The sequence below is a fragment of the Diadema setosum genome, chromosome 4 (genome assembly GCF_964275005.1).
Source record: "Diadema setosum chromosome 4, eeDiaSeto1, whole genome shotgun sequence".
NCBI classification, from domain to species: Eukaryota; Metazoa; Echinodermata; class Echinoidea; order Diadematoida; family Diadematidae; genus Diadema; species Diadema setosum.
The window spans coordinates 3028850-3100938 of NC_092688.1; the positions used below are offsets into that span (position 1 = coordinate 3028850).

Sequence of the window (72089 nt, forward strand, 5' to 3'; positions counted from 1 at the left end):
GGTATTCCTTTATAACAGAATGATTCTATCCAAACAGAAGACATTACTGGATGAGCAAGTCTGTTAAATTCCAGACACAATGTCATCTAACTCTGGGGCTACTAACTTTCAGAAGCTGGACATAGGTGACTGAAATTTCAATGAGAAATTTCTAGCAGTACCTGCATTATGTGCGGCACAGAAATTTTAATGACAGCTTACTTTTTCACAGATTGTGGGAAATCTGATTTTTCTTACAAGAGATAGGAAACTCCAGTGCTTGTGAATTTTCTTGAGTTAATGGGATGCCATGTTCGAGATACATTTTACATTTCGTAAATAGGTATATGCCTGATACTTTCCTTAATACAAATGTGTATATTATTTTCTTCTTTAGATTAATGAAATTGAAGAATGTGAAGAATGCATTTGTTTTTTACTTTGTGCATGTGTGTCTGTGTTTGTTGCAGTATATTTTGTGTAGTTGTCTAGCGATCCACGTCCGACAAGCTATGCTTTTTAGTGGATCACTATTTTCCATAATCGAATTCATTTTCCGCTCTCCCACGAAGTATTTATACAGTGTTTTCCTAAATATTGTACATGTTATATGTTGTTCTATAACTTGTCTCGTATATATATTACATGAATCTTTTGCAAACTTTTGAACAATATTTCATCACATGTATACTTTGTACTATGTTTTTTTTTTTTTTTTGGATTTTCGTTGATTGGAAATAAACTATGATTGAATTGAATTGAATCATATATCAATGAGTAAATGTACAATAGTATATAGAAGAATTGAAAATGAATATGTTTTATTGGTATAACAAATTGGTGCTGTTGTTGTTAATTGTTTTGTTCCAGTGTTCCACGTCTTACAAGCTTGGCTTTCTTAGTGGAACACTGTTTTCCATCATTGTGATTATTTACTATTTTTGTTGCTATGGCAAAGTGCATTGTTTCTTTTTTATGACATCATTCGTACATATACTTTATACCGTATTTGAAAAAAAAAATCTTTTATCAGACGAGTAGAAGAAAAATGAAAAAAATGTATCACTTCGGATTATGTCAACTTTTTCTTTTCTTTTTGATGATGGAAATAAATACACTATTGAATTAAATTGAATAGTTATCTCATTTTATCATGACAACAATAAAGAATTTAAATTTTCAAGAAATATTAGGAGTATTGTTATATTACATCACATAATCAAAGTCACGTAGAGTGAAATCACATTTGGAAAGAAGGTTCTCAGTTTAACGTTGTGATTGAATTTCATGTCAGACACAGAACATTTTTATATCGGGGTGATGTTAGCTCAGTTTCACTGTCACATCCGTTGTCTGAGTGATAAACACTTTGTGTTTCACTCCGGTAATACTTGACATCAGTCAAAGTTTGATGATTTGATTAAAGTCGTGAAATGAAATGTTGCCTCATACAATTAAGATTTCGTCACATAATGTAGTCGTAAGATACTATAAAGGCTATTCATGTTATTTTGATGTGTGAGCATATGATTGTCCGCATCATGTTATACTTATTGTATTTTGCATGCAAGAAAAGTAATATTCCGTACCCACAAACTCGAGTGTTTTCTCAGTTCCATCCAATGAACCATCATGTACATTGTCATGGTACCCGTGGAATACAGTTTACATAAATTAAGTATACGGAGGATTTCAGGAAAATTTTGTAGCGAAACAGAATTGAGGAAACGTGCAAAGCATTGAAGCTAGAAAGAAAGATACATACAATAAGTAGTTTCAACGATCAGTGGAAATAAGAAAAATTTGACACAAGCATCCTTTTTTAATGGTTATCAACATCTCCAGGTTATATAATGCGAACAATTTAATGACCTACTTATGAAATATTGTGTCACCTTAAAGGTCCCATTTACCTTTGGGAGCAGTGATTTCAAAAATGTTCAAGATATCACATCTGATGCATATGTGTAGGTCTGTTGTATCACAAAACATCCTACCATATAACATTTTTGCAATAAAGCCTAAACTATAAGGAGATATTAGTGTTTTTCTCAATAAACCGTAACTGTATACGGTTCAGTCGGGAAACATTCTTATTATAACTATTGTTTACCTTTTGTGTATTTAACAACACTTAACATTGATTATACGGATTCAAATTTTTACAGTGGTTGTTTCTATCCCTTACTCGCATTTTAGGACTATTTTAAAGCATCGATGCTGAGTTTTTGTTTCATGTGCAAATGGTAAATTATGCCTTTAAAGATGAGATGTATACTTCATATCGCAAATACATTTCACTCTACTTCATAATAACATACAGCATACAGTGGAATTATTACTGATTGTTGATCACTGAAACTCATTTATCTTTCTCATTAATTGACAGAAAAGTGGAAAAAAAAACATACTATATGAGTTACAGTAGGATATTGTTGAATTGACATGAATTATTGATGGTACAATTGAAGAGTTTGTTCGCAAAAAACGATAATGCCATTTTTGATGATTTTGAAGTACGGTCACTGTCATAAAGTACAAAATAATACCTTTTAAATGATTTATTGGTCACTACATATAAAGGTACATTTTTGAAGTTATGGTCAAAAGAAGCAAAAAATTTTCTTATCATTCTCTTTATTTTTCTTGACCTTTAATCGCAAATATCTCCATTTGGCAAATATGGACTTATCGGTTTTTGCGAACAAACTCTTCAATTGCATAATCTGCAATAGTGGCACATGTCTCCCAACAAGGAGTGTGATGTCTCTTGGTGTGTCTTTCTGTCTTTCTGTCAAATCTTCTCTTGCACAGCTTATTGATCTTTTAATGTTGTTACAATGATACATGACCAAACAAAAAGAATAGAAAGCAACAACAGCAACAACCCAACAAACAAAAAGGATATTCTCATAGTAACACATGGCATAATTAAATAAAAGCACATAGAAATATTAAAAGAAAAAAATCAACTGTGACACTCGTACTTTATTGGTGTGCTCATACTTTATTAAAATCTTAGAAATGTGCTGGCACCAGCTGCTCACAATAAATACCTGAAATAGATCAACATGCAGTGGACGGATAGTAATCTTACTCATGCTGGCAGCATTTGTTGTTGTAGTATTTAAGATCTTCCTGCCGAATGCATGAACCAGCAACTAAAAAACAATGAATAATTCATCATTCCAAAGTTCATATCTAATTCCATCCCCCCCCCCCCAAAAAAAAGTTACTTCTTCCATATATCTTTCCTCAAAAGCAAGAATAATGTGACTGACAGCAGAGAAGAACTGGATGTGACAATAATGCAACTGTTATTTTCATCTGTCTTTCCCTTAATTCTGAGATATATTATCAACTAAGACATTGTTATCATAGAGCACACATACAAAAACAAAATGCCACAAGCCCAATGACTGAGAAACCGCCATGGCATATGCATGAAAAATAAAAAGCTGGAATTTTACACATTGCAAATTCAACGATTATTTCATTAAGGCACTGTTCACACCACACATGGTCCTCTCTTCGTGGTGAAGTAGTGATGGTTATCGTCAGAGGTTGCCTGACAACACTCTTACTAATCAACTAATCTGTTGCTAAAGAGGCACTTGCATGAATGATTTAAAAAAAAGAATGGAAACTGAGATAGAGTTGTTCATCCAACAAACGATATTGCTCTCAAGACTTCAATATTAGAGTGTAGAAATAAAAAAAACTAGAAATGTCGCTATGGCGACTGGTATGCCTCCGCCATAATGCATGATTTTCCCAATAGGTCTAGATAGTACATGTGGACACTGTGTGATTACATTTTCACAAAATTGGCAAAATATTGGAATGACAAGTTTGTCACAAATGTGTTGAATGTTCACCTTCCTTGACGTAGGTTTAATTGGATGAATAGGAGAGCATGTATCTAGGGATTTAAGGACTTTAAATTGACTTTGACCCATTCATACATTTAGGCATTGAGTAATTTTCAAGGTACAGGTGTGGAGAAAAAGTGCAATTTCTGAATTGAATAGTAAATTGTTACCATTTTCATCTGGCCCTTGACCCTAAAATTCATAAGATAATTACTTTCAGGTAGAACATGCATAATATGTACTAAGTTTCAAGGTAACTTGAGCCACTTCCGAGATATGGAGGAAAAAGTTAGTTCAGCACTTTCACTTGATCTTTGACCTTTTGACCTTTGAGGCAAAAAGAGAAAAAAAAAACTTTCCAAAGAATTTCTATTAGGTTACACACGCATACACCAAGTGTAAAAAAATAACCCTGCTGGCATTGCATAGATATGAGGGTAATAGTAAAATTTTGAAGTCTTGCACTTGACCTTTGACCCCCTGACCTTTGACCCCATGAACCCTACATTCTCTAGATAATCACTTCCAGTCAGTAAATGTATATACTATGTTCCATGAAGATACCTTGAACAATTTTCCAAGGTACGGAGAAAAAAAAGAAGTTTTAATATTTTTACTTGACCTTTTGACCTTTGACCTTTGACCTCATGACCCAAACTTTCACCAGAGAATCTTAATTGGATAATACATGTATACACTAAGTTTCAAGAAAATCTCTTCAGGCATTCAATAGATATGGTGGAAATAGTGAAATTTTATGTATTTTACCCTGACCTTTTGACCTTTGACCTTTGACCTCATGACCCAAACTTTCACCAGAGAATCTTAATTGGGTAATACATGTATACACTAAGTTTCAAGAAAATATCTTCAGGCATTCAATAGATATGGTGGAAATAGTGAAATTTTATGTATTTGACCTTGACCTTTTGACCTTTGACCTTGAGCATGTGCACCCAAAAGTTGATAGGCACAACTTCACCCCCTAATACACATACATGCCAAGTTTCATTAGGATACCTCAACAGGTTTCGATAGTTACCTTGTCCACAAAATTCATTACGGACGGACGGAAGGACGGACGGACAGACGGACGGACGGACGGACGGAAGGACGGACGGACGGACGGACGGACGGAAGGACGGACGGACGGACAACCCGAAAACATAATGCCTCCGGCACCACTTCGTGGCGGAGGCATAAAAAATGAAATCACAACTCATAATTTCCAATGAACAAAGTTTAAAAGCAAAGAAACAAAGTAAAATGCATCAATTTGGAACAACCATCTGTTCATTACATATGAAAATACAGGTACAATTTTATATGTGGATATAATCTTCAGACAAAAGGGAAAAAACACTTAACAACAACATAGCTCAATGTGTTCACTTTTTTCACATATAATCTTGTCTTCATGGTCTGTACATTGTTCTAATGACAAGAGGCATTTCAAGTGTAAGACAAGATTATTCAAAGAGATTGTCTATCAAAAAAATAAAAAGAAGAGTTTAAAGCAAGCTATTGCTCATTCAAGTCTTACTGCACGCAAAGAGATGAGTTCAACAAGTGAAGACAGGCTACAGAAATTGTGGTAGTGATAAAAGGGCATAAGCGCCTTTAGCACAACAACTGATGGGTCCCACAGCACAACTCATGACCCTGATCCATAGCACGGAGAGTTGCAAACAACTGAAAGACATAGATCAACTGCAATTCAGTAGCACACTGTGCACTCAACAAACCAAAACTGTCGACTGCAACATTTTGTAAAATATAAAACCCTTGTTTGACATGATAATCAACTTACCCTCTGAATGTACAAAAGTGTCAGATGCTATCACAAGTGTATATCATATCTCTGTTTTTGTCTTTGTGCTCTAGCATTGATTTCCCAGGCAATAAACTCTCAAATATTTACATACACACACTGAGCTGGCCAGCAGCTACGACACTTCAAATGAATATCCTTCATACCCTATAACACCCCTGGAAAAAAAAAAATGATAATCATCTTACAATCAGTTACATTACATAGCAGCAATGGTCATCTTTGAGTCTGTATCACTGACCAGAATCGGGGCAAGGGATTAAACACTGAAATTCCATATGTCTGGGCACCAGCACCTACAGGGTTCTAATACTCAAATTACTTCCTTCAGCCACACACAGCTGCCCTTATTGGTATCTGGTGCACCATTGTGACTCTTGTCCCCTTTCACAATTGTCTACAGATTGCTTTTATTCACTTCCTTGTGTACACAAAACATCATTTTCATCACACAGAAAACCAGCTCTCAGGAATGAGAGAAAAGCACAAGGCATCTTTACATCAGCGATACACAACTTTCTGACAAGATTTACTAGTGTGCGAAATGCAACAGCAGTACAAAGGAAACAAATTTCCAATATTACTTAGGAGTCGTACATCACATAGTTTTCTTTCTTAAATAACACTTGGCCAAATGGAATTTTCAATTTTTAGCACTATCAGAGAATATGTATGAGGATATGCAGCTAGCATGGATTTAATTTTCAACGTACCGGTAATCAAATGCAATGAAGTCTACAATCTGAAATAGCACTCAAGAATTGATAGTGAGTTCCTATTATGCTTGCTGAAACAGATTTTTGTGAAACATGAAAGGGCTGGTAGTCCACTACACTCAATATTTGTAATCATTTTAGTATTCATATTAACAAGTTTCTTATTTCATTCTTGCCAGCAGGCGATTCTACTGTATTGATGAAAAGTGGAACTTCAAGATTTAACACTAGAACAAGTGATATCACTGTCAGGGACTATATCTCCCACAAGATAAGACTAAAGATGATGATGACGTATTAAAGGTAGGGGTCAGACCTGAACATAAATATTCTGAAACAAAGCCAACAAAGTCCAAACAGATTTAGAAATCAGCAACAAGATAGTTGACCTTACGTCCATGTGAGTGACATGCCCTACCCTATACTTGAACTATACTCCAGTATCAAGTTCTCTAATCATCACTTCATTTAGAGTAATCAAGAAGGAATATATGCATATTGGATGAAGTACAGGGACATACAGCTCTTTTTGCAAATACTATTATCATTCATTCCCTATTCCTGCACTCATGCCTGCTAACTCTCTTTAGAATGCTTCGATATGTACTTGGTTACATGATGATTTTGTTCGTTACAAAAATAATAAATATCCCTGAAGAATACATAGCAGTCAGAGATCCCAGTGCAACAAGCACTGTAAATGTTCTTCTCCATTTCATGAAACGCGTATTTCTATCTGAATACATTGTATCAGTAAGCACACGAAGCCATTGACTTTCTCTTCACTTGCACATAGAGATCTTCCATTACAGTCAACCTAGATGAAGTGATTCTGAACAGCCTATCTCTAGTATTGTCTTGTATCATATGGAATTGCATCAAAAACTTCATGTTTTTGTTTTTTGTATAAAATGCAATGGCCGTAGACTCCCTATTTGCAAGTAAAATAGTCATAGCTTTGTCATCAAAAGATTTACATTACGGCAAAGCTTGCAATTTTGTCTCCAATTTTGCTCTGTTGCACTTCTAGCATATTCACTTCTATAAAGGTTCATATGGCTTTGAAAAACAGAATGCTTTCCCCAAAGTGCTCATGTGTTGCAGTCTCAGAATAATATGGTCCACAGGGGGTTTACACCATGGCATGCAAAAAAGTTAAGACTTTGAATGTGAGTCTTTAGCTATAACTTTACTAGTTTTCATTTTGAGGTTGTAATTGTTTGAAAAACAGTTTAAAGGATGACACCACTGTCCAAAGTTTGCAGAGCACAACTCTATACTAGCTCTAAGCTGACAAACTACAATCATCACCAGCACAAAGTACTAGTACATAGCACACAAGCATACACACGCAAACAGATATACTCATGCACATACAAGCATACATGCATACATGCATACATGCATACATGCATACATACAGACAGACAGACACACACATGCTCAGAGACACACACATGTACGTAAACGCATACACATAGACAGACACACACACACACACATGCAGACCAAGGAGGCAAGAGTTTGGCACTGTGCTCATAGTTTGTAGAGGAGTTCCTTGAGGTCGGGGTTGACGTACTGGCCTTGGAGCTTCCAGTCGAGTCCGGTGAAGTCAGCTTCCTCAAGGATCTCCTTCTCCTTCTCCTCCTTCCTCTCACTGGAATCTTCCTTGCTAGAGAAAGAAGAGATAACAAGGAGAACCTATGAAAACAAGGTTCAATTCCACTCTACAAAAAAAAGGGCAGACAAAAAAAAAAAAAAAAAAAGACAATCCATGCTACTTTCTAATTGTTTTGAGCTACCCTTTTAATTGATACGTTAATATATTTTGATACATGTATTGATATATGCACCTGATGAATCAACATGGACATTGATAGAAATTGCAGAGTAATCACACTCATTCAAAATATACCAGAGTTTCTGGTAAAGATGGACATAACAAAGCGTATACTGACGGCTCTTACGGTTAAGATTAAGCAAACACAAATACTAGAAACAGTGAAGAAGAAATGATTGACTGATTCCAAGACACAGCAATCTGAAAACACCTCAAAGAGAAGATACAAGTCACCATCCAAGGTTTTTTTCCTCTTGATATGATCAGTGGGATCAAAGTCACGTTGCAGCAAGTTGCTCTGGTATCAGAAGAACCAGTATATACTTTGCCCTTTAACCTTTATATCAGGTGATTCCCTTTAAAAGTGTATAAACACTCCATTATGATTATATGTGTTTGTGTATGCTGGTGTATTTGTGTGTGCATGTGTGCACATGTGTATAGGATGTGGTGTGTGTAAAAATGCAAGTTCATTTAACTGGTTGGCGCTCCACCATACTCTGCAATTCCATCTCCATCAATACACAATTACTGAATATAAATGCCAAATATTCTGCTAGGTTTTTATTTTCGCAAAGTTAGCAAATCAGGTGCTATTCGCAAATTTGCAGATGCGTGATAATATTAACCCTGATCCCTATATGAATGTGATGTGCACATACATTTCTCTATTCAGTACTACACTTCACGATCGCAAATTTATCCACTCGCAAAGTGTCGATTCGTGAAAATTTAGACTCGCTAAATATTTGGCGTATACAAAAATTGAGAAAACAAGTTGCATCTTGTCAGGGATACACTGTATGTCATGGCAGCAGAGACATGACGTGGCACCTTTCGGAAAAGATATGAAGGCAATTTGGGAGAGTATTAAACATGAAAATCGGTACCATCACTGTAATTGGAATTGTATGTTTTTGTAAATCTTGTTATTTTTTGAGTGTATAGGGACATTATCACTTTGTGTTATGCACTATATAAGCACTGTCAATCATTATCATTATTATCGTTAAAGAAGCTTGGAATATAATGAGAGTCTTACGCAAACTCCTTGTAGTACAGCCTCTCCAGCAGAGCACAGAATGCGGCAAAGAAGCGGGAGGTGTAGACGGAGTGTTGCTCCGCCCCAAGGAACTTCAGGACCAGGTTCACCTTGTCTGCCTGGATGGTGTCCACTAGGGCATCAAGTACAGCTGTCTCCAACTCCTGCAAAGTACCAATGGCAACGGTGTGTGTTCATGTTGATAATGACTGATATGGCACTCACTATAATAAGAGGACCAAAGCCCTTAAATTCCCAGAAAAGTTTTTCACATTTCTGGCAACTCATGGTCTTTGGTCCAGCAAGTGAGTTTCATCTTTTCCATCACTTTTTTTCTCTTTATTTAACACATAGCACAACCATTCAAGAAGATTTCACATACATTGTAGAACACATGCCCTATAACTCAGAAAGTAGAATCTATTAAGAACAAAAAAAAAAAAGAAAAGAAAAAAAGAAGAAGATGAAGGTCACCATCTTACATGAACTGCTACTGGAGAAACCCGACAAATCTTAAGCTCAAAGAAAATGAAGATATAATGTTGGAATACCTAGTATAGCTCAAAGACAGAGGGGCATCAACTTAAATATTTCATGAGTATTATCTACAGAATTTCTTGAACTCTAAATCCTGATGGCCCTTGTATTATCACATTGTCTACATGTCCAAAAGTCTCTGTTTGAACAAATTTGTCTGATTCAGCGTCAGCATTTCACTTCCAAGCTGCAGCTGCAGTCTGTGATACTTTCCAATAGAAACATGATTGCAACAAAACAAAACAAAAAGACACTCTTGAAAACAAACAGTAGGAGAATCATACAGATTCTATGAGACATGTCTCTACACAGGAATTCATTCCTTCTGCTAACCTTTCGGTTAATCTTCCCGTCATTGTCCTTGTCGGCTCTGCTGAAGGCCTTCTTGTAGAGCGCCCTCCTGCGATGGCTGATGATACAGTACTTAGAGAGGTACTCTACGGGAGTCATCTCCGCCAGCTCCCCTACATCCATGGGGAGCTCGAAGCGGGCGGCTCGCCTCGAGAGGGCGATGCGCCCACGTAGCCACTCACTCTGCTTCAGCATCTGTGGTGGAAATGACACGGGGAAAACATCTTGCTTAACCCTTTATCTGCTCTAAAGTGGCAATTTGCACAGAAAACCCAGTAGCACTGTACACATGGTCTAAAGTCCCTGGCACAGAAAAGTTAAGACCCATCCAGGATAATACTTATTGTCTTTAGGTTGTATAGTTGGTTACATATAAACAATCTAACTTATAAAACAAGTTAATACTGGTAAATAATAGTTAATATTGGCTAATACTGGTTAATACTCTGCTCCAGTTAACCAGAGGATAACACCACATGACTTCAGTAATTAATCATTAGTCTTTTATCTATACAATATACATGTACATGTACCCTTAATCAAAAGTGTGTCACTATAAACAGAGATTCACATGTCCCTTTGTGTGTGAAATGTGTTGGTCATCTAGTATTGATTTTTACCTTATTTCTAATAACTTGATTCTTATCATTATCCTCTCAATTAAACAGTGCATCTCGCAACCTGTGAATGGGGTGCCCAACATGACATTGCTGCAAGTGCAATGAGAATGATTAAATGACTTCACATTGCAAGCAATTCCAGACAAAGATAGGCCTTGGACACTGTATTCTCATTCCTCTGGAAGGCAGCTAAGGACGGATTTGGATGACTTACTCGATTTGTTGGTTCCACCAAACTGGCGAGGGATGCGGGCGGAGGTTCGTCATCTTCATCGTCCGACAGGCTGCCACGGCCACGCCTCTTTAGCTTCATCTGGATGTCAAGCAGTTCCTGGCGTGTCAAAGGTCAAAAGAAGAAAGCTATAAATGAGTTGAGCCGTGTGATAAGAGTGCAATATCACCTACAGGGTGTATGCAAATGAAAATGGCATTGAAGGTGAAGATTCAGAACTACAGACAGAAATGGAAACCCAGAGACATCTCTAGTTACTTTTCATCACGCACATACCATATTCCCATCATCTTTATGATTAAAAATGACTTTCATTGGACAGATGTACAAAAGCTGTGAAATACAATAAAGTGAAGTAAGGGTATACTGACTTCCAGGTAAATCGATCTCATTCAATAGCTTACATGTACAGTGTACCTTTACAACAAACCGAGTAAGTTTGTGACCAGCACAATCTTCTCAGTATCTTTTCAAGCACCATGAGTAGTATTTTGTGATTTGATATACAGATGAAATACTTGACAAATAGAGGGAATTCTATCTTCACCTTCTGGAAGTACGCCCCCATAGGCTAAAATCAAAAAGCTGAATCCCTGATATGTATTAGTAGGAAATATGTGGACATGTCTTACTTGATCTTTGGTGATGGATCATTTACTACAATTGAATCACCCCCCCCCCCCCATATCTCGATAATTATCTCACACACTGTAATACAAGTACAAGTGTATCAGTAAAAGGTTTCACTAATCTTTAATTTGATGCCTCTTTCCCTGTGTGAGTATTCTAACAACAGTAAGTGAAATATGCAATCTATCTGCAGGAGACCCTCCTAACACACAGGGTTCTCAGAGTCCTGTGCATTCAATTATTCTAACAGTGAAGTTGGTGCAATGTATAAGTAATTTTATTCTCTGATCATCTCTCCTTTTTCTTTGTAATATTGCATTATGTGCCATTAAACATAGTTTATCATCATCTATAAAATGAACACTATTTTAATAGTGTCAGAGTTATCCTCCACCATTGATGAGAAATGCATAATATTACAAACACTTGAGAAACATATAAGCATATGAATGAGATATTCACAACCACAGTGCTCCACAATGCCAGTGCACTACATGACAGATGAAACATTGGTGACTGGATTCAGTATTTGCTTCATGTACACAGTATTATCCACAATAATCAAAAGGGGAGGGGACTGCTGGTGTTGAACAAACTGTTAATACAATCAATGACCGTGGAAAATGACAATTGATGATGGGTTGGGGTGGTAATTCTAAAAATTTTAGTGAAGATTCCCGGAAGAAGCTCAATACAAACAGGGTCGGGTTTCGCAAACACCAACATCGTACATTTGCAGACACAACAGGTCACACTTTTTAACTTTACGTCCCACGCAAAATATACCCAGCGACCATATGGAAAGTCTTCAAAACTCCATTTATAGGACCAGTAATGTGCATTCCTAGTAGCATATCACAATCAAACTCAATGTTTATGCTTTGAATGTTACACAAAGATGGAGAGTGATCTTGTTAATAACAGATGGATGATGTTAATATCGTGTCAATGTGAAGAGAGAAGGGAACAGAATACGTACTCTCATAGTCTGCGTAGTCATCAGGGTAAGGAACAAAAATAAGATATGCACATCCAAAGAGCAGAGTAAGGCAGTAGGTAGAGAAGATATGAAGCAAAAGACAAACATTAGCATCTAGGAAAAAGTATTCATGCAGTTAATCATGCAGTTCATGCAGTTAACTATAAAACTGAGACTCTCGCTACAGATGGTTATAAAGAGGAACTGAACTAAAATCAGGTTATCATGATCAGGAGCATGCATGCTATCTTTTCACATGTGGCAGTTGGTTGATATATGTTTAAATCTTTCATGAAAGTACAATAAATTGTAATTTTTTCTTTTCAAATAAAGATCAAGTATCAATAGTTTAATCATTTCGCCGACATGTTTTTAACACAAAATAAGATATCTGTGTCAAATAAATCTTGTCATTCATAGCATTGATATCCACATCCACATCTACAATCTGTATGATTGTGACATTGGTTACATAATAAAATGTCGCAAAGTCACAAAAATGACGCACAAAAAGAAGCATTTCATAATTTTCTTTGAAAATTGTGAATTAAACAATTCATCTCTAAACTATATTTCAATGTTGTTGAGCAAAATAACTTGAATGCTGGGAATATAGCTTTGAACTGAAACTTTGTACATGCATACTGTATATACGGCAGTGTCGCTATTTTGAACAAGGAAAGAGACTTTTCACACCTCAAAGACTAAAACCAGTTTAGGATGCTACATGACAATGCATACGGTGTCACGCACTGGCAGAACAGTGCTTCAATACGTATAAAATCATGTAACAAATCAAAGTTTTGCATTAGGCATGCATGTTATTGGAAGGCAACTTGTCAACAGAAAGGCACTATAGACACTACTTGAGAATGGCAAATTCTTGCAGATCTAATATCACTTGCAGAGGGAAATTTCTTCATAGAAAGAATCAAAGTTGACATCGAATTGCAGAGTAAAGAAACAACATCATCATGTAGGATGCATGAATCAACATTTACATATTCAAAAAACTTGTGATTCATTTACATATCATAATACCCACACATACACATGCATACACACAATACAAAACAAAAATCAGAGTGATAAAAGTGAAATATATCATTCATGCCAAGCAAAAGCTCAAAGGTATACCAGATTCCTGATATCATGCTGTATCCTGTATCATGCATTGCAAAACTTCGTGTTGAGAAGAGAAAGAAGTCACATTTTGCACTAAAAATCCAACCAACAATATGCACCCAAAAAAAATCATACCTCTTCGTTTTCATCCTATAAATTGAGGAAAAAGATATGTCAGAGAACAGCCCTGCATTTTATGCAACATTTCTGAGACAGCCAATAGATTTTCTTGACAAAATGTTTTAATATGTGCTATAAAATGCAGATTCCCGTCATTTTGAGGGGTTGTTTTTACTGTTTCCTACATCATTTCAAATAGACTGAAAGATATTTGCTTCTATAGTTTCATGCAGGTAATGCAAGGATTTTGACAATTTCAGACAGCATCAAAGTCTTCAATACATACAGGGAGTGAGAGTCACATTTGTAGCAACCATATAGTAGCTGAGCACAAAAGGTAAGCAGATGCAGAAGTAAGGGTTGCTCCATGCCGCAGTAATCAGCAGCCAAACAAGCAGTGCTGTTTGCAGTAAATGTGCATATGATCACACTAGCAAAGAACAATTTGTGTCGTGATGCAGTGACTAGTTCAAAAGATTTCAAGAAAACACAATGTGGACTCTTGGTGGGCTGTGATGCGCAACAAAATGTAAAGTTAAATGCCTTTCAAATCAAACATTTTGAAAACTGTAGTAAAACTATTTCTAATACTAAACTCAGAAGCAGCATAGAGCACTAGTCACTTTCTGAATACTTACATGTCAAGAGTTTGAAACAACGCTACTAGACTTTTGCCTGCATGCATGTCTGCATATATGTGATGCACATAATTGGTTGAAACATCAAAAGAACTGAAATCTTTCTCTGAAGACTAAACTTTTTATCTTGCTGAGGAATTAGGATACTAAAAGCGAAACATCGCAGAGAAAAAGAAATTTCCCCTACCTGTGGATCCATGCTAAAGACGTCAACTTTGACCTTCGGCGGGGGGCCAAGTTTTTTCTTCTCCTCCACTGGGGGCTCCTCCTTCTCCTCTTCCTTTGGAGGTCTATTAAAGTGAGGGGTAAAAAGCAATATATTATCAATCATATTAGAAATCAGAGTTCACTATATTGTTCCCACATGCACTGTATGGACATGCGCATCATGCCACTTCATGGAAATTTGGTGCGTGTTTTTTTTTTTTTTTTTAAATATACAAGAAATGCATGCATGGCCCTTTATCAGGCTGACATGGATAATGACAATTTGTCTTTGTAACTGTCAACTAGTAACTGTCCCTGTATCAGAAGAACAAAATTAAAAGTGATGGTTAGTTTCTCCAATGATGGCTGTAGCAGATGGTGTCAAAACAAGATGGATGAGTCAAAGACAGTTAATGGCTGTACAGACAACTCTAAAAAGAGTGTAATTTGTTACAAAGTTATCACGTCACTGAGTAATACCATGATCTATTATGAGCAGATTGAAGCAATTATTAAATATAAGCATCAGAAAGCGTCATAGGAGACGATGCTACAGAGAAGGCGGCTTAAGAGGTAGTCACACATTTTTAATTCCAAAGCTACTATCACAATAAATGTGTCAGAGAAAAGACTACAAGAACCCTATGATTCAACTGATACATCTACATCTCTGACATGTGTTTGTCATGGATCACTTGCTTAACCCACTGACGATGGGCTGATTTTGCTACAACATGCATTTCCCATAGACACTTGCCCGAGTATACTTGGGACTCGTCCTCAACGGGTTAACATGTAACACTTACACACATCAGCAAAATTTGGGATGCAATCTACAAAACTAAACAAAACACAACCAAAACATTTGCAATACTTACAAAAACAACTCATTGTTGGTTTATTCTTTTTGCCTGTTTTGCTGGTTTTGTTTTGTTTTGTTTTGTTTTGTTTTATTTATTCTTCTTTTTTTTGCTTTGCTTTGCTTTGCTTAGCTTTGTTTTGTTTTTTGGTTTGCTCTCTTACTGTGGTTCAGGTTCATCCTTTGGCTCTTCTTGTGGCTGAGGTTCTGGTTCTGGGACAGGTTCTGGCTTTAGGGGTGGGGCTACCACTACCTCTGGCTGAGAGGGCGTCTTCTTTAAAGCAGGCTTTGGTGGGGTTGGTTTCAGTGGTTCCTCTGGGGGCTTTTGAGCGACATTGTTAGAAGGGAAAGAACAAAATAACATGTTAGTTCAGAAACTCAGTACAATCACTTATCACTCATTACTACCCCAGTACTTCTTACTGTTATGTTTTTGTTTTGTTTTATTCTTAAATGCAGAGCATGGCATGCATCTAAATCTGAATCAGAATTTTAATCATCATCAATGTACCATTTGTAAATCTAATGAGATTTGATACTTCTAGGCTTTAATTCACTTGTGATTGATTTATTGGAGAGTGTGGTGGAGAGTGTGTTTGATAATCTTGTCTAATCTAAATATTGAGATTACATGGATCTTGACAAACACATTACCTAAGTTGTGGATTTCATTAAATGCCACTCACAGGCTACATCTTATATTCAAACAATGGACATGAAATTTCACCACTGACACATACAATTAAGACCTAAAATGTAACTTTGTACAAATTGGTGCTGCCATATCAAAGCAGCAGAAAATCTGCAAATAAAAAGAGCACCTCAGCAAGTCGTGAGAACATTTCAGAGGTGTACACCACTGCACAATAGTAAATTCATACAATGACTTTCTCAAGGTGAAATGTCCCTGGTTAAATACCTCCTCATAATAATCACCCTTCATCCAAGACGATCAATCAGGGGGGGTCAACATCTCCCATGTTTCACGGAACACACATATGTTTCGCAGTGACATACAAGAGTGGACATATGTCTATCTAAAGGGCTACATGGACCAATAAGTTCTCTGCCCCCAATGGGGCACAGTGACGTAAGAGACATTACCCTTCAGCAAGGTCAATTCAATCAATACAATTAAGTAGGAATATGGCAAACAAGTCTGCTTTAGGCAGGAGAGGCTCAAGAAGAGAGAAAAATCAATGAAATCAATTAGAGAACTTCCATTAACTTCAAGGAAAAACATATGGGATTACATGCTGCTAATAAAATGGCATACTAAAAGTAACACATTTGCAACAAAGTCTGCTTGAAATGTCATATCATGAAAATCCATGCTATATCACCAAAGAGCATTTATTCATCATTGAATCACCTCCATATACAGTATATTTGTAAAAAAAAAATAAATAAATAAAATAAAAAAAAAATGCATCTACACTTTCCAATGGAAAAGGCACTGTGCTCATTGTACAACATTTCATTAAAAAGAACTTTACAATAACAAACATATCTGAATCTTTGTGATGAATGGTCATCGTTCACATATTATAAATCACTCCTCAATGACTGAAAATGATGAATTTCAGGGTCTAAACAATTGTTATTCCTGGTTTGTGCAATCTCAAGTAATACATGACATAAATGTCACATATGAAGTAAAGGTCTTCTGGTTGTCAGTAAGGGAACTTCCAGCACTCACCTTTTTCTCAGTTTCAATTGGTTTCTTCTCCTTCTTTTCTGGAACCTTTGGTTCCTCCTTCGGCGGTTCCTGGATCCGGACCTCCTTCTTGACCTTCGGCAGGGGTGGGATGGGTACTTTGGGTTTGTGTGCACACTCCTTTGGATGGCTGGGAGGCTGGGGAGGGGGAGGGGTCTCGGGCTTGGGTGGTGGTAAGGGGGACTTCCGGGGAGGCGGGGATGCGGGCGGGCTGGGACGGGGGCTGGGGGACTTGGGAGGGACAGGGGACTTTGGTGGGAGGGGAGATGGTGGTTTCTGTGGAATCACTGGTGGAACTGGCTCTTCTACAGAGTTGCGTCTGGATTCTATGGGAGTTGGGGTCTGCAAAAGCACACAAAACATATCATTGCTGAGCTAATTGGCCAGAAAAAGAAATGCAATTAAATGGGAAAATTATATCATTTCTACATTTAGGAAAGTCATCTTTTATTGCAAGCCTTTCAATCCAAGTTTCATCCGAGGACAGTAACTGGCATCATAATGCGTGTTGATTCCTAACTAAAAATGTATCCTGGTTGTGCAAGTGGAAGGAAAACATTCAATATATTTGGTTACATATCCATCAATGCTTATTTGCAACTCTATGGAGGCTTCAAAAAGAGTCTTTCATTCATAAGGTCAGGTATAAGTTTGCATAGTGCTTGTGATGTAAATTATACAGTAAGCAAGAAGTCTGTCAGATATTAAAAGTCGGTAAATCAGTTTTGACATATTTGCACATTCTGATGACTTAATTCCTTTGAAACTTCCTAAATAAGAGCTACATCAGATAGCTCGTGCACTTTAAAGTGGTGCCACAAATGCTAGGGTTAATGATAACCATGACAATGATAACTCTCTCTCCTTGACATGAAATTGAAATTGAGCACTAGTTCAGAAAATTAAACACAAATGTCGAGTCATTCTGTAGAAAAGCCAAGTTTAAATTTGATAAGTTCACTTAAAAAATAAATTTCAACCTGTAACGTATGTATGATTCTGTCATCATCCTCTACCAAAACCACTTTTTTTGAGACTCACAGGAGCGATTGATGTCGGACTCCAGGCCTCTCTCGTTTCTGCCGGTGGCTCCGGGGTGGGTGTCATCTTCACCACTGGAGACGGGGTGGGGATCGGTGTTGGCTCCACAGGCTCAGCTTCATCTGAGATGGGGACAAGGAGGGAATAACAGAAACTCTGTGCTTACATTGTATACATGTAGTATGTATATGGAGGCAACACAAAACTAATTGTCTCTAAAGGGATCTAACACCCAGAAAATAACATATGCTCAAGTGCTTGGGCACTATCAGTCAAATATAACTTTACCACCCGTGAGAGGATTTGCTCATTATAAAAAAAAATATCAATCTCAGTATCACAATGAAAAATCACACACATTTTCATTCAACGTCAATAGCAAAAACAGTTTACCATCACTTGAATATCCACCGTTTTTCAGAAGATTTTTAGAATCATGATCTGTCTTCAAATACAATGTGTACACTACATCAATCTGCTTCAAATCAGTCATAAACTAGCATGCATTGTAAATGCGGCTATTGGAATATCACTGAGCATGAAATTTTAAGTTCAGTTAAAAGGTCCCAATCTGAATTCTTCTGCCCTGACAATTTGTTTTAGTAAAAGAAGTTCTAAATGCCAGTTTCCAATCGGTTCACATTTCAATCGCATTGTACATGTAGCTCAATGTTTTATTTGAAATATGTCTGTGTGTGCATTAGAAAGCAAAGCCTTAATCTACTGACATTTTTAAATCTATGGGCATTAGTAAAGAGTTTGTAAATATGCCTGCTACCTTTGGCTTTATTTCTACTGCTGGAATTCATTTTGTCTTTATCACTTGTTGCTGTGTCAGACAAGTCTTGTGGTTACTAAGAAAAACCATTGTGAAGGATCCTTGAATAAAGTGCAAATACCAGAAGATGCATCTTTCCATCAATTGGGTTTTTTTGTTCTGTTTTGAGCTTTTTTTAATGAATGAAACCCACTGCACAACGGTTCGTTAATGGTTGCCATAGTAAATGCAATGACAGAGGCTGGATAAAAGTGGCTCAGGTCTTTTGAAGTGCTCAAGATCACAACGACAATTACCTCAAATACTATCCAAATACGATGCTTGAGATACACTATCCCTCTGGGAACAATGCAAACAAATCCATTGTGAGAACACATGTAACGTTTAAGCTTTATTCTTTTTCCCTCTCACAAAGATTGGCGTGCTATATCTTCAAATTTCTCCTAATCAAATATAATGCTTGACAAGTCATGATGACATGGAAATCAATATTTGACAGGGCAAAGATCAACATCTCCCCAACCACTATCTGTTTGCTTGGAATGCACTCAGAGTTGATAAACATGACTCGTTGCGCAAGAAATACAATTCTAACCAATGGTTACAGCATGGCCCATTCTCAATGTAAAAGATCAAAACACTAAAAATCATGAAGCTATATCTTTGACAAGGTACAAGAAAATTTATGAAAATTCATAGGTTGCAAAAAGCAATCATTACTATGAAGAAAAATATAAAATAGAGTGTGACATGATTTCATAAAGGCTCTTGATTTCTGTTGTGATTGTAGCGTCATAGACAGGCAGCAGGATGTTGGTGATCCATGCTGGACCTCTGGAAAGCTAGCGTATCTTACCATCTTCACCAAAGTCCAGTTCATCCTCCACTGGGTTGTCATCCACCTCCACTTCCTCCTCCTCCTCCTCTTCCCCTGCACCAGCATCTTCAAACTTGACCACAGGGGGAGGGGCGGGGTCCTCCTGAAAGGCCCGTCTCCGGCGGGGGATGGGCGGAGATGAGGTGCACTCTCTGGCATGAAGCGGCAGCTGGGACACAAAGTTGGTGTAGTAGGCGATGTGGCCTCTCCGTATCTGCAGTAGATATTGGCACAAGAAGTGGATTCAGTGGCGTACATTCTCAAAATATGCCATTGCAGATATTCAGTATTTCTCAATCTACCTTGATATGACCTACATGTAGACATCTGCAGCATAAAAAGTGTTAATTTGAGCTCAAGATATACAGTATAGAGTGTTGTCATACTGTAGTATTCCATATGAAGCGATACAAGAGATTTCAAGGCTTGTCAGGTTCCTAAAATTTTGATCAGAAGCAGTACTCTGCATAGTGCATGAACGTGTCAGATGAGTAGTCAAGAGTTAAATACATAATGTACATACATTGCATTCATATGTCATATGAAGACTGGCTGACTCTTTCTCTATAAAAGAAATAACTTCTTTCATGTATTCAATGTCTGTTAAACAATACACAAAACTTACATTGCTGTGCCTTGGCAGTTGGGACAATTCTCGTCTCTGAAACGGAGCAAGAAGGGAGTAAATCAAGTTAGCACAAATGATAGATTCATGCACTTCCTGACATACAGTAAAATATCAGGTACACTCTGATGTTCAAAAAACCACTGTTGATTACTTTTGCATTAACAAATGTTGATAGATCAATTTCATCTTGAAAATTAGTCTAAAAGTTGATTAAGCTGGTTACTCTGATTAACTGAAAGTTTGTCAACAGTTATGCAGAGTTTTGTTTCATCATCATCACCATCATCAAAAACTCAATGCATCCCATATGAATTATGGTTATACACAAGGGAAAGCAGATGAAGCAGATTATTACACTCAACACAGGTTGAGTTTGGGTAGGAAACAATAATTAGATGAATTAGACCGCAATATAAGACTTGCTCATCATTGTTACACCAATAAAGAAGTCTCAATAGGGGAATAATCTATCACACTCACAATACATCAGCTAAACATTTCATCCTTTACTTGTGTCATTCCACACATTTGGAGTCCACAGAGCCTGGATTTTAAAAACCTTCATTAGTCCTCTAACAATCACAATTCAAAGCAGCACTGAAAACTTTTACAATGTGACAGTAAAGATGAAGCTGATTACAAACAGTTGCAAATTGCTTAAAAAGGAATTCCAGCCCCCCCCCCCCCCTAAACACACACACACACACGCGGAGAAAAAAAAAACACACACACAATGATTGAGCACTTACTTTGAGACCCTTTCGAAACATCTTCCAAATGTGTTGAAAATAAAGGTCAAATAGCGAGATGCTTTATGGCAAATCAATCACTAACAATGTGGACTTCCAAAATGTCTTCAAGGTCCAACACTGTGCACTCCATACGCTTTCTGAATTACATATCCTACTAGGCCTTCTTTCACCTGTCCGATAACGCAAGCTTCTATCGAGTAACTGACCACCTAGGTCTAGTCCTCTTTTCTGCTATGCCTGGTGATCCATTAAAGTTAGGGCACTCCCTTCGCATCATTCACAAGATCAAACACAAAATCTCTTCCTTGCAACTTGATACATGTGTACAGAAGGTTTTGACATCAACTGAAGCATATGGGCATGAAGACTGCATTGTAATTCATGCCTGGTGCATATCAAGTGTGGGAAACCACTACCACTCTTTTGTTTCCCATGACATCTTAACTACCACAGGTTAAACAACCTTTTTTTTTTTTTTCTTAGCCACTATTGGGTGCAGCGTCTACAGTGTAGATTCACTATTAAATGAAACACAAAATGACAGGTGGTTAATGGAGCCACAAGTGAACACGCCCTTTATGTGTGATGTGCCTGTTTTTGTCTAATCGCCAAATACTCTCAGATACAGGTATGTGGGAAATTGTGAGCTGGCACTGTTTGGGAAATTAAGACCTTAGTTCTTGTCACACCTGTGTGGATTGGTAGCAACGACAGAGCACAATGTATGCTTTGTACGTCCTTGGCACTGAACAAAGAGAGCTAGTTGAATTGACACAAAAGACAAGTATTCTCTTTTTCCTTTCCTTCTTCTCCTTATATGCTCATGCTCATTAGACAGATTAAAAAACGAAAACAAAAGAGAGAAGGAATTGAATGAGTACACACTATAGGTAGTGTTTCTTTCAGGTGAAGCATTTGTAACATTGAATCTCTCTAAAAAGAAAAAAAAAAATATCAGTTCTTTTCATCTTGTGCCTTCATTTGAACAATTTTCGTATTTTGAAAAACTTGTTTTTGAGCAAAAAAGCAGGGAAAATGGGGGGATGGGGGCAAAGGAGCAGCCACGATAAGAGTGAAATGAGGAAAAGAATGCCAGGACATGCATCATTCTAATATCATGCAATCATCTAATTTCCTAATGGCATAAACATGTAGCCAGATGGATGTAACAGGGTAATGTGATCATGACATCACTGCATAAAACTTTAAGGTGTGTGACAATAGTTATGTGGTAAAGGTTATTCCTCTATATGATGGTAATGTATGCTGTTCCAATAGCACTATAAAAATGAGTGTGTAAACTTCCTGTTCTTTTATATTGTAAATGTCGACTACTCCTGTCTTTGAGAAAATATAAAATTATGAAGCTCTGCATTATATTCTGACACGCAGAAATAGCATTTATCATGTTATCTTCATTAAAACCGACAGAAACAAATAATGAGTTGCAATGTACAAGGAATGTCCCGCTACTTGGCATACATACTTAGGAAAGTTGACGGGTGAAATTATACACTGTAAATGAAATGGTGACAATGCAAACTATCTGGGCCCCATTCAGTGCATGCATCAACTGCTGCAATGTATAAGCACTACAAACTCTGATTGTAATCAATTAAATGGCAGCAGCTGGGCACAACTGATCTGCTAAAACTATCATGACTCTTTCATTGGACATTGAAATGACTGCAATGTCTCTGTGAAATGGGACCTGATGTTTGCATAAGAACTGAATGTGCCATACCGTGGTTGGGGCCGTCTTGGGTCTAGTCCAGTTGCTCTTGCGATCGTGGTGCGATGGGAGATGAGCCGCCAGCAGCCCCGTTGAGGATGTTGGTCGGTGTGAGCTGCTGGATGCTGGTCGACATTCCACTGGACAGAAGGGGCAGGAGTGCTGGACCTCCTCTCCAGTATCTTCCGTGTAACGTCTGATGACCTGCTCCTGATGGTGCAGCCTCTCCACCTGCGTCACGCTCTTGTTCTGGGCCGACGATGGCCGGTGTTTCAGCAGCACCGCCGTGGCACTCTTGGGGCGTCGGTTCATTAAGGCCGAGAGGCGCGCAGTGTCCTCCGGGGAGTAGTTGTAGCACCCGACTCTCTCATTGCGATGACTGCTCGTGGCACGAGCGCTGCGCGGCCTGGAGAACCTATGCTTGACCGCACTGCTGTGCACTCGCAAGTGGGTAGCACTCTTCACTCTACGTCCCTGTCGGCTTGCTGGCGTGGAGGGGCGCAGCTCGAGGTCACGGCTACCTGTCTCCACGTACCTGTGCTGGGCGGAATCCATGGCCGAGTGTGGCCGGAAGAAATCCTCCCGCTTGAGATTGCGGTATCCGGAAGCAAGCCATGGTAAACTAGGATCCAACATGGTGCTTGCACAGGCAGAAAATCAGCAAATATTTTTGCTCGAGTTCACAGCTGTATCACTTTAGTTATCCATGGATTGGTCAGCTCTGTGTGTTATTTGGTTTCTTTCTGCACATGAACAAAGAAAGCATGTTATCAGTTTGAATATCAATCTCATCTCGTTGACTGATTGCTAAAGGTCAAATATTTGATACACTTCTCTCTTTTCATTTTTAACGTTCAAAATGTGCTCTCTTTGATAAGGAATTTGGGAAATATACCCTCCCCCACAATTAACTCAAAAAGTGTGTGGTAGAACTTTTCATGTAGTGAATTGAATAGTGCCCATGAATTCTATCATATCACAAAAACACATGTATGTGAATCTGCCAAACACTGAGCATTTCATACATTTCGGTCTCTCTTTCCTTTTTTCCCCTTACTTTTCTTCCTTTAAACTTGCATGACCACACAAAAGAAGGACAGCTGCCTGGCAAGTACTTACCAGTGGTGGTAGAAGTCTGTTGTAATTACAATAGGCTGCTTTCTCAAATTGCTACATGTAAACTTCTTAAATTTTTCTTTTAATTATTTACATTGATGTACAGCAATTTGTCAATCCCAATTTGTCAATCAGTTGCAATTCTGACATATTTTCAGAGCATCAAGAAGATTTCCCCTCAAGTCATCCCTGCCATGTACACTGTACAAGACAATACTATCATACAAGTGATTATCCCTGTTTGCCATAGGGTGCCTATTGGCAGCAGAGGCAGTCTCATTCATTGATGAAAATGCTCAATCAGATGTGAGAGTACCCCTTCCCATAACAGATGCGAGTAACTCCCACTTTTGTTCTTTAACCACATTACTGGGACAAAGCACACGCGATGCACTTTACAAATCATGTGGCTGCTTCATCGATGAATAAAACTGCCTGCTTTCACAAATAGGCACCCTTGAACAGAGAAAGTTTCTCTATCTCTAGTACCGATATTTGTTTCTGCGACTCATAGAGGTTCTACTAGACCCTGCCCTGATAGTATAGTAAGTCTACTATTCATCGACCACCTATTTTTAGATCGACCACCCTCGCGCAATGGCTTTCTCGCATATAAAATCAAAAATACGCGTGGGATGGGACGCAATATGCCAGAACATTCGGCCGGAACATTCGAACATGAATACATATCAAGAAAAATTAGGGGGATGTACAACAGGTAAATAACCTGAGGAAACAGGAGGAAAAAGAATTGAAGAAAAGCTTCAATAGTGATACAAGTAATTATTGTTAACACATACACTGTATTTGCCCATTCACTGGATTTACGTGCTTTTCAATGGGAAAACGGGCGGTCGATTAAAATGATGAGCTTGAGCCGGTGTACAGTGAAAATGTCACTTGTGTTTGTTGCCAAGAACTCCACGCGTAAGGTACGAGTCAACAATCTGAGCCCAGGATATGAATCTGCGGTATTTTCTGCCTCGAGTGGAATGAAATTAAGGTTAACGTGAGGGATATTTTCTTAGATACAAGGTATACATTCATTCAAAAAATGGTCGATGAGTGGTAGACTCTAAGGCCCGAATTCACGAAGGTGGTACAGATGAAACCATGGTTTAAACCATGGACAAAAACCATGGAGCGCCAAGTGTCGCATGGAATATTTCGTTACGAAATTGGTCATTTTGTCGACAAAATGACCATTCCGTTAACAAAATTATCATTTCGTGGACGAACTGTTCATTTAGTTATAAAATGTTGTCATTTCGTTACAAAATAATCATTTCATCGATGAAATGTTTTCAATCATTCTAATCTTCTGGTCACTCTGGTTAGATTCTAAGACAGTCTGCCTCCTTCAACATTTACTTAATTTAATAATTGGCTATTCACACAAAGAGTACACTGATGAACGCCCCAAACGGCTAACATACCGTAGGGCGTAGGCGTTAGGATCCAAGGATGTTTTACATTAGGGCCGCAGCCGATAGCGGCTTTACTTAAACATTGACCGCTGCTGCATCGGCTTATTCACTCAATGGTCAACCTTGGGCACGGGGCTCGATCGACCGCACCTCCTCGACTGGCGTGAATCACATCGCCGCTGTGAAAAGAGGGAACCGGCTCGAGATAAATTAGACTAAAACCATTGAATAGATTTAAATATATATTGCTCTCGGGACTCACCACATTTAGTTGTATGATGGCATATCATTTTCAGTTGAGAACATGTCCACTGTTGTTTGTATTTCCAGAATTTGAGTGCTTAATTTGTGTTATCTGGATCACGTTTCACTAGTAGGCACAGCTGAGCAGACCGTGTTGTGTGTGCGCTCCTAATTTCCCATTCGATTGTGTACCGCTGATGTTCGCTCAACCAAGGACACAGTTTAGAAGGTGAATCTGTGGACCCACACCGTTGACACAAAGAGGTTGTTTACTCCGTGATGGGTATTGTTAATGCGTTGCTACGAGGCGGCGACGATAGACAGCATGTGGAAGTTACGATTTTGTTCCGACGACCTCTGCGTCTGGAGCGGGCTGCGATCTGCTAGTATACTACCAAAATTCGCGGAGTCGGTCCAGATTTTAGACCAATAGATAAGTAGAGTGGATAAACGGAACAGAGAAAGAGAGAAAAAAAAAAAGATTGGGAAGGGTAAAGAGGTGATAAAAAAGGAAGAGAGGAGTTCATAAGCCCCGGAAAAAAAAGAGAAAAGGAAGAATAAAATGATGAAAGGAAAAGACCATCAAGAAGGACAATTAAAGAGAACTTGAGGAAAGAACAAATTGAAAGAAGAAGAAGAAGAAGAAGAAGAAGAAGAAGAAGAAGAAGGAGAAGGAGAAGAAGAAGAAGAAGAAGAAGAAGAAGAAGAAGAAGAAGAAGAAGAAGAAGAGGAAAAAAAAGATTACCGGTACGCGATGTCGATGATTTCAACCTCAAACCTCAAACATCATTCTGTAATGATACATAATGCATGCCATACGCGCAGTTCAACCAAAGAGATGGTTTACCCCTGGTGGGGCCTTGCCTTGGTTCAACCTCAGTCGATCCTAATGATATAATGTATATGGTACCGGTATACACACCATACTCAATTTATAATAGGAAAGTCTAATCGAAGATTCTGGAAAAAAAAAATAAACTCATTCAAGCAATTTTATTAGTGAAAGTGTAATCTAACCTTATTCTGTTAGATGTCCTTGTGCCTTGTCTTTAAAATTTTCAGTAGTGCATAAAATCATAATTAAAAGATTCTACCAGCTTGTCCGAAGTAATTCGTTTCTTTCATTTCATTAAATGACAGCTAGCCTTTTTGCTTCAGCAAAAACTGTTGTGTTAATTCTGGAATCTTCGATCAGGTTAAAATTAGCAATATTTACGACGATCCTATAAGTCAACATAAAAGAAAATACACAATAAATGTTCTGTAAATCATGCTAGTTTCATTTCAAAAACATCGCCAAGGGGTAAGTGTGTAATTTCGCTCCCACGATATTCAAGTACTGATCTCCTTAGAAATCAGTAGGCTGCCCTCTGTTGATATTATTTTTACAGCGCATTCTCAGACTCGTCAAACCACTGAGTTCTCAGGAGTGATCAGTGCATTACACTGATAATCTCTTTGATTATAGAGATCAGTGACTTGTCAGCGCCAATATGGTTGAGAAATTACGCAGCACCACTCCAGTAAGAAGACTTCCATATGTATACTTTTAAAAAGCAAGCAGACAAGCAAGCAAGCTGAAATGTGAAAAGTACATCAGATAAAAAAACAAAAACAATATTAGATACCCTATACAGAAGAGAGATAGATAAAGATATAGATAGATAGATAAATTGATAGAGATGGATAGATGGATAGATAGATGGATAGATAGGTAGATATAGATAGATAGATAGGTATAGGTATATAGATAAACATATAATAAATAAATAATGACAACAAGGACCAAAATAATACGGTAAGTTCAAGTTCAATTTTATTTTTCTTCATCTCAACATACATAATCAATACGCACAATGTAGACGAAAGTAAAAAAAAATGTCACCGTATTAATTAATGAAAAGGGGTACATTATAGTTTGGAAGGGGATCACAGTTGTGGGTAAAAGTCCCAGTTATACAATATACAATGTACACAAGCAAAAGGCGTGGCCACCAAACACAGTTCATGTTGTTTGAAGAATTAGCTAAATTAAAGGTCCAGTTTACCTTTGGGAGCAGTGATTTCAAAAATGTTCAAGATATCACATTTGATGCATATGTGTAGGTCTGTTGTATCATAAAACATCCTACCATATTTAATATTTGCAATAAAACCTAAAATATAAGGAGATATCAGGGTTTTTCTCAGTAAACCGTAACTGTATACGGTTTAGTCTGGAAACATTTTTATTATAACTATTGTTCACATTTTGTGTATTTAACAACACCTAACATCGATTATACGGATTCAAATTTTGACAGTGGTTGTTTCTATCCCTAACTCACATTTTAGAACTATTTTAAAGCACTAATGCTTTCATCTGCAAATGGTAAACTATGCCTTTAAGCATGAATATAAGCCTTATATCTTATAGGGATGATACATCTAATTCAGACAAGTTAAAACAACATAACGTACAAACACAAACATGATGTGCTTATCACGAGTGTGTGTGACACATACAAGCTACGTCAAAGGGATTGTACATAGTTTTGGTTGAGATCATCACGGGGATTCAGGCGTTTGCTTTTACGTGATAATTAGAAACCACTTACATAAAATATTAAAGAAGATACCATTTTCTAAGAGGAACTAAAAGTTTAATTTATGATGAAATCGCCTATGAAATTGCCGAGATATCTAAAACCGAGTAGAACAAAGTGGTCCTGATATTCAAATTCAAATTCAAATCTATTTCACATGCTAAAAAGAAAACATCACGTTCGTCCCGTTCACAATACAAAAAGAAGAGAAAATATACTAGTATACAAATAATAATAGCACGTGAGGGATCAGTAAAGGCCGTATGAAGCCTATCGAGGCCGATTCCCTTACGTACACAATAGGATGCAATTTCCATCAAATATACATTAAGGAACAAAGACAACAAAGAAACATCACAACAGTAAAAAAAAAAAAAAAAAGGGGGGGGGAGTGGCAAAATTATTACTATATGATTATTCAATTGCACTTTGGATTAAAAACATTGTTGGACTCTCTTTAATAAAAGTTGGTAACTCATTCCAGCATTCCAGCATAAAAGGCCGCGACTGATCAGTCGCCGCGATTCGTGGGATTCTACAGACAAAGAAATGGCTTGAGCTCTCACCAAGAAAGCGTCAACTTGCTGAGCCGGAAGTCGCAGGGAAGTCTCCGAGAGACCAGCTGAAAGTCTCCGAAAAAGTCGAACATGTTCGATTCTCTCACGACTCCTCGCGCGGAGACCAGGCTATATTCTCAGAAGACGTCGTGAAGACGTCTCTGCTACCACTCCGTGACTACCGAGACTCCAGTCGCCACTATAGGTCACCGGCTAGTCTCCATGCCAAAATACGAGTTGGGTATCTCATTGTGCTTGTGACCAGTTGGCGACCTGGCGGCGACTGGAGTCTCCGTTGTTTATAGTTACGGAGACATTCTCCGCGACGTCTCCTGGACTCTCTAGCCGAGTATCCGGTGAGTCTCGAGGAATCGAACATATTCAATTTTTTTTTGTTTTTTTTTTTGAGACTTTTTTTCCAGTCACCAGGTGGTCTCGAAGAAGTTTCCTTAGTTGCGGCCATTTCGCAGAGATTAAGTTTGTCTGCGAGGTCTTTGAGACGTCTCTGCAACCATGCAGTATCCATTTGCAACCTATATGCGGGAGACGTCGCTGGAGACGTCTCCGCGACTGCAAAGAAGAAGTCTCGGAAGCGCCGCGGCGACGTCTCTGCGACTTGCGGGCGAATATGTTATCACCTTGTTTGGAAGTCGCCCCGGAGTTGCCTTCTCATTAAGAGCACAAGCCATTTTGGGGTCTTTCGAGCTGCACGATTCACGGCAAGTCACTGGAAGAGACTCTGAAAAATCCAAATGCGTTCCATTCTCTCGCGACTCCATTAAACTCGGCTACTCATTTCTCTCTGGAGGCGTCGCGGAGACCTCGTGGAGGATATGTCTCTGCGACTATAATATAGGGAGGCTGCTCGAGTCGCCACAAGGTCGCCTATAGCTATAGTCTACAGCCCAACCCAATGATACACCCACTGTTAAAACTAGTCAAAACTGATGAATTTAAGTGAATTTCTGCCGAAGAAGCTCCATTGGAGGGAGCAGGTGCATGGTTTGTTACCAGCGGGCTGAATGGACGTGAACATCCCTGAATATTACAGAAACGCTGTCACTTCGGTACGGGGTGGGGGGGGGGGGGGGGAAATGCGGTTGCTTGCATGCAAAAAGGTGTTTAGACATGCAAACATTTAATCATAATCAACTTCTTTCTATGCAGCTAATTTATGGTATTTATGTATTTCATTCAGCTCCATCCCAACGGAAATTCGTGATGCATTGGGATATTGATCCCATTTTTTCCCAATGCACGGAGGTTGAAGAGGTTTTTCTCCCATTTCTGTGTTTCAAGCATGTCTCATACTGGATCACAGTGTATAGTTAAAGTCCTACGATGGATTAATCACATTTTCTGCCACTGCAGTCCCACGTTCAGGCAAAAGTTATGATTACATAGAACTAACCAGCAACCCGTAAAACTGAATCAATTTTCCCCACTAGTCTTTCATGACGGATTGAATTGAGTAAGGCTGAACACGTTTTATAGGCAGTTTCACTTTGCCTAGATGATAGGCAGTTGTTGTATTACTACTGATGGAATTATTTTTTTTTCCGCCATAAGAAATACAGTTGAAGTGCACGGAGACTGCAAAACTATCACGCAAACGCGGGTGACTGACGCTCTGTATAGCTGCCTATTATTTCTTGATTTATACCACCATTATGCATGCGAATAAAGATGTGATGTATGTACAGCATAATAATGAGGACCATTCAAATTTTTAAGTTTACTATGTATTGTAGATCGCAAATTATTGCTCTTGTTATAGATCGATGAATAGAATAACGCAGTTAAATAAGATACACTTTGAATGATAGGCATATAATGGCAATGTGAATTTCCAAGCCAAGGAGAAAGGGTTGTTGCGTTTACGATACGTTGTGTATTGTGTATATTTTCTGATGGATATGCAAAATGAAATAAATGAAATGAACTGAAATGAAGTATTCATGAAACGACGAACAAAGAATTATTCACAAACGATGTGTCAAAAGTGATGTTGAATCAATCCACTTTGTTGGTACCTTAAAGTGCATAGACATCTATATAGGGAAAAAAGGAAGGCCTTAAAGAAAGTTTGGCAATTAAAGCTGAAAAGCCGTAACAAAAGGGGTGTTGTTTGAACAGCTGTTCTTGAATCTGATCTTGAGAGCGCGGATTCACCGTGTCGGAGCCATAGAATATCAGATTACTGATATCTTAATAATCATGCAGATGCTGATTTTGAAAACAACGAAATGACATCTGCATTTGGTGTAATTAATTCTTCATCATCGTCTGTCTGTCTGTCTGTCTGTCTGTCTGTCTGTCTGTCTTTCTGTCTGTACATCCTATATCTGTCCATAGAGCTGTGGTCGTCTGCCTCGATATCGTTGTCTGCCGTTATATTATTAGGGCAATGTCTTCGCTTCTCTGAATAACAGATCAATGCACTTCAGGGGCGAGCCAGACGGTAAATCTTCCGAAATTGCGGCTCGAAATCAAATTGGATTTACAACATTTCGAGATCATGTTACATCGCTCCCCCTCCCTTCCTCAAGCACGGCCCAACGTGCTGAAGCTATTGCAATCCTGGGATTTGATGTTTAAAGGGAGTGTGTACATGGATTATACGTAAATAAATAAATGAAAAGCGAACATACTGTCCATATCTATGCATATCCATATCTAAATCATACAAACACACATACACGCACACACACATGTAAATACACTCATCTTAATATGTAGGCCTACTTACGCATCTGTAATCATGATTATAATGTGTACATGATCCACGTATTACACTTTATTCTTATCTATCAGTATTTATCGATCCCTGTGTTTATTATCATGACAACTATCTTTCAATTCACATACATGTAACTGCATGAGGCGTCACCAGTGTAATACTGCTGATACTCTATATAGTCCGATAAAATAACCTTGTGTATGCTTATAATGTTTATCCTTTTTGACAGAAAGAATGTGAGAGAAAGAAAAGAAACAAAAGAAAGAAACATGGGAGAGAGAAACAAACAGACAGAGAGACAGACGGAGAGAGGGAGAGAGGGAGAGAGAGAGTCAGAGTCAAAGTTAGGGAAGGCAGGGAAGCGGTAGAAGTATAAAATGATTTACGAAGAAAAATGAGTTACGAAGATTTGATGTTAAAGCCTATAAACAGTGGCTCAGTCTCTCATATCCTTTTAGACACCTCTGAAACTGTGGTTTTTTTTTTATCCTTTTCAATTCAAATTCATCTTAGCTCTCCTATCATTTCTATTTACGTCATCTCCCTTTATCGTTTCTTCGTTAATTTTCGTTTCATTTTGTTTCGTTTATTTCTTTTCCTACAATTATAATGATAACATTTGAATACACATAATCGCACAAGTTAATATCAATGAACGTGATCAGAACGAACTGTGAATTGAGATATCAATATTGTAAATTTCACGACAAATACAGCAAGAAAGTTGCTGGAAATGGAGGGGACTGCAAATGAAATAAAAAAAAAACACACACACAGGGCTTGTCGTTTGTATTCCCCACGTAAAAATGTCTAATTACAAAACTGACAAAACTAGGCAAATTGCTTTAAAAAAAAAGAACAGAAAGACGGAAAAGACTTACATACAGACAGACACGAGGCAGCTCTCTTGTAAATGAAGAAAGAGGAAAAAATAAGTAAGCGTGGAAGCGTTCAATTTTTTTTGTTCCATTTTTTTTTTCCTCCTCCAAGATCTGTGTGATATAATTTTTGCTGGTCCTTCATATTTCTGCACCTCACACGCAAAGTATGTATTTGTAAAACCATGTACTTGAGCAATTTGAAATAAAATACGGATCATGAAATGCAATACAGAATAATTTTATAGAGAAATATATATGGGATAGGATTTGCATGTACTACATGATGTGTTGATAACTTGGCATGCGATAAAATGAAACGAGATATACAGAAGAGGAAAAAGAATGGCCTATTAAGATAGCGAAGCAAAACAAAACAAAAAATAAACAACAAAAACGAGCAAAACGTCTGCACGCTCACTTTTCAAATTTGAGATTAATTGCAGCGTAACTGTATACAAAATCATGTTGATGACATCATACTCCAGAAATAAATGGGTCCATAAATGCAATTAAATGGCGCAGGCTTTGCTCAATCAAGCTCCAATGATTATGTACACCAGTTGGAAGCTGAGACAGCAATGGCAACGCAAATTGTGAGTTCAGTGATGACTGCACTTTAGAATAGCACGATGTGACATTACAACCAAGCAGGACGAACTTTCCTCCTATATGGGGACAGCTTTATGCGTTGACTGCATTGCTGGTGTTATCAATAGATTTTATATTCATTATCTCTTCTTCCTCCTTGTAAAATATTGTCCGGGTGCTGCATTACGCGTTGAGACTTGATTGGTAATGAAACTACTAGTATGTCATTGCACCAAAATATTATAGACTGACAGACCGACAGACAGACGGGCAAAGTTGTGACAGACAGAAAACCTACATATAAGACGGCATCGGTAGATCGGAGAACTGCACTGCAGTTTATCAACATTAGAAAGAGAAACACTAAAACAACCAAACACACACACACACACACACACACGCAACAGAAATATGAGAAAAGCTCCTGACGTTGTCCGCTACCGTTGTCCAGTTTTACGAACAGATTACTATCAATGTCTGCATTCCTTTCTATGTGATATACACGAATGTTATGAATAATCCACCTCTGTCCTGTTGAGATCAAATGAATTCATAATCAGTGGCGGATCCAGAGGGGGGCGCAACCGGCGCACGCCCCCCCCCCCATTATTTTTCGTTAAAAACAGAAGAAATAAAAAGAAAAAAATGAAATGAAACCCGGAAGTGGCACCAGAAATATTAGTCACGCCCCCCCCCCCCCTTTACAGAATTCCTGGATGCGCCCCTGATAATGACAATCATTTCGAGAAGGTTTTTAAGTCCCTCATCCTCGGGAGTTACAACCTTACCTCGATAGCTCCATGTCAAACCCTTGGGGTAAAACAAAATGTGCGTTCCCTTCCCGCAAGATGACCTCCCCATGCAAAACAAATTCAACTTGAAGTTTGACATGAACTAATGAGAAATTAATGTAAATGGACCGACATTTAACTCTCAGATTCAATCAGTTGTCATTTAAATGTTATTTTTGATATCTTCTCCCTGCACATCTCAATACGTCCGTGGAACAGACATTGTAGATCTACCAACACAGTAGATTGTAGATCTACCACACACACACACACACACATCCTCACGCACACACATGAAGCATACACACAGACTCTGTAATCACACATACTCACTAAAACTAATAGTATTACACGCTCATCCGCACACAGGCTCTCGATCCTTCTCATATTCAATTGGCGGGTCACATTTTTTTATCATTCTATGATCGATTTTCCTTGAGTTTTAAAATGTCATGTGTACATTTCCTCAGACTGTACACTACCTTGCATTTCTTGTGGAATCATATTCATATGTCGAATTTCAAAATTAAATCTCACTGCGACGTCTGCTTGACACGCAGGACTGAATCGTAACATACACAGCCTGAGATCACGTTTATTGATCGCAATTCATAATAACTCTTCTTGACCCCCCCCCCCCCGTCCCTAACAAATTCCTACGATATTTCATATATTATAATATATTATATTATATTATATTATATTATATTATATTATATCATATTATATTATATTATATTATATTATATTATATCATATTATATTATATCATATTATATTATATTATGTTATATTATATTATATTATATTACATCGTATCATATCATATTATATTATATTATATTATATTATATTATATTATATTATATTATATTATATTTTATTTTATTATATATAATATAATCTATATATATATATATACATATACACGCATACATATTGTTTTGTGTTGGATATAATATGTTTAGTACTATAGTGTTGGAAAATTGTTTGTTACGTTGTAGATACTTTGTGAAAAATGCAGAAATCAAATCAAATCAAATCATTCAAATCAAACCTCACGACGAAAAAAAAAAAACAAGTCTGCAATGTTACTTCATAGCTTTATAACTTGAGGTCACAATATCACATTGAAATGCTTGCAAAGCACGTGATCTTTTATAAAACTAATCAAGCTGACAGGTAACCATGCAGGTATAGCCAGACGATGTTACAATCCAATGCATGACCTTTTCGATTAATTGTCGCTGTGGAATCGTGAGGAATTAGCTTGTAGATTTTGAAGCATACTCCTTCCTGTCTAATATCTCATAATAGAGAACAACAAAGAACACACAGAGAGTAGCTGAATGCTTGCAGTGATTTATCATTAGCTCTCTATTCTCAAAGTCTCGAAGGAAATTAATCGAAATTGTTGCCAAACATTGTCATATAAAATAGATAGGCCTAATAGCTTCCTTGGAAATGCAAAAAAAAAAAAAAAAAAAACCACACACAACAACAACAAACAAACAAAAACAAAACAAAACAAAACAAAACAAAGCAAAAAAAAAAGTTTAGGATCCATTTTGTAAATATTAATCCAAGCGTTTTGATTTTGTGTTACTATTATGATCATATCGCGTCCAGTGTTTGCATGTTGTTCAGTATTCTTATCAAGCTATTCACTGAAAAGTAGTTTCTCGGTTGATTGTAGGTTATTTGTGTTTGGTTAAGCAATACACAAACTAGATACTCAGTAAGCATAGAATGAATTCAAATGACAAGACGTATGCACTGCTTGTGTGCGAAAAAAAAAAAAGTTTTGTGATGATAAATGCTGCTATTACAGGATAAATATGTTTAATTTCGCGCGAAACTAGATCACACCTGTTCGATGATCACAAGACTACCCTGCTTGCTTCCAGGTCTCTTCCGCTGTACCTTGTATTGCCTTGTACGTGCCCTTCGGCTTGGCTGTTAATCTCTTTGAAGACCCAATACACGCTTTTATAAAAGGACTCGGGGTGACCTTATATTATCCCAGTTTTTTAGCCCCGGAAAACACACCGACAATCGCTGTTATACGTCAAGGCTAAGTATAATAAATGCGACCGTGCGAGGCACGCGGACCATACGGTTTTCCTATTACAGGTGCATCAGTTTGTATATATGCATTAATAGCAGCACATTCTTTTTTTTTCCCCTTCGCTGTCGATAAATATAATTTAACGCTTCGAACGACGCAAAGGGGGAAGTCGGACAGGAAAGAACGACGAGAAGAGAAATCAAATGCAGTTGAACTATAAGCAACAAACTAAGGACGATTTGGGCAGAAATAGTCTACAAATAACAACAGCAGTGACACCAAACCTTGTACACTCTACCAGTTTTCTTCATTATAAACTCTGCTGTACACATAACGATTTCATGTACAAGCTTGCATGGTACCCTACTCTTAAACATTGTGAGTGATACATATAATATGGAGTATAACATGTATATATTATAGCATTCATTAACGACCGACGTAGCCATTTCACAGTATGAAGCACATTACTTTATTAAGAGCAACATATCGGGGTAATAACTTTCCAAATTGTGACTGATCTTCCATTTTAATCAAACAGAGTTATTCCGTTTAAATTCCTCACACACACAAAAAAGACACCAAATGAACATAAAGCTTTTTCATCAGCAGAGTAAAGTGACTCACAACACGATCCATCATGGGATCATGCTGCATGCATTATGCACATTAATACGCCGCTTCCGGTGTCTTCATTCATTCTAATAGGATTCCTTTTATCTCGGGCGGTGGACAAGGGTGCCCGGATAGTAGCCGAATAACCAAAGTGGCAAGCATATTAGCACATCTCTTCCTCTGAACCACCATCCCCCCTTTTAACTTGTTTTGTAGGTTCCTTATTTTCTTCTCCTTCTTCATTTCAGTAATTTTCTTCTTTTTTTTTTCGTATCTTCTCACTCTTCTTTCCTTCTGGGTCTGCCGTATTTTTCTTAATTCTCTTATTTTCTTTTCCTCCTGCATATTCAAGCTCTGTGTCCCCCTCCTTCCCATTTTTCAGCATCCGGTCTTGGCTCTTCCCTCGCTTCTACCACTCTTATACTTGTCCAGCTATCGTCCTGGTTTACTCTTTTTATTTTCGGTTTCCTTCATCATAAACCCTTTCTCCTTCTTTCCTGTGGATTCCCATCGTGCAATTCCTTCCCTATCAATTTCTCTCTTCTCCCGTCTTCTTCTCGTCCGTGTCATGTGTCTTCCTCCTCTTCTTCTTTTTTTTCCCTTTCAGTGTTCTTCTTCCTCTTTCTGCTTCCTTCCTGCCTTGTTATACATTTAGTCTGTCATCAGCAGTTTTCATAACTGGATTATCTATGTTGATTCTATCAGAAAGTTATACGTAGGGAAAGTCCTAAAGTTCAGAACCTTCGCGTCTCCGAGGAATAGCAATATCAATGTCAAAATAATTAACGGTGACATGGACGGTTTTAATTTTCCCGACATTTGCTAATTGAACATCAAGGATGAACGAAATCATATCATTGCAATCTACAACCCCAGCACATGGGAGATTTAGGGTCTTATTTATTTTTTAACAAGTCCTTGAGGAGAGCTAGAGGATCTTCTACACCATTATTTTTATACATTGAAGACATACATACGAAAGAAAGAACTACATACCCACTAAAAGTCTTTCAAGCTGTTTTAATGTTTAAGTTTCAGAGGTTTGTAAAAACTCATTGTACATCTTATTTAGGCTTCAATTGCTGTCATTATTTTCTGCATGACAGATAATTTTTGTAAAAAAGGAGAATTTCACAAATTTCATTTTGCAATGACAAGTACACATTCTTGTTTTTGACATTCATTGTGTCGTTTAGAGGTGCTCTTTGATGTCGAAATTGAGAAAAGAAATAGAAAAAAACAAACGTTTCATTAATCTCCCTGCATTCATTGAATCTATTAAGGGGAAAACCCTCCCCTTTTACATCCTACCTCGCGGAGCACTCATCCACCAACCCCTCCCCCCCCCCCCCCTCATAACACTTGACTCTTCAATTACCATTGGAGACTATGCTGGGGCGCAATGTCAATTTGCATTGTACTATGCTGGTGGGTGATGAAAGGGTTAATTCATTTCATGCAGCAAGCAAGGTATAGTCATTAGTAACACAGGTGGTTGATAGTGCAAACATGGAAAATGTGGAAGTCTATATGAAATTGCCTCTCCATCAATAGGATACAGGTTGTGTGTGTGTGTGTGTGTGTGTGTGTGTGTGTGCGTTGTGTGTGTGAGTGTGTGAGTGTATGTGTGTGTGGTGTGTGTGTGTGTATGTGTGTGTGGTGTGTGTATGTGTGTGTGTGTGTTTGTGTGTGTAGAGAGAGAGAGAGAGAGAGAGGGAGAGAGAGAGTGGAGTGATGGGGGTAGGGGAGCGAATCACCAAAGGGCTGATTCATACTGTTGAAGGTTTAAACACAAAATTGCTGGCATGCGTTTCACATCGAATGCATTAATTACTACAAAAGTTTTGATCATTTCAATAGTGTGGATACAATGAGATTGTAGAATATGCATCTTTTAAACGTTAAAACATGTTCATAAATTTGCAGATGAAAGAGAACAGAAGAAATGAGTCGAATTAGTTTTTTTTTTCAATTGTTTATGATGAAGCTGATGTATGAAAATGACATGTCTTTGTCGACAAGTATGCATTTGTGTGTCAAACATGGAATGCCTTAAAGTGTGTTTGAGTGCGTTTGCTTGTGTGTGTGTATGCAGGGGTGGATCCAGGAATTCCGTAAAAAGGGGGCGCCTTTACAAAAAAGGAGGGCGCACGCACCCCTCCCCAATTTTGTTCAATTTCTTTTGTTTTAACAAAAGTAAAGGGGGGGGGGGGGGGTGGGGACACACCTGGTGTGCTCCCCTGATCCACCACTGGTATGTGTGTGTGAGTTTGTGTGTCTGTGTATGCATATAATATTTGAGTGTGTAAGTGTCCTTGATGTGTTGAGTAACATAGAGAGTGAGAGGAATGTAAGAGTAAGAGCATGTAAGAGCACGAGTTTTCCACTGATCAATAATAACACACACACACACACACACACACCTGCATATATTTTTTCTTTCCCTCTTTATCTCCGTTGTCTTTTTTTTTTTATCTACCTGTCTCCTTCTCTCGTTCTCTGCCTCCCTCTCTCTACCTGTTTCTGATTCTATATTTCTGATTACAACGAGTGCTTGATCTACAATGAACTATTAATGATTACTGCGTGTGTATATGCCGACAGTTTAGCAGTTGCATTTGTATGTGTATCCGACCCAAACAGACAAATATAATTAGGAAAAGAGAGAGAGATTGCACACTGAGATGTGAAGAGATAAGTGCAAGAGAGAGACAGAGACAGAGAGAGACAGAGAGACAGACAGACAGACAGACAAGTAAATTAACAGTGAGAGGAAAGAAGAGAGGAATGGGGAGAAAATTGGCACTCTAATTAATGATTGCTCCCAGGTAGACTCACCATGTTGTTTCTCCGCAGATGAGGCAATTGATTGGTGTGATATTTAAGTATTCATTTGCATGGCACCACAATAAAATACATGTCTGTATGCAGGTGGAGAAAATGATGAATGGTGGAAACAGGTCATATAACACACTTTAAAGGCATGATTTACCATTTGCAGATGAAACAAAAAGCCAGCATTAGTGCTTTAAAATATTTCCAAAATGTGAGTGAGGGGTAGAAGCAGCCACTGTAAAAATTTACATTTTGGTATATGGTAGGATGTTTTGTGACACAACAGACCTACACATATGCATCAAAAGTGATATCTTAAACATTTTTTAAAATCACTGCTCCCAAAGGTAAACAGGATCTTTAAGAAGACCCAGTGGCCTTGATGATTTTTTTTTGAAAAATAAGCTTTGATAAACATGTATTTATTGTATTGGTAAATGCTTTGAGACATCAACATAATTGAATAACATGTCGCATGTAATTTCACTGTGGCATTAAAATTTCAGTGCATATGATATCCTGCATAAACTATATCATGCAGAATAACTCCACTTTTGAAAAACCATGGAATGGCTATGTCATTTTTGTTTTATCACAGGAAGCAAATTACAATTCTTACAAATATCTGCACTGCATTTCTTGTTCTTTAACCACAGGTGTGTGTGAATGTGTATGTGTGTGTGGGTGTGTGTGCGCGCGCGTGTGTGTGTGTGTGTGTGCATGTATCACATGGAGATTGCATACATGCATTTTTTTTTTTGACTAGAAACTAAGGGGACGGGAGGAAAGACAGGTGCCTGGGATTATAAATAAGGAGGGAGGTGGAAATATGGAGGTTTTTTTTCCCCCCATGTTTCTGGGTAATTCACAGTAGTATATGGTTAGGGAGAATAAATGCTTTGGAGGTGTGTTTTCTATTAGATATGATATACTTCCATTTCTTCCCTTGTTTTTGATTGCTGTACTTTTGGTATTTCACTTGTTATCAAGTGAAAAAATGATAATGTATATCTCAGTTGTTACCTGGATTAAAGGAATTATTCTGTTGTGTTGCGTAGTAATATCAAAGTGAATTGATGTTTGTGGTATCATTTGAATGGAAGTGAATAAACATTTTTTTGAAAAAAAAAAATAGAACACATACACAGTAATGGTCACCATCTCCAAATCGGCTCTTGTGTCAGCCCTTTTCTGATGATATCGTGAAGGGATACCTCAATTCAGCGTGGCGGTTGAACTCTTACCTTGAACAGATTACATGTATCTTACTTATATACTACATGGCATCCTGCCTCTAGGGTGGACAATAGGTAAAGAATGACCGTGGTACTGTCCTTTACTTTTGGTCTGATTTGACTAACACCTGTCAACAGGAAAACCAAGGGCCCTGGCTAAAACGAACTGACAATGATAAAATAACTCAACAACAACCAAATTGTTATATATTGAAGGAAATGATGTTTTTATCACTTATTTTGTTTTGCGGGGTGCTGTTACAGAGATTTTGTATTTTTTAGCATATGATCTTCTTCATGGAGAGTAACAGCAAAAAAAAAAACCAAAAACATATAGATAGAGGAAACCTCTTTAAACAAATTTCAGTTATTAGCATGCTGGTACACTTTGTCATCAAGGCATACATGCCCTTCATATATCACAGTTCTCTCTTTGAGGTGCACGATGGGTCCCACCACAGAACCTTTGCAATAATCTCCCAGTAGCATATGTGTGTGTGTGTGGGTACATGATATATTTCAATCATATATCTATAGATATATAGCTCAATACTATTTTTGTTCGTGGAGAGACAATGAAATAATGTATCTATCTATCTATCTATCTATCTATCTATCTATCTATCTATCCATCTATCTATCTGTCTACCTATCTATCTATATATGCCTGTGTGTGTGTGTGTGTGTTTAATTTACTATCTTTTTCATTTCTATTTCTACTGTGCAAAAAAAAAAAAATACACAGGAAAGGAAATATTATTTGCATTTATTGTGACCAAAGTATGGAAGTTTCTTCCTTTGTAAAGTCATACCTATTTGTTACTGTATACTGTGATAGGTACCAACAGGTACTATTTGAATGAAGATGAATAACTATCACAGAAATCACAGAAAAGTATGTGTGTGTGTGCATGCGCGCAACGCGCGCGTGTGTGTGTATGCACGCGCACGCGCGCGTGTGTGTGTATGCACGCGCACGCGCGCGCGTGTGTGTGTGTGTGTGTGTGTGTGAGCATGTGCCTGTGTGTGCCTGTGTGTGCCTGTGTGAGTACATGGGTTGGATGTCATTGGTAATATTGGTTGTCAGTTTAATTGTACTGGTGTTTAGTTTTGCTTTACTTGAGTGTCTATGGGATAGTATTCCTACATAGTGTTGATCGCTAAATCATCTCTGTCAATCAAATACAACCTGCCAAGGCTTTACTTGATTGTCTAATAAGTTCTCCATCATCATCATTAATATTATTATCATAGAGTTTTGAGTAATGATTTGAAGACATCATTGTCACTGCCCAGTAAGATGGTGGTTAAGACATGTTGCCCTGCTGAATATTTGGGAGTTAATATTCCATGGTCATACTGACAGCAGACTCAAAATTTTAGGTGTCTACTACACTGCACACTTACTATCAGGCAACAAACAAGAGAGACATTTTATCATATCATATCACATACGAATGCCATTTTTATTGTCATATGGCAAATTGCACAATCATCAACGAAAAGACTGATGAGTGAAGACACATGAAAAAAAAAAAATTAAGCACACACTGAAATTCATTGAAAAAACATAGCATAACTTAACAAAGCAACTTCATTAACACTACCTTTTATACAAGTACTGTACAAAATTATGACGATTGGGAAATAAATTCATCTTTTGTCTGCCGAAGAAAATCATAGTAATAACTACGATTTTCTTCGCAAGACAAAAGATTACTTTGTTTCCCCAATCGTTATACTATCTACCGGATGGTCAGCATCTTCACAAAAAGTACAAAATTATTCATAGATACTTGTCTTTGCTTTGTATCATCACAACACATAGTTGAAAAGTACTTTTGTACAAAAGAAAAGAAAAGAACAAAGCCGATGACAATTTCATTATCGGGCAACATCAGTCTGATGCATACACTTCAGAGCTTACTAACCTTTAAGTAAATCCTCACTGATATTTTACTGGCAACAGTCTAGTTCCCCTTTACACTGATCACAACATAAAAATCTAAGATTCTGTATGGTGACTTTCATCAGTATATATCCTTGTGATTGCATGATATTTTGCCTTTTGTGACCATATCCTGCAGCTTTACCTTCTCATTTTTAATCAATTTTTTTATTTATTTCATCTCAACTTCTTTGTACATGTAATGACTCATCAACTTCCATAATTTTAGTCTCTGCCTACCAATGATTGTAATAGATATATGAATAAGCCAGTTCGGAGATGACCTTCTTTTTTTCTCAGTTGGTTAGGCACTTCACTCGATTTAAAGCGACATAATACATTAGCTTGCCAAACACAGCAATTCAGTGAATTTGTATTCAAAGAAAGAATGAACCTGCATCGACCAGGTGACCAGAATGGTTCGTCAGTCAACACTTGGGGAAGCATCCATTTCACTGTTTTGTATTACCGTGGGAAATGCGTTAACAAATGTTTTCTTAAAACATTGCCAAATACCAGGCTTCCTGTCAGGTGGATGTACTGGCATGCACCATCTATAAGGATTATATAAATAATTATAACATCACAGATGCTAATCTCAGTGAATATAAAAACCGACCTGTCTCTCAGTACAAATGACCTTTTTCTGCTCATGTGCAGAACTTGCACTCCGAACTGGCTTATTGCAATATACTTCTTGGGCTGATTCTTGAATAAACTATTATCTGAACATAAATTCAGACATTATTCTCACAGCCTTTTTTTTTTCTTTCTTTAAAAGGATACCTTGTAAGTTGCTCTCATAGGAATGATGTCTAACTTTAAAAGATACCATTTTTGTTTTGTGAAGTGGTGCCAGTCAAAAGTCATTACTTCTCCCTCATTGAAAGCAGAGAAAATGAAAAGAATAAATATCTTGTAAAGATAGAAAGTCTTCCATGATGACATTTTTTTTTAAATTTGCTCAAATAAACTATTTAAAAAGAATATATATATAACAAGTAAACATTGGGGGAGATATTACATTTTGTAAACTAACATTCTCAAAAAAAAAAAAAAAACATTCTCAGTGTCCACAAAATCATGGTCAAGTTCACTGATTTTGGCCCACTGCAAAAATTATATATTGTGGGAGGGTTTCCACCTTTTACAATACATCAACAGGTTTGCTTCTGTCCCCTTCAGGGTAACAAAAAACAAACAAACCAAAACAACGACAATGATGATGTATACTTTGCAACGTGAACAAATGCTTATAAATCATTGTCATATATGTTTAAGATTATAATCGCATATTGTCTGAATCACAATCATATTCATTTAAGATCAGTATCATGTCATGTCTTATATATCATCAGCTGCTCAAGAATCATATCACAGCATACTTGACCGGATTGGAAAGTATTACACATTTGGATTATCAAAGAAACATTACATATTTATAAAAAAAACCCAAACCAACAACAAAAAAACAAAACAAAAACAAAACAAAAACAAAAACAAAAACAGAACACCAGTCAGTGGATTAGGCATTAGGCTTAATATTTTGACAGCATTTTGGATAGCCAATTTTGATTTCATACAATATGTTTACTAGGTTGGGAAAATTCATTCTGAACATAAAAAATACATATATATAGTAAATGAGAAAGCATGCTCTATTCCTAACAAAGGACGATCAAACCCATAGACAAACACACACCCTACTTACTAATCTTTTGGCACAAAAGTAATTCAGACTTATCTCATCAAAAGATTATGAAACATCTTCCTTTGTCCTGTTTCTTCAGTTTTAGTAATTAGGTTTGTAGAAGTTCTAATCTGAAATACAATACACTTTGGTAATCTATAGGTATGACATCTATTCTTTTTAGGGCCATACATCTCACAACTATTCTAATCTGGAGATGCCACTTATGTGCATTTTCAGATATTTTACCTCTTTTTCTTTCCCCCATTTTTGAATTGAATGCTGTATAGTTGTGGCAATGATAAATGAAGTAAATTGTGCATTTTCTTATAACTTTCCTTATATGACATAGGATGCCACGAGATGCCATGAGCTTTGACATTTACACAACTGAATAATGTTTTGGTAATGGAATTTTATTTCGAGAAATAATGAATAAATCTTTACTTAATGGTTGAGAAGAAAAAAAATGTCTCCTAAAATACCCAACAAAACATACACACAATTGCTGCAGGCTACAAGCTTTGAGAAAAAAAAAAACTCTCATGAATATGATCATGTGGGACTATCAGAGTGATGCTTAGGTTTGTTTCAATTTATGCTAACATAGATCTTTCCCCTGGCACAGTCTCCCCCTCCAAAAGAAGAAAAAAGCAGACCACACTGACCGCCTATGACCACATATCTGTTGGCAGGTGACCATTCTGTACAGACCACTGGAAAGGCCAGAGAGGTCAGACAACAACAACAACAACAACAACAACATGAAACATAACTACTCATAGATTGCAGTGCAAAGTAGAGAAAAGTAGATGATGGAAAAATAAAAGACAGAATGTGAGTTAGGTAGATAGAGTAAAGATATTAATATATCTGCTTGCTCTGGTGGTCCACTAGGGCCACTGAAATCTTTGAATTTGAAACTTTGGTGGCCCATAAAAAAATGTAGTTGCCCGAAATAAAATGAAATGTTAAAATTCATTTAATAATTTCGGCTGCCCAATCAGGCCACCAAAAGAAAGCCTTTTAGGAAGTTTAGTGGTCTAACATGAATTTTTAATGGCCCTGGGCCCCAGCTAATTTGGAGTCTTATATGGATGGATGGATATATATATATATATATTGATATATATATATATAAGGAGAGAGAAAGAAGAGAAAAGGAGAGATAGACAGATACATATACTGGAAAGAAAGATGGAGAAACATGAGTGAGATATTATATAGAGAGAGAAGAGATGAGAGAAGAGAGAAGACAAAGGGGAAACAGGATGTGGTTAGGCGGATTATCAGACCCAATGTGAAAATGGCTTATCACAATCATAAACAGCTGCCCAACTAAGGACAAGACTTAGCACTTTGTGGGAGAACATCATTTACACTAGTCTATTAAATTACACAGGAATATATAATCATATGACAAGACTCCATCCTAGCTTCCCATGGAAGACATACTGATACCAAAACAGTACCATATGACAAGCAAATATCAGTACTATGCATGAAAGAAAGAAAGAAAGTTTGAAGCCGATGTTTTTATTTTTTGTGGGGAAATCTACTCTTTGAAGATATTACAATGCTTCACGATAGTATGCAGTGATCATCGCAAAGACACCACACAGCTATGCACTGGATAAGCCTACTATAAGAAAAATTATGGTTCATATATTGATCATTTGCTGACATGTACAAATTGTTTCAAGACCCAATCTACAGTGGATATTGTTAAAAAAAACCAACATACAGTAATCTAATACAGCTGTACCAGTAAAATGTGTTCCACATACTTGCATCTACATTAGCAGCTTTGCATCTGACAGCAATGTCTTCAACCAGTTTGACAGAGTCAACTTGATTGTTGGCTAAAGCTAACCTCACACCCCATGCCTCCACTTTTGATACTGACAGAAAGCTTTAAATCGGCTTTCTCTTCAAAACACACTTCATGGCCACATCTCCATGCTAGATGCAAACACAAACTCTCATGTCTACACAATGATTACGTGTGCCTGGCAACTGATATTAATGGGTGAATTTATGGCCTTTGATTGTTTGCTCACATAATAAATCCTCCAGTCATACATGAATACGGCAAATTAGGTCTATAGCTGAACAGTCTTAGCACTAGCGAGGTCCATGACATCGATGTGTTATTTGTAATACGGCACTAAGCATCACTGTCTGTTCATACAGATAATAAAGCCCAGGTCAGCATTTTCCATGAAAAACAACGGGCTTCCTTTTTCTCCCATTTCAATTGTTTTCTCAACATTTTTGTGTTATTTTTGTTAAACTTATTTTCCTGCCTGTTGCTATGATTGAAAACTTAAACCAAATTACAGAGAGTTTTGACCCACTGTGACTTTGCTCAGGATAATGATCACCCACAGTGCTCTGTTTAACTCTCTTACTACCACTGCCAACATTATACAAGGCATTCCCATTACAATGAACTGGGCTATGACAAAATGTCATTAGAATGAAGCAATAATTCAGGTTCAAAAGTTATCATGAAAGTCTATGGTGCCAAATTCCAATTGATTTTAACACAATTTTGTTATAATGAAAGATGAAAGAAATTGCCAGTCTTGAGGAGATTGTTATAATGGAAGTCACCTGTGTGCATACAATTTCAATGGTATTTTGATGTGATCATACAGACCATTGAGTTATTACACACAACACTGCAACTCAACATATCACTGGGCCCTAGCTGGTCATTAATCACTATCACATAAAAAAAAAAAAGCCTGAGCGCCCCCCCCCCCCACACACACACAACCCCCCCCCCAAAAAAAAAAACAAAACAAAAAAACAAAAAAACAAATAAACAAAGACCATGTGATTATTATCTTACATTTCTATAATAGGGACATCATATACTTTTAGTTCACACTGCAGGCATTAAAAGATCACTTTACAACCTTATTGCTTTTTTTTTAATGACATAGTATACTGGGTTATCATTACAATATCAAAGGGAACAGAAACAACAAGATGTCCTCCGGGAATCCCCAGCCCCTTTAGTGTACCAGTAACTATGAATCACCTTAGAAGGAAATGACCCCAAGTTGTAGAACTTGCTGGCCCTGTAAACCATATGTCATGGCAAAGATGCAGAAAGCATTCTGGGTGTCGGACACATGCTGCTGCATATTTCACACCAGCATTAACAAGGCTAATTTTACTTCAAATCATTTTCACAGACATGATTCTCTTTCTTTTGCTTTTCAAAAGGGACAATACAGAAGAGGAAAAAAAAATGAATGGCTAGAGCAATGTCCAAGATATGCTACTTCACAAACAAAATCACAGCCACAGACTGAAATACAGGTCAACTTTTTGGTATAAACACAAAACACCTATTATGGAAGAAAGCAATAAATATTGAATACATACAATGTACCCATTGTAACTATACACTCTAGCTATAATTGTTTATAGTTTGACATGATTAGACATCATTTCCATTAAATATCACAGGATTTATCAAAATATAAAAATAAAATTAAGTTAGATTTAGCGTACATAATAACAGTGCATATACAATATGGAATGTTAGCAGGATTGAAAATAAAGATGAAAAGTATGGGTCTAATGATGATACATAAGACATAAGTCTCATATACGTCAAAAAACAAGCAAACAACAAAAACAGTCACAATATTCAAGAGCCAACCATGTGTCAACTTATCATCTCTGTATCCTGATGTCATTAAGACAGTCTGCAGTGACTGTGTTTGTAGACACTCCTATTGTGACTTGTCATTATTCCCACACACCACCACAATGAAGTAGCAATGCTACCTACTATAAAGAAAATTGGTCACCATGCAAAACTGCTTTCTAAAAGGAAAGATTTAAGCAATAAATCACGGTTGCCATGGTAGTGGCTTGCCCTACATTTGCAGATAGCCAGTGTTGAAGACTGAAACTCGCATACTATTGTGTGCTCAAAGTTCCATCACAATTGTTTCAAAAAACTGTGGAAAGTACTAGTTCACTCTGTACAAAATTTCTACAGCCACAAATCATAGTTGCCATGGAAATATGTCTTGTTCAATGAACACAAATGTCTGGCACAACTACACCATACACCATTTGGCCACTATGTAAACCAAAAGTCTTCTACAAAGTACATTATTGCAGGCTGAAAAACTGTGGGAGAAGCTTACAAGATTTTACAATGGCCTGACCAAACAATATCAAACTGACCATTTACTGCCTCATATTGACATCCCATACAATCTTCGTACAGACGAGTATCATAAAAGTGCAACATTCAAAATTATTTTCACCGAGTGAACATTGGGAGGGAAAAAAATTCATTTGACAAAGTATAAATGAAATGTACACCATGGATTCAAAACTGGAATGTTTTCATTGAAACCCTGCTCCTTGAAAATAAAGAGAAGTACTGGTCAAAAAGAAAAAAAAAATATCAGTATGGACTAATTTCCCTTTGATACAAAGCAGACCCAATTAATAGTTATCACCACCATGCCATTACTTGTCATTGCAACTGATAGCTTCCTCCAAAGAGAAGAAAACTTTTTCAAAAAAACAAAGATTAGATCCACTGACTTCTCTGATTTATCTCATTTCTGCCACAGACTTTATGTGAAACAACTATGAGGGTAAGTTCTCTTTCACTACAAGTGTGAAATTACATGCCCAGTGTTTTCAATCACTGTTTTCTAGTGTATGATATTTCATGTTGTTCACTTTTGATCCCTGCCTATCACTGTTTTAGTTCCAAGGGCACATTATAATGATATACTGGTGAAAGTATAAACTAGATGTATCTGTGCAGCAATAGTTTGTTAGTATTTTAATAGTAATCCAATACACCTATCACCTACAGTGTAGGAATTTTGTGGCTACTTTCACCCTGACGAGTCTACAAAGACTACTAGACCACTTAAATGATTGACATGACAGTCAAGAAAAGAAGTCTAGATATCAATCAGGTGTGTCATAACATGCACTATCAGTGGAATTATTAAAATACTTGAGTATTTTACTATCTGCCAGTTTTAGAAAATGAAACATATTGCTTTTCATAGAGCAGTCTGGAGGACGTCTAAAAAGGAATCTCATACATGTTTTCTGGCATTTTATAAAGGTTTGAAGAGGTAGTCACATTTCAAAACTCATGGTTTGAGCTGTCATTTTAGTGATACTACAGCAAGTCAATATAGACCACTTGATTTGCAGCCAGATTCATGTCACAGAAAGAGAGCATATAAGTGATGCTTTCCTACAATGTTATGACTGAAATCAAGTCTGAAAGAATAGAATCCAGAACAAAGCACATTATACTCATCCATTACGGTTAATAAAACACAACATCAAAAACTGCCGGACACCAGCACATGGCATACACTCATCGATCAAACTAGATCTAGCTTTGAGCACACGGATGACGTTTTATAGCGACAATGGCAAGACCCTAATCTTGCCGCACTTTCATGGACCAGTCTAATAATGCATGTTGAGCACATTAAAGGTGTTTCGGCGAAAACACCTATCAGAGGCTGCGAAAGATATTCCTCATGACATTTTTTTTTTGACACATGGACATCTGACTGCGTCAATTGTCTCCAGGAAAACTGCTGGAGAGATTGCATTCCATCGATCCCTGTTAGGAAGTGAGGTTATCCCGAGACATCCATCTACTAGCATGCATGTGTTCATATCAATGACAAATTCCAGTTTCAAACAGTCAAGGCATTATAATCATCAAGGAAATGTCAATCTACATTAAAGTGACAGGCACATAATAACAGATAAATGTACTTCTTTACAGCTACGTACTGTTTTGGGGAAATTACTGATAAAATGTCTGCAACTTGTCACTCTTGACATACAGTGACCTTCAAGAAAGCATCATTTCACACAATAATAGAAAGCTTCTGGCAAAGAGGTTTACAGATTAATGGTGACATATAGGAATATACCTTTTCATATACCTTTTCTTTTCGAAGAAAGGAGAAATTTACTGGTGACAGATAGTGGCACATACTGTTCTTCGTGTACAGCAGCATTGCCTTTCAGAAGGGATTTGTCTCCTACTCAACTACAAACATTGCATTCGGTTCATCACATCCTTTGAGATATATGGAAATTAACGTACTTAACGTAACGTACAATAACGTCATCATTGAATTTGAACAGATGTTAGGGCATGCTATCTCTCACTATAATTTTATGTGCCATAACTTTTACAGGGCCTTAAAGTTTATGCTAGAACCACTCAATGTGCCACACAGCTTGTTCTGCCGTGGAATGATCGCTGGCATTAAAATCCGAGAAAGGTCAAATGCCATCTCAATGCCGTAAATGTCAGCTGCTCTTTCGGTCGCTATGACTACGTTTCCATACTGAGTCGGCAGATAATATTCTTGGATTAGGGGATTTATGGAGAATGAAAGTGAAGCCTAAAGGGAAGACATCTCCTCCCAAAGTGGTCTGTAATATCATCACAAGAGCAGCGGATACCAATGATGATGTAATAAAGACCAATTTCCAGTCTATCAAACTTTCCTCTTATGATTCCAAACCCATCTCGTTGGTACCTGAGACAGAAAACTTAAATAACCAGCACACTTGAAAATTCCTTGTCTTTGCATATCGTCGCTGGGGTGATAAGACCTTGTATCTGCAATTTTGGTGAAAATGACTTTTTCTGATTATTGGTCAAATAATGGGTTAAGAGATGTCCTGTCCAAATCCCAACTGTCTTACTCCAAAAATGAAGCCACCACGGCATGCCAAAGGAAAGGCTATCCCATTCACCACAGTGCTTTGGCCGCCATGTTTTTTGGCTCTCCTGAACATTGGACATTTTGTAGATACGAGGTCTTATCGCCCCAGCGACAATATGTCATTCAAGATATATGCCCATATATGGCCATCCACTACCAGTGACTTTTTAAATGATTTTGCTACACAAGGAGAAGCACATCTTTGGAAATGGATCACCTCAAAAATACCCAACCTCAAGGTTAAAGTTAGAAAGATATTGCAAAGGTTTGATTTTTCATCCACAACTTCAAAGACTTTTTGGGAGTTATACATACAGGAATTAATGTTCATTTAATACTTAATGAGGATTACATACCACACAGTCATTTTTATCTTTTGTAATGATGAAATGGAATAAAAGCAGTGGTTACCATTGCCTTCCACTTTGTGACATCTTTTTTCACCCCTTGAGGCCGAGTCCCGTGTGTACTCGGGCAAGTGTTTATGGGAAATGCATATCGTAGCAAAATCAGTCCGTCCTCAACGGGTTAAGATGTGACATAGCAGGAAATAAAAATTTGCATATTTTGTCCAACACAGAGGGAGACATTCATATACAAACCTAATACAGATTTCCCAACGAACTTGAACAGTGAGCTGAAAAAGCCAGCAGCTCAACTCAGACACAACTGCGCAGACCTGCTGAAGCAGTGGCGGAGATGTTGTACCAAATGAAAGACTATCTGGATTTCTTAACATTCTCATTGCTGTCCTTTGCCCCAGGGGCAGGTGTGGTCTTGAGATACCCCAGGGAGCATATCGCCTGATACTGGTCTGGAATCTCCATGAGAGCGTGTAAGGCGAACGCAGTTTCAGCGTACTTTGCCTTGCTACACACCTGGTGAAAGTTAACAAACTGAAAATTGTCGAACCGCCTGCGCGGGAGATTGTCATCGTAGTACTCCATGTCATCCCATGGGCCGTCGCCGACACCGATGACGATGATGCTGATGGGATGGTTGGAGGCATCCACGATGGCCTGCGCTGTCCTCTCAGTGTCCTTGATTTGTCCATCTGTGACAATGAGGAGGAGGTGGTAAGACTGCTTGGCACTGGTGATCTCTATCGCTTTGCGTATGATGGGCTCGAAGCTGGTCGGCCCTCCAAGGCGTACCGTCCTTGCGACCTTATGGTACTTCTCGAGTACGTCTATAAATCCTACACACGGGAGACCTGAGTCTTTGAATGGAAAGACGGCCTCGTCTTGTGTCAATTTGTCACCAAAACCATACACGGGGATCATGTGATCAGAGTCAAATTGCTCCAGGGTTGATCCCATGATAGATAGGACTCGCTGGTAGGGGTTAAAGGTCTTGCTATTTGAGACATCGTGCAGGCAGTGGCATCCAAATATCTTCCTCCCTTGCCACTCGTTGCTGGCGCTGAAGTCCACGCCGATGATCATGTCGCTCCGCGAGATCCCAGCCAGCTTGATCGCCCGGGCCACCTCCTCGTAGGACGAGAAGCGGTCCAGGAATGCGCGGAAGGTGTTGCACTGGTCGAGCGAGAGCCCCAGCACGTCGAATAGTCTGGTCCTCTTGTAGCGGGAGTCAGCCCGCTTGATGGATCGAGGCTTGTCTTTCTTCTCATCCTCCTTCTTGGGCTGGTAGACCACGTAGAGTACCATGTAGGCGAATACAGCCACCACAAATAGTACCAGCTCCATGTTACTGTGTTGATTCAACAGAGACTGCTCCTTCAGTATAACACTCTGGAGGTCATCGACCACCATCATATCCTCCTTCGGTCCCCACATGTCCCCTCAGGTCGCTAGAAGTTGTCAGTAGGTACCGGTGCACACAGTCCCACACCTTAGCATTCCTGTATAGGGTGACACAGAATGAAATAGGACCACTAAGTTAGGCTATCCCCATCAATTTCACATAGATGCAAAGAATGAAAGCAAAACATGAATAGGTGTATTCACATTGAATGCTAAATATCACAATATTTTGTGTAGTATTTTGCCATGTGCATACAAATGCACTTGCGAAATACATCACAAAATATTGTGGTCTTTACGGGGGTAATAAAAACTTCGCTCAAAATGTGCATGCAAGATTAGAGTGTGAATAGAGTAACAAATACCACTGTGGTACATTTCTCATGTGACATAGGACATTCTGTGTGTCTTTTTCTTGTTGCAGATACATGCTTGCACAATGCTTACCAGAAATACCATGATAATTCCTGAATGAGAACAGTACCGAGTGAATTACTGCAGCATCTATTACCGTGGTAGTTTGTTGACGAGAACAGTCCCAACAAATGTGAAATCAGTTAATTACAGTAATAAAAACCAAGAAAGAACCACATAGTGGGTGGTCATCTTTCCCATTACATCAAAGTAAATGGCAGAGATGAAATTTCAACCTGAAACCATTACACTCACATTGCATTAATACACAGAAACTGAGAACCAACCACTATTGACTTTGGGTCCAAACATCAGTCGACCAATGAACACAGACTGTAAGAATTTCCTGCAAGACTCTTGTTAGCACAGCTGATGTGACAACCAACACTCTCAGAACTGAAACTGCAACCAGTGAACATAAAGTTCTCTTAAAAGGAACAAAAACTACACGAAAGACCCACACAAACCAAGGAGAAATTTTTTGCCATTCGAAACTCATGCTATCAAAGCCTCATCATGCAACCAATCACAGGCTACTAATGTCACACCTATATAAAAACCTGTCGCTATACGCTCTTGACATGTAACAGGATGAAGCAGTGAGATAAGAAGGGACTAAAAAACAAAACAAACAAACTCGCCATAGTCAAGTGGTATTCCACTTAACACACAGGAAACTCAGGAGCACAGCTGTAGTTACACATGATCCACAGAACACACTTCCTGTAGATAAAGTTACATCCTCCTCTCCCATTAGAATGGCATTGTGCTGACCATTGCCGTGTTCATGTTTGTAAACATTTGTATACTCTCTTGAGGATTACTTTTTTTTTTATTTATATGTTTTATTTCGAAATCACATAAAATCACAATATTTACAAATAATCATCAATCAGCAAACACGAGAAAAAGAAAAAAAAAAAAGAAGAAAAAGTGACAAGAGCAATTCAGAGATAAAATAAAAAGAGAACCACCATGATTCATCAATAAGTAGTAAGGTAAAGCTTCCTCAAAGACCCCCGTCTCATAACACACCCAGGAAGAATGGCTCCCCCAGTGGGGTCCCCAGGTCTGAAAGAGGACCATACCCTCTTATTCAACGACAAAAGTCACACCTTATCCTACACAATCAAAATTTACTCATCTAATCATCCCTCAAAACTACACATTCTCAACTCATCTCGAGACATCTTTAGCATTGTAATTCAAACCACTACATAAAGCCTAAATCAGACCTGGAAATCCCTGACAGGAAAAGATTACATTACAGACTGTTTAAAAAAAAAAAAAAAAAAAAAAAAAAAAAAAAAAAAAAAACTCTCTTGAGGATTACTGTAGTGTGATGCCATGAGAAGAGAAAAATGTCTTGGTATAGATATATATGTACAAGTATGATGCAATAATTTCAAGAGAATATGGACACTGGTCAAAAATCACAGTTTTTTTCAAGTCATGCTTATTTGTTGTGTGGACTTACTCCAAAGTACTGCAAAGTCATATGTCTTTTGCAACATAATGGTGAAGTAGGCTGTAACTTCATTTACTGAAAAAGAAGCGATGGGTTTATATTAACACTACACATTTATGCATACTAGCTAGTTAAAGCTTGTTTCTGTGATTTGGTGTTGTGTATCTTGACACAATGGGTGTGTGTGTGTGTGTGTTTTCATGAACTAGAGTTAATACTTCTCTTTTTCATATTGGGAGTTCCTTGTTGTTAATTTGTAATCATTTGTTCCAGTTGCAGGATTTTAAAAAGCCTCCTCATACAATCTACAATTATACAACTGGTCCCTGAATTGGCAACATACAATGAAATTCTAATTCTTGTTTCTCTCTCAGTAAGCTTTTTTTTTAAAATTTCCTGCTGATTCCTGTGCTAAATAAATAAATGAAACTAATCTTGTGTAATGATCATATCTCTCTATTAAAGCTTTAAACTTTAAAATCTAAAGGATCCAATATAATGACAAAAAGAATGATTTTTGTTTTTCAGCAAATTTGCTGAGAACTTGATGAATCAGTCGAACCGAAGAGAAAAAGGCAAAGAAGAGTTTCTTCATGCATTTGTGTAAGATCACTGTGCCACTGCCATGAACTGGCTTTAGCTCAGATAGTAGCACTGGAGCTATATAGTAACCAGTAGGTGACGGGTTCAAATCCCAGACTAATCCCTTCTTCTCACATGGCTTATTACGATGAAGATCAAACATGTGATCTTACTTGCAGAGAGGGACAACAACAACAACAAAATTATATTATATCATCACAATTGTGCAATAGTGCAATGTCATATTGATTGCACACATATAATGTTGTCCATCTCTTCCACAACTCGGATTAACTCACATTCACCCCGTGTTTTGTGTCATATTGCCCCATGCCCCCCATCTCGCACATCATCCACCCACACACACACATACCCTCATACCACCTCCAGCATCACAAATCTTCCATATCTCAGAAGTAATCCGCATCCCGATCAAATCAGACACCATCCCGGCTGCTGGCTTATCAACTCAGTATGACATCATAAAATGAAGCCAAATCCCATGCTGTGAAATCTAGAAGATGGCAAAGGTCTAGAGGACTGAAAAAAAAAAAGGAAAGAGAGAGAGAAAAAAAGAGAAAAAGCAATATATTCACATCATCTAGTGGCTTAAGCTGGATGCCCTCACATCTCCTCCATTTCCTTCTCTTTCTTTCTTCTCTACTTGCCATCAAATTACACTCAAATATGTAGTGTGTTTCTGACAAAGAGTTCACTTGCACAACATTCTAGCAAGATGCGGCTTTATTTCACCTCGAGCGTATATGCGGAGCATATCAGAAAGACAAACAAGCTAAAGTTACATCACTTTCCTATCACATTATTATTATTATTATTATTATTATTATTATTCTCATTATTATTATTATTCTTATTCTTATTCTTATTATTATTATTATTATTATTATTATTATTATTATTATTATTATTATTATTATTATTATTATTATTATCATTATTATTTCATTATCATCATCATCATCATTATTATTTCTATACTGAATTTTTACTTCTCAGAGAAATGGTTGTGTGTCAATGGGTTTTAAATTTACTTCATCAGACTCCCTTTAGGGATACAGTGTTTTACTGGTCTGTGAAACAACATTGTCTAAACTCCCAAGAAAATTCCTAAGAGTGAAGTCACATCATGTAGTGGGTGAAATGTTAATCTAAAATGCATGCTGAATATGCTATACAATGAATTATGCAACCTATTCAATCAATAGGTAATGTAAATAATGCTTCTATGTGTATATTTAGCTCAAACATTGAAGGAAAAAGCAGTGCAAATGATACTAGATTGGCATAAAATGTCTATTTAATGGAGAGCATCTATATGAAGCTATTGAACCAAAGACAATTATTCATTCATCCTACCCATCACACATCATAAAAGCTCAGTTTAAGGAGAAATTAAAAGTACATGGGCATTATCACAGTTAAAGGGTACATTTCAGGGATGCCACTTTATAATCTGTTTTCAAGGTGCATTACCCTCAATACAATACCATACTTTAGACAAAAATGCAAACAATTTTGTCTGTCCATGTTGCATATACTGAGTCTAGGAATGGAATAAAACACAAAGTTCAATAGAATTTTAGAGATATCTGTTCTGATCAATATTACGCCATTCAGCTGAAAAACAAAGTTTCAAATTTGCATTCATTATTTGACCTTCATAAGACAGTACATAGATGTCCGTCTAGCATTGCATACGTTACTCCAAAATTTTTCACTTTGGCAAAAATCATAATAGATTACTTCTTTGAAGCAATTTTTGGGCAAATCTACTTGTCATTACACTATTCTCAAAGACGGCATTATGGGGGGGGGGGGAGTAATATAGGGAAACAAAAAATAAAGTGACAACCCTGAAATGTATCTTTTTACAGTGAAAATGCCCACATGTAATACAACAGGGCAGCAAGGGCAAATATGTATGAGAAAAAAAAATAGATGACTGATACCCAACCCTTACAGGCTGGTATGGGCAGAAGTCAATGTTTACAAGAAAAGACTTCTCCAGAGGTGTAGGTAACAGTTTATGACTGAAGGAAACAGTTTAACACTCATTTAGTTTGGGATCAATATCTTTTCCTGTAAGACACAACACAATTAAGACACAAAACCAACCCACGCAACAAACATTGCATGTTTGCTCAAACACAAGGTTGATATCAATGCAGAACTGAAGCTAATTTTAGTACCTTGAAGGTTTTGATCAAATGATTAAATTTTTAATATTTTTTCCCTTCTGTTTGACAAAGACTAGTGTTTTAGGAGACAAGTGCTATTTTACTCAAACAGTAGGCAATGAAAGACTATTCAAAAGAAATTTATCCAAAATATTGACCCAAAATTGCCCAAAATTGGCTTACTGGTAAATCAAACCCATGTTTACAATTTTGTCTAAGGACCAAAACAAGCCCAAAGTGGGCACACCTTCCAGTATTGGCTGTTGTTTGGCAAACCTGATGTGTAATGCACATTTATGCAGTCAAAATTTGTATAATCCACGGACCAGATTTATACGCTACCTATTGAATTCTGGCCATCATGTTTACACAACATGAAAATTCAGGACAATTAAATCACAAACAAACATACACAGACACACAAATGCACACACAAATGCACACAAGCAAACAAAAGAAATCATTTGATACACATGCTAATAGAAATTGCTGCCAAGATTCAATTTGATTAACCCCACTTTGATACATTGCTCAAAATACTAAACATCATCAAAATGTCAAAATTATGAAATATCCAAATATTAATCCAAATATTAATGTGGATCACATTAAAACAATAATGTACTATACACAAACACTGTGGCCCGAATTCACGAAGGTGGTACAAATGAAACCATGGTTTAAACCATGGACAAAAACCATGGAATGCCAAGTGTCGCATGCGATATTTCGCTACGAAATCAGTCATTTCGTCGATGAAATGATTATTTTGTAAAGAAATGACAACATTTTGTAACTAAATGAACATTTCGTCCACAAAATGATAATTTTGTTAACGAAACAGTCATTTTGTCGACGAAATGACCAATTTCGTAACGAAATACTCTGTTTTACACTTGGCGCTCCATGGTTTTTGTCCATGGTTTAGACCATGGTTTTGTTTGTACCACCTTCGTGAATTCGGGCCTAAGACATTAACCCATTGAGGACGGTTTGATTTTGCTACAACACACATTTCCCATAGAACCCTGCCCCAGTACACTCGGGACTCGTCCTCAACGGGTTAAAAAAAAATCTTGAGACAATGAACTCCTGAAGCTACCAACTGTGATATTTAGTATGGCTGCACACATTGGCCCGAATTCACGAAGGTGGTACAAATGAAACCATGGTTTAAACCATGGACAAAAACCATGGAATGCCAAGTGTCGCATGCGATATTTCGCTATGAAATCGGTCATTTCGTCGATGAAATGATTATTTTGTAAAGAAATGACAACATTTTGTAACTAAATGAACATTTCGTCCACGAAATGATAATTTCGTTAACGAAACAGTCATTTTGTCGACAAAATGACCAATTTCGTAACGAAATATTCTGTTTGACACTTGGCGCTCCATGGTTTTTGTCCATGGTTTAGACCATGGTTTTGTTTGTACCACCTTCGTGAATTCGGGCCATTGTGTCTAAACCTTGGCTTTTAAACCTTCTCACAGGTTGTGTTATCCACTCTCACGTAATATTGGATACCTCAAGCACAGCACCATCACACCATTTCAAAGGTTTCTGCAAAACTGATGATTTACAAGGAAAATATCAATCCTCTTGTGATTTAGCAACCATAATATTTACTAGAGCCTGCATCTGAAATCTCAAATTTGGTTTACTTTATCCCAGAGATCCTACTCTGCTCCAGCGACATGCAGTGTACAGCTGTAAGTTGCAAGCTGAGCCTTGCAACTTTGCATCTCATGTCGTTGAACTAATTTCACCATCTCCAATCACCTCCGGAGATGATCACCCTCTTCTATCCCATGGCTGTCCTTCTCTTTTCCTGAAGTTATTCGTAATTTCTGTAATTTTTTTTTTTTTAACCAAGATAACACCTCTGTGAAGGAAGAAAAAAAAAAAGACAGAAGGAGAAGAAGAGAGAAGGAGAGAAAGGATGTTCACATACGCCTGACCTTTGAGAGCTGTAACGCATTCAATCAGCGAGCGTCTGAATCCGTATTAGAGTGCAAATTGTATCCATGTGTGTCATCCCAACATCTTACTGGATTTGCCAAAAGATGCATCGTCGCACTGTGCGGAGCGAGGCGGATCGGGTCTAATTTCCCTTGATGGTGAAAGGTGAGTTGCACAATTGTGGCGCCCTCGTGCCTGAAAGCGAAAGCGCATCGCGGGAGAGCATCGTCAGGCCAGTAGAGTAGGCCAAACCACACTGACACAATGAAACAAGAGAGATAGTTTCATTCACTCTTCACAGAATACATGTATATTGTGCATTATGTACATCAGCATACAGACACTTCAGGCCAGCAACAGATATTTAGCTAGCAAATACCGGAAAAAAATTGTCAAAACACGAACCTTTTCACAAAATTTTCTTGTTGTTGCGTGTTTTAAACTTTTACAGTATCTAACATCTACTAAATGTTTAACACACAGATTGCCAACCCTGCACATTTGTACTTGCTGTCCCTTGATAAATACATTATACATCAGTAATCCTAACATTGACCCAGTGTACAGTGGATTCCTATAATGATTTGCAGTGTACTTTGATACCCTATTTGACAATCAAGAACTTTTACTGGACATCCCCAATAAGATGAGAGTTTAAGGTATCTAATCTAAATTACAATCTGCTTACAAGCAAAAAGGACACATAGTTTATCCATAAACAAATTGTACACACCAACAATACAGTTATGAAAACACTCTATCATGAAACCAACACACACACTTTCTTTCACAAACCTCAAAATGCATATCACTCTATCCTGGAAAAAAAAAAAGTTGCCTAAATTGTAGGTTAAAAGTATTTGCATTACACCCAAGTTTAACCTCTGTCATGCAAAGGCATCCTCCTCACTCGGGAATATTCAAACAGGGTCATTTTTTTGTGTGTGCAATATTGCCGATGCACAGCAAAAAAAAAAAAAAAAAAATACACATTTCTAAATTGCATCCAAAATGAAGTAGTTTAAGCATTTATATAAATTATAGCTGACTACTGCAGGAAACACAGTAAATACTGTCAATTATTAGCAATAAAAAGTGAAATATTGACCCATAAATTTCCAGCAAGGAGATTAAGCAAGTCTTCATTTTTATTAAAATCATCTGAAATAAGACCATTTGGACAAATTCAAATATCCTACCTGATCATATTGACTGTTTAAACATCCATTTATCATCACTCAGGTTTAATTGACTATTGTTTTTCAAGCTAGCGATGCTATATGGAATGAGTAATCATTTATAATGCTTGATCCTTAATTTGTAGATTGCATGCTATTTGCATAACTACTGAAATTATAGTACACAGCGCAGAATAAGTGATGGGTTTCCAGAAGAGAATCAACTCATTACGCACATGGGCAGGTGGCTGCGTCATGTCTGATCCGCTTCAGTAAGGATTGGATGTGTGAGCTGACAGACTCTGACCAGCGAGCTTGTCACACATGTCTACACGCACTCATGCTGACTGGTGCCTTTAAATGGGCTCTTCAACTTTTTCATGGCATGTGGGCTTCAGTGAGACACACTGACCCAGTGGATGGTGAACCTGGCCACAAGATGACGTGGTAGGTGCATGGTTCTGACTGTCAGAGGAATTGTAGCATATAATACTGGGCCAATTCATGCAGGCGGGGTGTGTGAGAATCATGTCTGCCACTCTGCAGAGAAGCAAAATACTTTCCTAATGGGATAAAGCATTCAAGGCCCTTCTTGTAGGAGAAATATAACTCATGCTTGTCAAAGACTCAACATGTACTTCAATTCTCACAAAAGAACACACATGAGGAAAATCACACTTGTATGATAAATATTAAAATAAATGTAGAATATTCATCAACTGTTGTGTCAATCATACAACGACAGAAATAGGCAGCAAGCAGTACAGATCTTGCATGTCTTGCTGTCGGGGAAAAAGATTGGTTCTTAATATACAATTTTTTTTTGCATAATGACAATTTAGGATCCATAAGTTACTCACATTACCAACAGATTTTACCAACACAGTATCTAATGTATTTGCATTCACCAAAGCACTAATAAAATGGTCTGCCAATTGCTCTTTTTCTCATGATTGCTAAAACTAATTAAACTTGAAATATATCACTACTTATTCATGTGTTTTCTGTGTCTGTTAATCACATGATTACTATAAAGCAAGATGTTTTCGGGTATGACATTTTCACGAATTGGAGCCGATGGCCTTTTTTGTGGCATGAAATTTTTGGGAATTGTCATTGGCATTCAATGCATGTAGTGTAGACAAGAACTTTTGCAAAATTAAAATGCACGCAGACATTACTGACTTTACAGCACCAGACTACCATGCTCTACATTTATCTAGACTCAATTCACAGCCCATCATATCTACATTACTGCATAGAAGTTATAACATTAAAAGTCCCTCACTGTATAGGATGATCTATCTGATGAAGATATGAATATACAGGGTAGTAGTCTTAAACAGTGCAGGGCAAACTACATTTGTATAAAGGCTGGAAACTACTGGTGAGATTATGTTACAGATTGGAAAATTAGGGAACCTATTACAAAGAGATCTATCAATTCTCAATGATTAGCACATGAGCACACCACACACATGCACCATACAGACACACACAAACATGCACACAGGGGTACACTTGAGGCGTGGTTAGACTTGCAAAAGATCGCGAAGTTTAAGATCGCGATCTTTAAGATCTCCAAGTTTTGCCAGTGTGACCGCAAACTTCCATCAAAACTTCCCACTCCAACTAGGGATATTTCCCTCACCCCCGTCAAACTTCTGGATCTGTTTGCGGGCAGTGTCTCCGAAGCGTGAGGCCATTGTCATGTACAGACGTGCATTGTTATGTCAATCACTGGCTGTTGAACAGCGCACTCTTTCTTCTTTCTTGCGCGTGCGTACCAATGACCCAAACGTCGCGATCTTAATCTTCTCGATCTTTTGCCAGTCCGAACGCGCCTTTGTATGAGAGAATACAAAGCACGCACAAGGATTGGAATTACATACCAATAGACAATGAAGGAGTTATGCATATACTAAGAGACACACGATTACTGCATATGAATTCTAATATATCCAATTATGAACACTACCTTATATCTGAGTCTCTGGGAATGATCCACATGTGGATTTCAATAACCTAATTGTCAAGATGGTTGTATGATGCTGTATTACATACATTGAAGTTTTCACTCACATGCACATACAATAATGTGTACATATACACTCTGTACCTGCAGATAATCACAAGAAAGGCTTCATTCCTCTGCTCAGTAATATTCCATTGAAATGAAGTTTAATGAAGTTTGATACTTTGCTCACAAAAAGAAGTCTCAAATGAAAAAAAAAAAATTGTATCGTCAAAACTTTCATCACAACACTGTTTTGTAGATATTTTCCATACTCAACACCTCTCTCCCCCCCCCCCCAGAAAAAAATATTGGTGGTGATGGTAGCAGTAGGTGTGGTAGGAGGGGGCTTCTGTACACTTCATACACATATTGATACAATTTATGTGGCAATATTGTACAACACTGCAGTTTATGTGTCTAAACACCTGCTACTGTATGACGAGTGTATTATTCTCTTGATATCCAAGCCTTGCAATGCCCACTGATAACTCCCCCCCCCCTCCCCTCTCAAATTGAGATTTAATTGGATCATATATCTGAAAACTAATTTCAAGTGTTTGGTCAACCTCCACTGAGCATTTAATAAACACTCCGTCTAGACTCGTCTAGATTCAATGGCAGCATATCTATACAGCATTGTGGTTGGAAGCCCCAGTCCGCCCCCCTTTTTTTTTCCGGGGGGGGGGGGGGGGTATTCTTAATCATCATTTCCTTTTAAAGTAGAATGATACTACTAGAACTGCATGTGGATTGGTAAGATTTCATAGTATGGGCTACCGGAACTCCTGGGCCCCATTTCACAAACAGGAAGAGTTGCTATCAAATCAAGATAGCAACTCTTCCAGGAATGGAAACTGTCATGGCAATGACAAGAATCCAGCTTCTTGATTGGCTGTTGCTATGGGAAGTTGCCATTCCAGCAAGAGTTGCTATCCTAACATCTTTGATAGAATGGGGCCCTTGGCTAATTTTCCTCACCTAGAGCGATGTCAAAATACTTTAAAGTAGGATCATCTGGTGGGGGGGGGGGGGAGGAGACTCTTAAGATAAATTTTATCTATAAAGATGACACAGACAAATAATGCTGTATTTTTACCATTTGAAAACATGCTTAATTGTAGAAATTGTGGATCAACCTTTGTATTTTTTTTTGAAATACAATATATATATATGCAACCACATATATTTTCTGCATATACTACATACTGCAAAACCAGAAATCTGAAGGTACATGGGCCAATTTTGCAAGAATAAACTGCATGCAAAGTTTTTGCTAATTTCACAAAAAAAGTCAGTTTCATGAAAGTTTCATGTTGTGAAAAAGACCATCTGCTCAAATTTGCAGAGTTTCATGCTGCGAATGTTTCTGGATTTACTGTACATGTACATGTTATGCAGTCATAAAAATGCTGAAATGTATTTATTTGTATGATATAGGGAAACCAATTAATATTAAAAAAAAAAAACTTCTCTGATCCCACTTACTCTAGAACAACATGACAAAACAACCAGTCTTCTCTCACAATGTCTGAGATAAAGTAGAGCACTCACCCCATCCTAAACAGCCTCTAGGAGTCTTAACACAAAACTAGATCTGTATGCCCTGGCATCATAAAGATTTTGTTTTCTTCTTTGTCACCACAAATCTTATTTGCTGGGTGATGGCAGACTGGGGGGGGGGGGGATAAGTACAACCTGTAGAACTCTGATCATCTCAGTCAATATCCTGCTTTCCCCTGCATACAGTGTATGCTCAAGGCCAAGGGGGGGGGGGGGGGGAGCCCTTCATGCAGCAATGCCACATTAACCCGTTGAGGACGGACTGATTTTGCTACAACACGCATTTCCCATAGACACCTGCCCGAGTATACTCGGGACTCGTCCTCAACGGGTTAATATTGAATATTGGCTCATCTTCAGGGTTGAACTTCATGCCACATAAATTTTCTGACCATGAATCTACTTCTATGGAAAATGTTGTGATAACACACTTCCTTGGCATATGGGGGGGGGGGGAGGGGTGGCAGTAATAGTAGGGAAGTGATGTGGATCAGGAATCACTTCACATCTCCAGAATAAAATAAGATGGTATATTTTTCGTTGTTGCCAACTTTGATTTAAACAGAAAGACACACATACTTCAACACATCACTCCACTACTTACAATGACCATAATGAGTCCATTGTTTCTCGCCCCAGAGCTTCTCAGAGAACACTGAAGTCACTGATTAAAGTTGTCTAGACCGCAACTTAATGTACGTATACCTGATGGGACTACAGTGATCATGGGACCTGTCTTTGTGCTTCCCGCCCTTGACACAGCCACTCAAACTGAAGCCCTGCATCCCCTCACACACATACACACATACAGACACTGCATGTACATCCAGAAAATTTCCCTCACAAACCAGAAGCTCTAACTACTCTTTTAGAGGAAAGAGGGTTTCATACTGCTCTTTGAACAATACTGGTTACAAACCTATGAAGTCTCACGCTGTGAGTCTCACTCCCTAGTATACATGTGTCACACTAGAATACATGCCCAGCAATCATTTTCTCATGCCTTCCAGAAAAGAATGGAAAAAAAAAAGAAAATGGCAAGTAGATCAATAACAGACATTGGATTAATACACGTATGTTAGCTGTATACAATACCTATATAGGCCGTACACATGCACTGTATCTTTAATAACAGCTATTCTTCTTTCTTAATAAATAATCCAAGGAGGTCTTAACAAATTCTGCCATCTACCGTAAAGTCATGTCAGTCATATTCTAGACTAATTCATCCTCAGATCAAAATTTGGGCAAAATGTTCAAAATGATATCTTGCAGGACCATCTTCCGTATGAAAAAAGGATGATAATTATGCAAGTAAAAAGTAAATGCCTATTAGCACAATTTTGAATTCCAAAATGAAACAGCTCAAAACTGGGGATGGGGACATCTGCTCCATCCTCTCTCCTTTTTCGGTTGCTTTGCTAAATCACAGTTTCTCACTCCCCAACCAGTTGAGAAACTTGGCATCTCTGTGTTTAGTTAGCATTACACACCTGACACAACTGTTTCTTAAGAGCACTGTTTGGGGAGGGGGGGGGGGGGGTTGACAATGGTTGTCAAGGAGAGAAAAAAGTCAATGATATTGGGAGATGGAGGCACACAGGATACAGCGCTCAGCTGAGCAAACCCGTCTCACGTGGCGATGATTATAATGACAAGCCCGGGAGCCTAAATCTAATTTATACCCAACTCGCGGATTGGAAGTAATTCTACATCGCCAACTCCTAACCCAGCACCGGCTTTATCATGGGGGGTACGTTTTCAGCATTACCTCGGCAAAGCCAGGGAGCGTGTCATCCCACATATACGAAGTATGTCATATCAACGTCTCATTGCTCTTGTAAATACGACCCATTTTGTGATCCCCTGAATGCAAAATCAAGTCTCTATATGCATTGTGCCATCTCGCGTATCAACCATACTATCTACTTGAGGTACATTGCATTAAAATGACTTGTAGGCATTGTCCACAGTGCTTCACCTTTACTCGCACTTTTAGGGGCTTTCATGGATGATCTGAATATCTAAAGATGATTACTAGTTCATCATGGATGATGATGACGATGTTCAGCCACTGAAAATTTGATGATGAGATGTGGAACTCTCATCAATGATGAAAACTCTCATCATCTGAATGATTATATGATGTCAAGTGAAGCACATCCATGACCTACATGGAAGCGGCATGTTCTGAATAGATGAGCGATTCTTCACAATAGATGTACCCTGTGCTATAGAAATTTGTGCAATGTTACTCATGCTGAAAACTTCTAATTAACCCATTGAGGACGGACTGTTTTGCTACAACACGCATTTCCCATAGACACTTACCTGAGTATACTTGGGATCGTCCTTAAGGGGTTAAGCGAAACAATAGTTGACAGCAACAGTAATCTATGCATCAGTCCCAAGAAAATGATCTCATATAACTTTTATATGAATCCTCTAACACCAAAATCTAATGCATTTTTTTTTTTTTTTAAATTCTTCTTGGAATGTGTACTGAACATGTTTTGTACTCCTGTGCAATAAGCAGTTCTTCACTCAATATGCATCTGTGATGTGTTGCCACAAAAATGTTGGTTCGGTACAGAACATAAAGATAAGCAGCTGTTTTTGTAAACCATCATTCCGCATCACCATAAACCAAGATTTTCTCTCATGACCTAGTGAGGGTGTCAAAAGTTTTATTCTAATCAGAATAAAATCAATCAATAAAATTAGTAATTGATATTGACAGCGATAAAATGAAACAACCATCATAAGCTAATACAGTGTACTTCTATCATTCCAACATTACTATGAAACCAACATCTTGTCAAGATGCCTGTCTCCCATACCCCACCCCTGCCAGTCCCTACCAATATGTTGCAAATGAGGCTCTTACCATCATCCTTGAAGAGATACGCTTCTGGCATGGCAAATTCTGACAAATAATGCGGGAGAAAACTTAAACCCGGGAGAGCAACATGGAGGTGAGGCCATGAGGGCTGACAAACAGGATCGTCACGTATTGGAACAGAGGGCAAGGAAGCTCTGATAATTTGGTGCCCCATACACACTGCCTGTGCACAGGTGACAGACTCAATATGTAGTTGATTGCCTCAATAGTATGGATTGAGGCTGCGCTGTATTAACTCTGCCCTCCATCCACATCCTATCAATCTCAGTGCATCATCTGATGGAACAAGATGCCACATTTTTTTCTCTTTTTTTCGTCCCCTCTTCTCTCTCCTCTTTCTTGGTCTTTCCTGCTCTTCCTCCTACTCCTATCCACCCCTATCTCTGATCATGGGGTCCACCTTACCAAGCGCATTTACACACAGGAGTTATAGGCTTTTGCACCATGATGTCTACTTCAATTTTATTTCTACTGATCATGTTCATGACCAGAAAAAACAAAAACAAAACAAAACAAAACTTGGCTGCAAATAAAGCGGTTTTAATCTTCAGACTGCGCCTGCCTAAACAAACGACCAGAGCATGATCCCTGGCGCCCAAGTGAGCGAACCAAGCACGACAAGTTGCATTATGTGATGGTTCCTCCAGGGCAAATTATCGCAAGAGTTTCAAAAAAAAAAAAGAAAAAAGGGGGGGGGGAAATCAAGCAGGACAAATTTTCTCATTGCTACGTGTACTGATATCACTCAAGTCAATTTGCGTGTGTGTGTTGTGTGTGTGTGTGTGTGTGTGTGTGGGTTCACATAAAGGAATTCATATCATGTTGCAAAACTTGATTTTTCAGACACCACCAATTTGCGTGTGTGTGAATGGGCTGCCAAATCAAGGAGTTGTTCTGAAATGTATTGCACAGCTTATTTGCAGATCCAACCCAAATACTTTCCAATCAGCTGACAACCCCCCCCCCCCCCAAAAAAAAAAAAAACAACAAACAAAACTCTGGAGTATATTTCAAAGCTGCAACCTGATGACACTGGATTCCCGGATGAACCAGATTCCTCTCTCAACTTTGGCTGCGTTTATCTTAAAACTTTCTGAGGCAGAATCACGATCCTAAACGCGTTTGACGCATTTTCAGGGGCTACATAAACGCAACCATGTTTTCAAACGCGTTTAGAAATGCCGTTTTGAAACGCCTTTCAAAGGGCGTTTTGAAACACGTTTGAGACCATGATCGCCGTTCTGTGAGGAGATAAATGCAATGCCATTTTGAAACATGTTTATATCTCAAGGTCAAATCCCAGCTGTTTCCGGTTGTGCTCTCTACCCATTATTTGTGTGTGACTGAGGAGGCATGTTTGGCGATATGCAGTTGACCTTTACTTCCCGGGTCAAACGGCGCAAAGCAGCTGCGCAGTGACACCACTTGAATCGCAACTGTATGATGGTTAGATAAACGCAACTCCCCCGAGAATTGCGTTTCAACCACATTTGCAAACACCGTTCCAAACGCGTTTTGAAACGTGATTCTCTCTCTCAAGCTAGATAAATGCAGCCTTTGAGATTCTCTGAGGCTCCCTCATTGTGAGCCATAGGAGTCATGCCATCTTTTTAACTCTCTATATTTTGTAAGGGAGGGTACTTGCATCATACATGTTGTAGTGGTACCCACAGTATCTCTTGCTAAAGTACTGTAAACGTTCATTTATATATATTTTCGGGCAATTAATTTTTCGTGCTGAGCGGCTCAAAAATACATCAGGTTCTTGAATTTGCGCTACGCAATTGTCACCCATTCAAACTATGCAAAGAAAATCATGAAGACATTTTTGTGGGTTTTAGAATTTTCGCTAGCTGAAAGGAGCCCGAAATGCACAAAAATTAACCCGTTGAGGACGAGTCCCGAGTATACTCGGGGAGGGGTCTGTGGGAAATGTGTGTTGTAGCAAAATCAATTCGTCTCAACGGGTTAATGTACCATGAAAATGAGCACATTTACAGTCCTCAATTTGGGTTATTTTTCAATTGTACTTACAGGAGGGTCTAATTTATGGAAATATTCAGACAAATCAATACATGGTATTATGATGCAGAAAAATCTGTCTCACTATTAAATACTGAAAAATGCTTGATTCAGAAAAGATCTGATTACCTATCATATTCACAGTGTATATCAATAAAAATGCATTGAGTGGGACTATGCTGTGTGCGACAAGCATGCCAAAATATTAAACCAATAGTATTTTTATTGCACCATGGCTTCGGGCGCCAGGCTCGATGCTACGGCTGATTGAGTAGATATGCATGATTGCTATACAGTGCCTCACAGGAAAGTCCTGAACTTTAACACACACATACATCCTTCACAGGGACATGGACATCATAGGGCACATATCATGGACTCCATCCTATGCATATAAAAATATCATATTCTTGTCTTAAACCCACGCATGACTTTCTTGAGAAGTACTACACACTTTGTAAGGCTCCTATTACAGACAGGAAAGATATCATTTTCCTTTCACTTTCTCCAGACAGTCCACCTGTAATACACTGGACAGCAAAAGAAAGTACCCACTTCTGTCAAAGGCCGTACACAAAAATTCACCCCCTAGAAATAAACAATTTTTGTACACAGGTGTGCTACAATGCCCCTTACTTATCACATGCACATAAGCAAGTGAATGTCTTCATAACAAAGAAGAACTTGACATGCCCAGCATCTTGGTCACTAAATCAAAAGTCCCACACAAAAGCACTTTCCACCACGCAAAAATGGCCACTGAATAATGGACAACATTTTAAAACAACCAATATGTCAAGTGAACACCTGTTTTGTCAAAATGATGTTAATGAGTGTATTCTGTATTTAGGGATGCTATCCTTCCTGATTATGCTAATTCTCAGAATAAAATCAGTTAGCTCTTTAGACTGGACATTACTTTACTCTGGTCTAAGCAAGCTTTCATCAGGAAAATTATGCCACGTCTTGTAAGGCTTGAAAGGTTCAGTCTGTGACATTTTGTGACTTTTGATTCAGTGACCAAGATGATGTGCATGCCATTATTTTCTTTGTTATAAAGATAAACACTTGCTATTGGGTATGAGATTGTACTAATGGATATTGCAGCATACCTGTGTACAAAAATTGTTTATTTCTAGGGGTTGAATTTTTGGGTGCGGCCTTTGACAGAAGTGGGTACTTTCTTTTGCTGTCCAGTATATATCAGTTTTCATCATGTCTCCTTTCCATGCTTTAACCCTTTGAGTGCTGATTGGCTCAGAAAACCCCATAGCATTGTACACACTGTCCAAAGTCCCTGGTACAGAAGGGGTTAAAACCTTCAGCAATGTCAACCTGTACTCACTACAGAGTAGAAGAAAATGTCATGCAAGTTTGTCTGGATGTTAAAGAACTGATGTCATTTTCAGAGCAGAGTGGGTTGAAAGACAGTTGATATGAACAAACACAGAATAAGTATTTTTTTTCCCTTTTTGGCACAGCTTGAAGAAAAGGGAGTTCTTTGTTCACAGTGAATTCAGTGCCAACATAAATTTTGGGATATCCTTCTGGTTAGCTATCTAGAAGCAGACTTATTAATGTTTAAATAAAAAAAAAAAAGCACATAATGTTCACTGTGAACCTTAGCTGAGGGTAGCCTTCCTTTAAATTGGGGATTTTTTGCATAGAGACTAGTGCAAGGAAATTCATCCCCCCCCAAAAAAAAAAGAGAAAAACAAAACAAAAACAAAAACCAGAAACAAACATACAAAACCTCATGTGAAAGAAAATTTGGTCTGTGAACATTAGCACCACTTTTTCCTTTTTAATTTGTTTACAGCAATACAGTTGACAGATGTTCTACACAAAAGACTCATTCATGCAAACAATGTAATCTGTAGCAGTACAATTGGGACTGAATAATTGCATGACAGTCTGTGAGTATGCATGAAGGTTTTGAATAGGGGGCCAGCATGCACTGTAAAAAGTGGATATTTTCGTGCAGGTAATTTTTCGCGCTCATCCGGGTACAATGAAGCTCATCTCATATGTTTTTAATTCTGCGGAATCAAGACATTAATTAGTGGTACATACAACAAGCAAAAATATCTGCATGCTTTTATTTTCGCTCTCTTTTCTAGTTGTGTGAAATGCGCGAAAATTTCCACACTACAAAAATTTTCATTTTCGTATCAACTGGTTAATGGTGACCATGTTTTGTTGTTGTTGTTGCTTATTTTTTTTTTCATTCTTTAACCTTCTATTTGCCAAAATGGATCAGCCCAGTTACTTTGTTGTATCAAAGATATTGATATAAATGTGGGAAAAATTCTTCAGAATAACCTTACCAGTTTGGTAAAAGAACTATAGGTACGATTGATTGGGATGAATCCCTTTACAAATAACACCTTATTTAAAGGCTGCACACCTTAACTTACAAGTGTATAAAGTTAGAAGGACTAGGCCTACATCTGTTTCAGCATAGATTAAAAAACAAAACAAACAAACAAACAAACAAACAAACAAGTGCAATCCTGAGGTGGTAATTCTGAAGTCTTCCTCGAAGGAACTATGAGCAAAATTGAGTGGAAATATGAAACTCTAGCAAATTGGAAGAAAAACAAATCAGTTTATTTAGATATAATGAAACAGGAACAACATTCAATCTTGCATGAATCTTACAGGAATCTTACAGAATTTTCTTTTATTTTTGACTTTTTAGAATGAGTCTCTGTAGAGAAGTATTTGAGGTTTGAGACCTTGAGGGCTTACTACAACCTTGTGATCAGTTTTTGTCACAGACACTGGGCAAGACTGCTTGAAGAGTGATACAGGCCAGATATCTTTTCAT

At 37.9% G+C, this 72089-nt stretch overlaps 2 protein-coding genes across 2 annotated transcripts; both read right to left on the reverse strand.

Annotated features, from left to right (window-relative positions):
- Positions 1–7877: 7877 nt before the first annotated feature.
- Positions 7878–23806, reverse strand: LOC140227269 (uncharacterized). The gene is made up of 12 exons (XM_072307693.1): positions 23116–23806; positions 20617–20652; positions 19971–20205; positions 18337–18458; positions 17278–17637; positions 15743–15900; positions 14544–14802; positions 12630–12743; positions 11003–11119; positions 10151–10363; positions 9281–9444; positions 7878–8070 (listed from the first exon to the last, which is right to left on the reverse strand). Exons 1-12 carry the CDS (start codon positions 23737–23739, stop codon positions 7935–7937), a joined length of 2538 nt encoding a protein of 845 aa, XP_072163794.1. The 5' UTR covers positions 23740–23806; the 3' UTR covers positions 7878–7934.
- Positions 23807–51184: 27378 nt separating this feature from the next.
- On the reverse strand, positions 51185–53483 carry LOC140226760 (uncharacterized). The gene is made up of 2 exons (XM_072307190.1): positions 53400–53483; positions 51185–53050 (listed from the first exon to the last, which is right to left on the reverse strand). Exon 2 carries the CDS (start codon positions 52983–52985, stop codon positions 51909–51911), a length of 1077 nt encoding a protein of 358 aa, XP_072163291.1. The 5' UTR covers positions 52986–53050; positions 53400–53483; the 3' UTR covers positions 51185–51908.
- Between the last annotated feature and the right edge of the window lie 18606 nt (positions 53484–72089).

Coding starts and splice junctions, on each gene's coding strand:
- LOC140226760 (XM_072307190.1), bottom strand. CDS start 52,985: ATGTGGGGACCGAAGGAGGATATGATGGTGGTCGATGACCTCCAGAGT.
- LOC140227269 (XM_072307693.1), bottom strand. CDS start 23,739: ATGTTGGATCCTAGTTTACCATGGCTTGCTTCCGGATACCGCAATCTC. Junction 15,901..17,277: donor CAATTGAAACTGAGAAAAAG/GTGAGTGCTGGA, acceptor GTCGCTCAAAAG/CCCCCAGAGGAACCACTGAA. Junction 10,364..11,002: donor TGGTGGAACCAACAAATCGA/GTAAGTCATCCA, acceptor TTTCCACCACAG/ATGCTGAAGCAGAGTGAGTG.